This window comes from Coregonus lavaretus, assembly GCF_964263955.1.
Source record: "Coregonus lavaretus genome assembly, contig: HAP1_SCAFFOLD_1744, whole genome shotgun sequence".
Taxonomy (NCBI): domain Eukaryota; kingdom Metazoa; phylum Chordata; class Actinopteri; order Salmoniformes; family Salmonidae; genus Coregonus; species Coregonus lavaretus.
In genome coordinates this window covers 18,724-90,812 of record NW_028165208.1, presented here as the reverse complement: position 1 = coordinate 90,812, position 72,089 = coordinate 18,724, and the positions used below count along the sequence as shown (strand labels likewise).

The following is a 72,089-nucleotide window of genomic DNA, read 5'->3' as shown; positions in this document are numbered from 1 at the left end:
TAGCAGGACACCATCAGTAAGAATGGAAGGGATGGAGTCCATCTACACTACTAACTATAGCAGGACACCATCAGTAAGAATGGAAGGGATGGAGTCCATCTACACTACTAACTATAGCAGGACACCATCAGTAGGAATGGAAGGGATGGAGTCCATCTACACTACTAACTATAGCAGGACACCATCAGTAATAATGGAAGGGATGGAGTCCATCTACACTACTAACTATAGCAGGACACCATCAGTAAGAATGGAAGGGACGGAGTCCATCTACACTACTAACTATAGCAGGACACCATCAGTAAGAATGGAAGGGAAGGAGTCCATCTACACTACTAACTATAGCAGGACACCATCAGTAAGAATGGAAGGGATGGAGTCCATCTACACTATTAACTATAGCAGGACACCATCAGTAAGAATGGAAGGGATGGAGTCCATCTACACTACTAACTATAGCAGGACACCATCAGTAAGAATGGAAGGGATGGAGTCCATCTACACTACTAACTATAGCAGGACACCATCAGTAAGAATGGAAGGGATGGAGTCCATCTACACTACTAACTACAGCAGGATACCATCGGTAAGAATGGAAGGGATGGAGTCCATCTACACTACTAACTATAGCAGGACATCATCAGTAAGAATGGAAGGGATGGAGTCCATCTACACTATTAACTATAGCAGGACACCATCAGTAGGAATGGAAGGGATGGAGTCCATCTACACTACTAACTATAGCAGGACACCATCAGTAAGAATGGAAGGGATGGAGTCCATCTACACTACTAACTATAGCAGGACACCATCAGTAAGAATGGAAGGGATGGAGTCCATCTACACTACTAACTATAGCAGGACACCATCAGTAAGAATGGAAGGGATGGAGTCCATCTACACTATTAACTATAGCAGGACACCATCAGTAAGAATGGAAGGGATGGAGTCCATCTACACTACTAACTATAGCAGGACACCATCAGTAGGAATGGAAGGGACGGAGTCCATCTACACTACTAACTATAGCAGGACACCATCAGTAAGAATGGAAGGGATGGAGTCCATCTACACTACTAACTATAGCAGGACACCATCAGTAAGAATGGAAGGGATGGAGTCCATCTACACTACTAACTATAGCAGGACACCATCAGTAGGAATGGAAGGGATGGAGTCCATCTACACTACTAACTATAGCAGGACACCATCAGTAATAATGGAAGGGATGGAGTCCATCTACACTACTAACTATAGCAGGACACCATCAGTAAGAATGGAAGGGACGGAGTCCATCTACACTACTAACTATAGCAGGACACCATCAGTAGGAATGGAAGGGATGGAGTCCATCTACACTACTAACTATAGCAGGACACCATCAGTAAGAATGGAAGGGACGGAGTCCATCTACACTACTAACTATAGCAGGACACCATCAGTAAGAATGGAAGGGAAGGAGTCCATCTACACTACTAACTATAGCAGGACACCATCAGTAAGAATGGAAGGGATGGAGTCCATCTACACTATTAACTATAGCAGGACACCATCAGTAAGAATGGAAGGGATGGAGTCCATCTACACTACTAACTATAGCAGGACACCATCAGTAAGAATGGAAGGGATGGAGTCCATCTACACTACTAACTATAGCAGGACACCATCAGTAAGAATGGAAGGGATGGAGTCCATCTACACTACTAACTACAGCAGGATACCATCGGTAAGAATGGAAGGGATGGAGTCCATCTACACTACTAACTATAGCAGGACATCATCAGTAAGAATGGAAGGGATGGAGTCCATCTACACTATTAACTATAGCAGGACACCATCAGTAGGAATGGAAGGGATGGAGTCCATCTACACTACTAACTATAGCAGGACACCATCAGTAAGAATGGAAGGGATGGAGTCCATCTACACTACTAACTATAGCAGGACACCATCAGTAAGAATGGAAGGGATGGAGTCCATCTACACTACTAACTATAGCAGGACACCATCAGTAAGAATGGAAGGGATGGAGTCCATCTACACTACTAACTATAGCAGGACACCATCAGTAAGAATGGAAGGGATGGAGTCCATCTAAACTACTAACTATAGCAGGACACCATCAGTAAGAATGGAAGGGATGGAGTCCATCTACACTACTAACTATAGCAGGACACCATCAGTAAGAATGGAAGGGACGGAGTCCATCTACACTACTAACTATAGCAGGACACCATCAGTAAGAATGGAAGGGATGGAGTCCATCTACACTACTAACTATAGCAGGACACCATCAGTAAGAATGGAAGGGATGGAGTCCATCTACACTACTAACTATAGCAGGACACCATCAGTAAGAATGGAAGGGATGGAGTCTATCTACACTACTAACTATAGCAGGACACCATCAGTAAGAATGGAAGGGACGGAGTCCATCTACACTACTAACTATAGCAGGAAACCATCAGTAAGAATGGAAGGGACGGAGTCCATCTACACTACTAACTATAGCAGGACACCATCAGTAAGAATGGAAGGTCCTCATTTGGGTACTGGTCACATGAGCTAACTATAGCAGGACACCATCAGTAAGAATGGAAGGTCCTCATTTGGGTACCGGTCACATGAGCTAACTATAGCAGGACACCATCAGTAAGAATAGAAGGGATGGAGTCCATCTACACTACTAACTATAGCAGGACACCATCAGTAAGAATGGAAGGGATGGAGTCCATCTACACTACTAACTATAGCAGGACACCATCATTAAGAATGGAAGGGATGGAGTCCATCTACACTTCTAACTATAGCAGGACACCATCAGTAGGAATGGAAGGGCTGGAGTCCATCTACACTACTAACTATAGCAGGACACCATCAGTAAGAATGGAAGGGATGGAGTCCATCTACACTACTAACTATAGCAGGACACCATCAGTAAGAATGGAAGGGATGGAGTCCATCTACACTACTAACTATAGAAGGACACCATCAGTAAGAATGGAAGGGAGGGAGTCCATCTACACTACTAACTATAGCAGGACACCATCAGTATGAATGGAAGGGATGGAGTTCATCTACACTACTAACTATAGCAGGACACCATCAGTAAGAATGGAAGGGATGGAGTCCATCTACACTACTAACTATAGCAGGACACCATCAGTAAGAATGGAAGGGATGGAGTCCATCTACACTACTAACTATAGCAGGACACCATCAGTAAGAATGGAAGGGATGGAGTCCATCTACACTACTAACTATAGCAGGACACCATCAGTAAGAATGGAAGGGATGGAGTCCATCTACACTACTAACTATAGCAGGACACCATCAGTAAGAATGGAAGAGATGGAGTCCATCTACACTACTAACTATAGCAGGACACCATCAGTAAGAATGGAAGGGATGGAGTCCATCTACACTACTAACTATAGCAGGACACCATCAGTAAGAATGGAAGGGATGGAGTCCATCTACACTACTAACTATAGCAGGACACCATCAGTAAGAATGGAAGGGACGGAGTCCATCTACACTACTAACTATAGCAGGACACCATCAGTAAGAATGGTAGGGATGGAGTCCATCTACACTACTAACTATAGCAGGACACCATCAGTAGGAATGGAAGGGCTGGAGTCCATCTACACTACTAACTATAGCAGGACACCATCAGTAAGAATGGAAGGGATGGAGTCCATCTACACTACTAACTATAGCAGGACACCATCAGTAAGAATGGAAAGGATGGAGTCCATCTACACTACTAACTATAGCAGGACACCATCAGTAAGAATGGAAGGGCTGGAGTCTATCTACACTACTAACTATAGCAGGACACCATCAGTAAGAATGGAAGGGATGGAGTCCATCTACACTACTAACTATAGCAGGACACCATCAGTAAGAATGGAAAGGATGGAGTCCATCTACACTACTAACTATAGCAGGACACCATCAGTAAGAATGGAAGGGCTGGAGTCCATCTACACTACTAACTATAGCAGTACACCATCGGTAAGAATGGAAGGGATGGAGTCCATCTACACTACTAACTATAGCAGGACACCATCAGTAAGAATGGAAGGGATGGAGTCCATCTACACTACTAACTATAGCAGGACACCATCAGTAAGAATGGAAGGGATGGAGTCCATCTACACTACTAACTATAGCAGGACACCATCAGTAAGAATGGAAGGGACGGAGTCCATCTACACTACTAACTATAGCAGGACACCATCAGTAAGAATTGAAGGGATGGAGTCCATCTACACTACTAACTATAGCAGGACACCATCAGTAAGAATGGAAGGGATGGAGTCCATCTACACTATTAACTATAGCAGGACACCATCAGTAAGAATGGAAGGGATGGAGTCCATCTACACTACTAACTATAGCAGGACACCATCAGTAGGAATGGAAGGGACGGAGTCCATCTACACTACTAACTATAGCAGGACACCATCAGTAAGAATGGAAGGGATGGAGTCCATCTACACTACTAACTATAGCAGGACACCATCAGTAAGAATGGAAGGGATGGAGTCCATCTACACTACTAACTATAGCAGGACACCATCAGTAGGAATGGAAGGGATGGAGTCCATCTACACTACTAACTATAGCAGGACACCATCAGTAATAATGGAAGGGATGGAGTCCATCTACACTACTAACTATAGCAGGACACCATCAGTAAGAATGGAAGGGACGGAGTCCATCTACACTACTAACTATAGCAGGACACCATCAGTAGGAATGGAAGGGATGGAGTCCATCTACACTACTAACTATAGCAGGACACCATCAGTAAGAATGGAAGGGACGGAGTCCATCTACACTACTAACTATAGCAGGACACCATCAGTAAGAATGGAAGGGAAGGAGTCCATCTACACTACTAACTATAGCAGGACACCATCAGTAAGAATGGAAGGGATGGAGTCCATCTACACTATTAACTATAGCAGGACACCATCAGTAAGAATGGAAGGGATGGAGTCCATCTACACTACTAACTATAGCAGGACACCATCAGTAAGAATGGAAGGGATGGAGTCCATCTACACTACTAACTATAGCAGGACACCATCAGTAAGAATGGAAGGGATGGAGTCCATCTACACTACTAACTACAGCAGGATACCATTGGTAAGAATGGAAGGGATGGAGTCCATCTACACTACTAACTATAGCAGGACATCATCAGTAAGAATGGAAGGGATGGAGTCCATCTACACTATTAACTATAGCAGGACACCATCAGTAGGAATGGAAGGGATGGAGTCCATCTACACTACTAACTATAGCAGGACACCATCAGTAAGAATGGAAGGGATGGAGTCCATCTACACTACTAACTATAGCAGGACACCATCAGTAAGAATGGAAGGGATGGAGTCCATCTACACTACTAACTATAGCAGGACACCATCAGTAAGAATGGAAGGGATGGAGTCCATCTACACTACTAACTATAGCAGGACACCATCAGTAAGAATGGAAGGGATGGAGTCCATCTAAACTACTAACTATAGCAGGACACCATCAGTAAGAATGGAAGGGATGGAGTCCATCTACACTACTAACTATAGCAGGACACCATCAGTAAGAATGGAAGGGACGGAGTCCATCTACACTACTAACTATAGCAGGACACCATCAGTAAGAATGGAAGGGATGGAGTCCATCTACACTACTAACTATAGCAGGACACCATCAGTAAGAATGGAAGGGATGGAGTCCATCTACACTACTAACTATAGCAGGACACCATCAGTAAGAATGGAAGGGATGGAGTCTATCTACACTACTAACTATAGCAGGACACCATCAGTAAGAATGGAAGGGACGGAGTCCATCTACACTACTAACTATAGCAGGACACCATCAGTAAGAATGGAAGGTCCTCATTTGGGTACTGGTCACATGAGCTAACTATAGCAGGACACCATCAGTAAGAATGGAAGGTCCTCATTTGGGTACCGGTCACATGAGCTAACTATAGCAGGACACCATGAGTAAGAATAGAAGGGATGGAGTCCATCTACACTACTAACTATAGCAGGACACCATCAGTAAGAATGGAAGGGATGGAGTCCATCTACACTACTAACTATAGCAGGACACCATCATTAAGAATGGAAGGGATGGAGTCCATCTACACTTCTAACTATAGCAGGACACCATCAGTAGGAATGGAAGGGCTGGAGTCCATCTACACTACTAACTATAGCAGGACACCATCAGTAAGAATGGAAGGGATGGAGTCCATCTACACTACTAACTATAGCAGGATACCATCAGTAAGAATGGAAGGGATGGAGTCCATCTACACTACTAACTATAGCAGGACACCATCAGTAAGAATGGAAGGGAGGGAGTCCATCTACACTACTAACTATAGCAGGACACCATCAGTAAGAATGGAAGGGATGGAGTCCATCTACACTACTAACTATAGCAGGACACCATCAGTAAGAATGGAAGGGATGGAGTCCATCTACACTATTAACTATAGCAGGACACCATCAGTAAGAATGGAAGGGATGGAGTCCATCTACACTACTAACTATAGCAGGACACCATCAGTAAGAATGGAAGGGATGGAGTCCATCTACACTACTAACTATAGCAGGACACCATCAGTAAGAATGGAAGGGATGGAGTCCATCTAAACTACTAACTATAGCAGGACACCATCAGTAAGAATGGAAGGGATGGAGTCCATCTACACTACTAACTATAGCAGGACACCATCAGTAAGAATGGAAGGGACGGAGTCCATCTACACTACTAACTATAGCAGGACACCATCAGTAAGAATGGAAGGGATGGAGTCCATCTACACTACTAACTATAGCAGGACACCATCAGTAAGAATGGAAGGGATGGAGTCCATCTACACTACTAACTATAGCAGGACACCATCAGTAAGAATGGAAGGGATGGAGTCTATCTACACTACTAACTATAGCAGGACACCATCAGTAAGAATGGAAGGGACGGAGTCCATCTACACTACTAACTATAGCAGGACACCATCAGTAAGAATGGAAGGTCCTCATTTGGGTACTGGTCACATGAGCTAACTATAGCAGGACACCATCAGTAAGAATGGAAGGTCCTCATTTGGGTACCGGTCACATGAGCTAACTATAGCAGGACACCATCAGTAAGAATAGAAGGGATGGAGTCCATCTACACTACTAACTATAGCAGGACACCATCAGTAAGAATGGAAGGGATGGAGTCCATCTACACTACTAACTATAGCAGGACACCATCATTAAGAATGGAAGGGATGGAGTCCATCTACACTTCTAACTATAGCAGGACACCATCAGTAGGAATGGAAGGGCTGGAGTCCATCTACACTACTAACTATAGCAGGACACCATCAGTAAGAATGGAAGGGATGGAGTCCATCTACACTACTAACTATAGCAGGATACCATCAGTAAGAATGGAAGGGATGGAGTCCATCTACACTACTAACTATAGCAGGACACCATCAGTAAGAATGGAAGGGAGGGAGTCCATCTACACTACTAACTATAGCAGGACACCATCAGTAAGAATGGAAGGGATGGAGTCCATCTACACTACTAACTATAGCAGGACACCATCAGTAAGAATGGAAGGGATGGAGTCCATCTACACTATTAACTATAGCAGGACACCATCAGTAAGAATGGAAGGGATGGAGTCCATCTACACTACTAACTATAGCAGGACACCATCAGTAGGAATGGAAGGGACGGAGTCCATCTACACTACTAACTATAGCAGGACACCATCAGTAAGAATGGAAGGGATGGAGTCCATCTACACTACTAACTATAGCAGGACACCATCAGTAAGAATGGAAGGGATGGAGTCCATCTACACTACTAACTATAGCAGGACACCATCAGTAGGAATGGAAGGGATGGAGTCCATCTACACTCCTAACTATAGCAGGACACCATCAGTAATAATGGAAGGGATGGAGTCCATCTACACTACTAACTATAGCAGGACACCATCAGTAAGAATGGAAGGGACGGAGTCCATCTACACTACTAACTATAGCAGGACACCATCAGTAAGAATGGAAGGGATGGAGTCCATCTACAATACTAACTATAGCAGGACACCATCAGTAGGAATGGAAGGGATGGAGTCCATCTACACTACTAACTATAGCAGGACACCATCAGTAAGAATGGAAGGGACGGAGTCCATCTACACTACTAACTATAGCAGGACACCATCAGTAAGAATGGAAGGGAAGGAGTCCATCTACACTACTAACTATAGCAGGACACCATCAGTAAGAATGGAAGGGATGGAGTCCATCTACACTATTAACTATAGCAGGACACCATCAGTAAGAATGGAAGGGATGGAGTCCATCTACACTACTAACTATAGCAGGACACCATCAGTAAGAATGGAAGGGATGGAGTCCATCTACACTACTAACTATAGCAGGACACCATCAGTAAGAATGGAAGGGATGGAGTCCATCTACACTACTAACTACAGCAGGATACCATCGGTAAGAATGGAAGGGATGGAGTCCATCTACACTACTAACTATAGCAGGACATCATCAGTAAGAATGGAAGGGATGGAGTCCATCTACACTATTAACTATAGCAGGACACCATCAGTAGGAATGGAAGGGATGGAGTCCATCTACACTACTAACTATAGCAGGACACCATCAGTAAGAATGGAAGGGATGGAGTCCATCTAGACTACTAACTATAGCAGGACACCATCAGTAAGAATGGAAGGGATGGAGTCCATCTACACTACTAACTATAGCAGGACACCATCAGTAAGAATGGAAGGGATGGAGTCCATCTACACTACTAACTATAGCAGGACACCATCAGTAAGAATGGAAGGGATGGAGTCCATCTAAACTACTAACTATAGCAGGACACCATCAGTAAGAATGGAAGGGATGGAGTCCATCTACACTACTAACTATAGCAGGACACCATCAGTAAGAATGGAAGGGATGGAGTCCATCTACACTACTAACTATAGCAGGACACCATCAGTAGGAATGGAAGGGATGGAGTCCATCTACACTCCTAACTATAGCAGGACACCATCAGTAATAATGGAAGGGATGGAGTCCATCTACACTACTAACTATAGCAGGACACCATCAGTAAGAATGGAAGGGACGGAGTCCATCTACACTACTAACTATAGCAGGACACCATCAGTAAGAATGGAAGGGATGGAGTCCATCTACAATACTAACTATAGCAGGACACCATCAGTAGGAATGGAAGGGATGGAGTCCATCTACACTACTAACTATAGCAGGACACCATCAGTAAGAATGGAAGGGACGGAGTCCATCTACACTACTAACTATAGCAGGACACCATCAGTAAGAATGGAAGGGAAGGAGTCCATCTACACTACTAACTATAGCAGGACACCATCAGTAAGAATGGAAGGGATGGAGTCCATCTACACTATTAACTATAGCAGGACACCATCAGTAAGAATGGAAGGGATGGAGTCCATCTACACTACTAACTATAGCAGGACACCATCAGTAAGAATGGAAGGGATGGAGTCCATCTACACTACTAACTATAGCAGGACACCATCAGTAAGAATGGAAGGGATGGAGTCCATCTACACTACTAACTACAGCAGGATACCATCGGTAAGAATGGAAGGGATGGAGTCCATCTACACTACTAACTATAGCAGGACATCATCAGTAAGAATGGAAGGGATGGAGTCCATCTACACTATTAACTATAGCAGGACACCATCAGTAGGAATGGAAGGGATGGAGTCCATCTACACTACTAACTATAGCAGGACACCATCAGTAAGAATGGAAGGGATGGAGTCCATCTAGACTACTAACTATAGCAGGACACCATCAGTAAGAATGGAAGGGATGGAGTCCATCTACACTACTAACTATAGCAGGACACCATCAGTAAGAATGGAAGGGATGGAGTCCATCTACACTACTAACTATAGCAGGACACCATCAGTAAGAATGGAAGGGATGGAGTCCATCTAAACTACTAACTATAGCAGGACACCATCAGTAAGAATGGAAGGGATGGAGTCCATCTACACTACTAACTATAGCAGGACACCATCAGTAAGAATGGAAGGGACGGAGTCCATCTACACTACTAACTATAGCAGGACACCATCAGTAAGAATGGAAGGGATGGAGTCCATCTACACTACTAACTATAGCAGGACACCATCAGTAAGAATGGAAGGGATGGAGTCCATCTACACTACTAACTATAGCAGGACACCATCAGTAAGAATGGAAGGGATGGAGTCTATCTACACTACTAACTATAGCAGGACACCATCAGTAAGAATGGAAGGGACGGAGTCCATCTACACTACTAACTATAGCAGGACACCATCAGTAAGAATGGAAGGTCCTCATTTGGGTACTGGTCACATGAGCTAACTATAGCAGGACACCATCAGTAAGAATGGAAGGTCCTCATTTGGGTACCGGTCACATGAGCTAACTATAGCAGGACACCATCAGTAAGAATAGAAGGGATGGAGTCCATCTACACTACTAACTATAGCAGGACACCATCAGTAAGAATGGAAGGGATGGAGTCCATCTACACTACTAACTATAGCAGGACACCATCATTAAGAATGGAAGGGATGGAGTCCATCTACACTTCTAACTATAGCAGGACACCATCAGTAGGAATGGAAGGGCTGGAGTCCATCTACACTACTAACTATAGCAGGACACCATCAGTAAGAATGGAAGGGATGGAGTCCATCTACACTACTAACTATAGCAGGACACCATCAGTAAGAATGGAAGGGATGGAGTCCATCTACACTACTAACTATAGCAGGACACCATCAGTAAGAATGGAAGGGAGGGAGTCCATCTACACTACTAACTATAGCAGGACACCATCAGTATGAATGGAAGGGATGGAGTTCATCTACACTACTAACTATAGCAGGACACCATCAGTAAGAATGGAAGGGATGGAGTCCATCTACACTACTAACTATAGCAGGAAACCATCAGTAAGAATGGAAGGGATGGAGTCCATCTACACTACTAACTATAGCAGGACACCATCAGTAAGAATGGAAGGGATGGAGTCCATCTACACTACTAACTATAGCAGGACACCATCAGTAAGAATGGAAGGGATGGAGTCCATCTACACTACTAACTATAGCAGGACACCATCAGTAAGAATGGAAGAGATGGAGTCCATCTACACTACTAACTATAGCAGGACACCATCAGTAAGAATGGAAGGGATGGAGTCCATCTACACTACTAACTATAGCAGGACACCATCAGTAAGAATGGAAGGGATGGAGTCCATCTACACTACTAACTATAGCAGGACACCATCAGTAAGAATGGAAGGGACGGAGTCCATCTACACTACTAACTATAGCAGGACACCATCAGTAAGAATGGTAGGGATGGAGTCCATCTACACTACTAACTATAGCAGGACACCATCAGTAGGAATGGAAGGGCTGGAGTCCATCTACACTACTAACTATAGCAGGACACCATCAGTAAGAATGGAAGGGATGGAGTCCATCTACACTACTAACTATAGCAGGACACCATCAGTAAGAATGGAAAGGATGGAGTCCATCTACACTACTAACTATAGCAGGACACCATCAGTAAGAATGGAAGGGCTGGAGTCTATCTACACTACTAACTATAGCAGGACACCATCAGTAAGAATGGAAGGGATGGAGTACATCTACACTACTAACTATAGCAGGACACCATCAGTAAGAATGGAAAGGATGGAGTCCATCTACACTACTAACTATAGCAGGACACCATCAGTAAGAATGGAAGGGCTGGAGTCCATCTACACTACTAACTATAGCAGGACACCATCGGTAAGAATGGAAGGGATGGAGTCCATCTACACTACTAACTATAGCAGGACACCATCAGTAAGAATGGAAGGGATGGAGTCCATCTACACTACTAACTATAGCAGGACACCATCAGTAGGAATGGAAGGGATGGAGTCCATCTACACTACTAACTATAGCAGGACACCATCAGTAAGAATGGAAGGGACGGAGTCCATCTACACTACTAACTATAGCAGGACACCATCAGTAAGAATGGAAGGGATGGAGTCCATCTACACTACTAACTATAGCAGGACACCATCAGTAAGAATGGAAGGGATAGAGTCCATCTACACTATTAACTATAGCAGGACACCATCAGTAAGAATGGAAGGGATGGAGTCTATCTACACTACTAACTATAGCAGGACACCATCAGTAAGAATGGAAGGGACGGAGTCCATCTACACTACTAACTATAGCAGGACACCATCAGTAAGAATGGAAGGTCCTCATTTGGGTACTGGTCACATGAGCTAACTATAGCAGGACACCATCAGTAAGAATGGAAGGTCCTCATTTGGGTACCGGTCACATGAGCTAACTATAGCAGGACACCATCAGTAAGAATAGAAGGGATGGAGTCCATCTACACTACTAACTATAGCAGGACACCATCAGTAAGAATGGAAGGGATGGAGTCCATCTACACTACTAACTATAGCAGGACACCATCATTAAGAATGGAAGGGATGGAGTCCATCTACACTTCTAACTATAGCAGGACACCATCAGTAGGAATGGAAGGGCTGGAGTCCATCTACACTACTAACTATAGCAGGACACCATCAGTAAGAATGGAAGGGATGGAGTCCATCTACACTACTAACTATAGCAGGATACCATCAGTAAGAATGGAAGGGATGGAGTCCATCTACACTACTAACTATAGCAGGACACCATCAGTAAGAATGGAAGGGAGGGAGTCCATCTACACTACTAACTATAGCAGGACACCATCAGTAAGAATGGAAGGGATGGAGTCCATCTACACTACTAACTATAGCAGGACACCATCAGTAAGAATGGAAGGGATGGAGTCCATCTACACTATTAACTATAGCAGGACACCATCAGTAAGAATGGAAGGGATGGAGTCCATCTACACTACTAACTATAGCAGGACACCATCAGTAAGAATGGAAGGGATGGAGTCCATCTACACTACTAACTATAGCAGGACACCATCAGTAAGAATGGAAGGGATGGAGTCCATCTAAACTACTAACTATAGCAGGACACCATCAGTAAGAATGGAAGGGATGGAGTCCATCTACACTACTAACTATAGCAGGACACCATCAGTAAGAATGGAAGGGACGGAGTCCATCTACACTACTAACTATAGCAGGACACCATCAGTAAGAATGGAAGGGATGGAGTCCATCTACACTACTAACTATAGCAGGACACCATCAGTAAGAATGGAAGGGATGGAGTCCATCTACACTACTAACTATAGCAGGACACCATCAGTAAGAATGGAAGGGATGGAGTCTATCTACACTACTAACTATAGCAGGACACCATCAGTAAGAATGGAAGGGACGGAGTCCATCTACACTACTAACTATAGCAGGACACCATCAGTAAGAATGGAAGGTCCTCATTTGGGTACTGGTCACATGAGCTAACTATAGCAGGACACCATCAGTAAGAATGGAAGGTCCTCATTTGGGTACCGGTCACATGAGCTAACTATAGCAGGACACCATCAGTAAGAATAGAAGGGATGGAGTCCATCTACACTACTAACTATAGCAGGACACCATCAGTAAGAATGGAAGGGATGGAGTCCATCTACACTACTAACTATAGCAGGACACCATCATTAAGAATGGAAGGGATGGAGTCCATCTACACTTCTAACTATAGCAGGACACCATCAGTAGGAATGGAAGGGCTGGAGTCCATCTACACTACTAACTATAGCAGGACACCATCAGTAAGAATGGAAGGGATGGAGTCCATCTACACTACTAACTATAGCAGGATACCATCAGTAAGAATGGAAGGGATGGAGTCCATCTACACTACTAACTATAGCAGGACACCATCAGTAAGAATGGAAGGGAGGGAGTCCATCTACACTACTAACTATAGCAGGACACCATCAGTAAGAATGGAAGGGATGGAGTCCATCTACACTACTAACTATAGCAGGACACCATCAGTAAGAATGGAAGGGATGGAGTCCATCTACACTATTAACTATAGCAGGACACCATCAGTAAGAATGGAAGGGATGGAGTCCATCTACACTACTAACTATAGCAGGACACCATCAGTAGGAATGGAAGGGACGGAGTCCATCTACACTACTAACTATAGCAGGACACCATCAGTAAGAATGGAAGGGATGGAGTCCATCTACACTACTAACTATAGCAGGACACCATCAGTAAGAATATAAGGGATGGAGTCCATCTACACTACTAACTATAGCAGGACACCATCAGTAGGAATGGAAGGGATGGAGTCCATCTACACTCCTAACTATAGCAGGACACCATCAGTAATAATGGAAGGGATGGAGTCCATCTACACTACTAACTATAGCAGGACACCATCAGTAAGAATGGAAGGGACGGAGTCCATCTACACTACTAACTATAGCAGGACACCATCAGTAAGAATGGAAGGGATGGAGTCCATCTACAATACTAACTATAGCAGGACACCATCAGTAGGAATGGAAGGGATGGAGTCCATCTACACTACTAACTATAGCAGGACACCATCAGTAAGAATGGAAGGGACGGAGTCCATCTACACTACTAACTATAGCAGGACACCATCAGTAAGAATGGAAGGGAAGGAGTCCATCTACACTACTAACTATAGCAGGACACCATCAGTAAGAATGGAAGGGATGGAGTCCATCTACACTATTAACTATAGCAGGACACCATCAGTAAGAATGGAAGGGATGGAGTCCATCTACACTACTAACTATAGCAGGACACCATCAGTAAGAATGGAAGGGATGGAGTCCATCTACACTACTAACTATAGCAGGACACCATCAGTAAGAATGGAAGGGATGGAGTCCATCTACACTACTAACTACAGCAGGATACCATCGGTAAGAATGGAAGGGATGGAGTCCATCTACACTACTAACTATAGCAGGACACCATCAGTAAGAATGGAAGGGACGGAGTCCATCTACACTACTAACTATAGCAGGACACCATCAGTAAGAATGGAAGGGAAGGAGTCCATCTACACTACTAACTATAGCAGGACACCATCAGTAAGAATGGAAGGGATGGAGTCCATCTACACTATTAACTATAGCAGGACACCATCAGTAAGAATGGAAGGGATGGAGTCCATCTACACTACTAACTATAGCAGGACACCATCAGTAAGAATGGAAGGGATGGAGTCCATCTACACTACTAACTATAGCAGGACACCATCAGTAAGAATGGAAGGGATGGAGTCCATCTACACTACTAACTACAGCAGGATACCATCGGTAAGAATGGAAGGGATGGAGTCCATCTACACTACTAACTATAGCAGGACATCATCAGTAAGAATGGAAGGGATGGAGTCCATCTACACTATTAACTATAGCAGGACACCATCAGTAGGAATGGAAGGGATGGAGTCCATCTACACTACTAACTATAGCAGGACACCATCAGTAAGAATGGAAGGGATGGAGTCCATCTAGACTACTAACTATAGCAGGACACCATCAGTAAGAATGGAAGGGATGGAGTCCATCTACACTACTAACTATAGCAGGACACCATCAGTAAGAATGGAAGGGATGGAGTCCATCTACACTACTAACTATAGCAGGACACCATCAGTAAGAATGGAAGGGATGGAGTCCATCTAAACTACTAACTATAGCAGGACACCATCAGTAAGAATGGAAGGGATGGAGTCCATCTACACTACTAACTATAGCAGGACACCATCAGTAAGAATGGAAGGGACGGAGTCCATCTACACTACTAACTATAGCAGGACACCATCAGTAAGAATGGAAGGGATGGAGTCCATCTACACTACTAACTATAGCAGGACACCATCAGTAAGAATGGAAGGGATGGAGTCCATCTACACTACTAACTATAGCAGGACACCATCAGTAAGAATGGAAGGGATGGAGTCTATCTACACTACTAACTATAGCAGGACACCATCAGTAAGAATGGAAGGGACGGAGTCCATCTACACTACTAACTATAGCAGGACACCATCAGTAAGAATGGAAGGTCCTCATTTGGGTACTGGTCACATGAGCTAACTATAGCAGGACACCATCAGTAAGAATGGAAGGTCCTCATTTGGGTACCGGTCACATGAGCTAACTAAAGCAGGACACCATCAGTAAGAATAGAAGGGATGGAGTCCATCTACACTACTAACTATAGCAGGACACCATCAGTAAGAATGGAAGGGATGGAGTCCATCTACACTACTAACTATAGCAGGACACCATCATTAAGAATGGAAGGGATGGAGTCCATCTACACTTCTAACTATAGCAGGACACCATCAGTAGGAATGGAAGGGCTGGAGTCCATCTACACTACTAACTATAGCAGGACACCATCAGTAAGAATGGAAGGGATGGAGTCCATCTACACTACTAACTATAGCAGGACACCATCAGTAAGAATGGAAGGGATGGAGTCCATCTACACTACTAACTATAGCAGGACACCATCAGTAAGAATGGAAGGGAGGGAGTCCATCTACACTACTAACTATAGCAGGACACCATCAGTATGAATGGAAGGGATGGAGTTCATCTACACTACTAACTATAGCAGGACACCATCAGTAAGAATGGAAGGGATGGAGTCCATCTACACTACTAACTATAGCAGGACACCATCAGTAAGAATGGAAGGGATGGAGTCCATCTACACTACTAACTATAGCAGGACACCATCAGTAAGAATGGAAGGGATGGAGTCCATCTACACTACTAACTATAGCAGGACAACATCAGTAAGAATGGAAGGGATGGAGTCCATCTACACTACTAACTATAGCAGGACACCATCAGTAAGAATGGAAGAGATGGAGTCCATCTACACTACTAACTATAGCAGGACACCATCAGTAAGAATGGAAGGGATGGAGTCCATCTACACTACTAACTATAGCAGGACACCATCAGTAAGAATGGAAGGGATGGAGTCCATCTACACTACTAACTATAGCAGGACACCATCAGTAAGAATGGAAGGGACGGAGTCCATCTACACTACTAACTATAGCAGGACACCATCAGTAAGAATGGTAGGGATGGAGTCCATCTACACTACTAACTATAGCAGGACACCATCAGTAGGAATGGAAGGGCTGGAGTCCATCTACACTACTAACTATAGCAGGACACCATCAGTAAGAATGGAAGGGATGGAGTCCATCTACACTACTAACTATAGCAGGACACCATCAGTAAGAATGGAAAGGATGGAGTCCATCTACACTACTAACTATAGCAGGACACCATCAGTAAGAATGGAAGGGCTGGAGTCTATCTACACTACTAACTATAGCAGGACACCATCAGTAAGAATGGAAGGGATGGAGTACATCTACACTACTAACTATAGCAGGACACCATCAGTAAGAATGGAAAGGATGGAGTCCATCTACACTACTAACTATAGCAGGACACCATCAGTAAGAATGGAAGGGCTGGAGTCCATCTACACTACTAACTATAGCAGGACACCATCGGTAAGAATGGAAGGGATGGAGTCCATCTACACTACTAACTATAGCAGGACACCATCAGTAAGAATGGAAGGGATGGAGTCCATCTACACTACTAACTATAGCAGGACACCATCAGTAGGAATGGAAGGGATGGAGTCCATCTACACTACTAACTATAGCAGGACACCATCAGTAAGAATGGAAGGGACGGAGTCCATCTACACTACTAACTATAGCAGGACACCATCAGTAGGAATGGAAGGGATGGAGTCCATCTACACTACTAACTATAGCAGGACACCATCAGTAAGAATGGAAGGGACGGAGTCCATCTACACTACTAACTATAGCAGGACACCATCAGTAAGAATGGAAGGGAAGGAGTCCATCTACACTACTAACTATAGCAGGACACCATCAGTAAGAATGGAAGGGATGGAGTCCATCTACACTATTAACTATAGCAGGACACCATCAGTAAGAATGGAAGGGATGGAGTCCATCTACACTACTAACTATAGCAGGACACCATCAGTAAGAATGGAAGGGATGGAGTCCATCTACACTACTAACTATAGCAGGACACCATCAGTAAGAATGGAAGGGATGGAGTCCATCTACACTACTAACTACAGCAGGATACCATCGGTAAGAATGGAAGGGATGGAGTCCATCTACACTACTAACTATAGCAGGACATCATCAGTAAGAATGGAAGGGATGGAGTCCATCTACACTATTAACTATAGCAGGACACCATCAGTAGGAATGGAAGGGATGGAGTCCATCTACACTACTAACTATAGCAGGACACCATCAGTAAGAATGGAAGGGATGGAGACCATCTACACTACTAACTATAGCAGGACACTATCAGTAAGAATGGAAGGGATGGAGTCCATCTACACTACTAACTATAGCAGGACACCATCAGTAAGAATGGAAGGGATGGAGTCCATCTACACTACTAACTATAGCAGGACACCATCAGTAAGAATGGAAGGGATGGAGTCCATCTAAACTACTAACTATAGCAGGACACCATCAGTAAGAATGGAAGGGATGGAGTCCATCTACACTACTAACTATAGCAGGACACCATCAGTAAGAATGGAAGGGACGGAGTCCATCTACACTACTAACTATAGCAGGACACCATCAGTAAGAATGGAAGGGATGGAGTCCATCTACACTACTAACTATAGCAGGACACCATCAGTAAGAATGGAAGGGATGGAGTCCATCTACACTACTAACTATAGCAGGACACCATCAGTAGGAATGGAAGGGATGGAGTCCATCTACACTACTAACTATAGCAGGACACCATCAGTAAGAATGGAAGGGACGGAGTCCATCTACACTACTAACTATAGCAGGACACCATCAGTAAGAATGGAAGGGAAGGAGTCCATCTACACTACTAACTATAGCAGGACACCATCAGTAAGAATGGAAGGGATGGAGTCCATCTACACTATTAACTATAGCAGGACACCATCAATAAGAATGGAAGGGATGGAGTCCATCTACACTACTAACTATAGCAGGACACCATCAGTAAGAATGGAAGGGATGGAGTCCATCTACACTCCTAACTATAGCAGGACACCATCAGTAAGAATGGAAGGGATGGAGTCCATCTACACTACTAACTACAGCAGGATACCATCGGTAAGAATGGAAGGGATGGAGTCCATCTACACTACTAACTATAGCAGGACATCATCAGTAAGAATGGAAGGGATGGAGTCCATCTACACTATTAACTATAGCAGGACACCATCAGTAGGAATGGAAGGGATGGAGTCCATCTACACTACTAACTATAGCAGGACACCATCAGTAAGAATGGAAGGGATGGAGTCCATCTACACTACTAACTATAGCAGGACACCATCAGTAAGAATGGAAGGGATGGAGTCCATCTACACTACTAACTATAGCAGGACACCATCAGTAAGAATGGAAGGGATGGAGTCCATCTACACTACTAACTATAGCAGGACACCATCAGTAAGAATGGAAGGGATGGAGTCCATCTAAACTACTAACTATAGCAGGACACCATCAGTAAGAATGGAAGGGATGGAGTCCATCTACACTACTAACTATAGCAGGACACCATCAGTAAGAATGGAAGGGACGGAGTCCATCTACACTACTAACTATAGCAGGACACCATCAGTAAGAATGGAAGGGATGGAGTCCATCTACACTACTAACTATAGCAGGACACCATCAGTAAGAATGGAAGGGATGGAGTCCATCTACACTACTAACTATAGCAGGACATCATCAGTAAGAATGGAAGGGATGGAGTCTATCTACACTACTAACTATAGCAGGACACCATCAGTAAGAATGGAAGGGACGGAGTCCATCTACACTACTAACTATAGCAGGACACCATCAGTAAGAATGGAAGGTCCTCATTTGGGTACTGGTCACATGAGCTAACTATAGCAGGACACCATCAGTAAGAATGGAAGGTCCTCATTTGGGTACCGGTCACATGAGCTAACTATAGCAGGACACCATCAGTAAGAATAGAAGGGATGGAGTCCATCTACACTACTAACTATAGCAGGACACCATCAGTAAGAATGGAAGGGATGGAGTCCATCTACACTACTAACTATAGCAGGACACCATCATTAAGAATGGAAGGGATGGAGTCCATCTACACTTCTAACTATAGCAGGACACCATCAGTAGGAATGGAAGGGCTGGAGTCCATCTACACTACTAACTATAGCAGGACACCATCAGTAAGAATGGAAGGGATGGAGTCCATCTACACTACTAACTATAGCAGGATACCATCAGTAAGAATGGAAGGGATGGAGTCCATCTACACTACTAACTATAGCAGGACACCATCAGTAAGAATGGAAGGGAGGGAGTCCATCTACACTACTAACTATAGCAGGACACCATCAGTATGAATGGAAGGGATGGAGTTCATCTACACTACTAACTATAGCAGGACACCATCAGTAAGAATAGAAGGGATGGAGTCCATCTACACTACTAACTATAGCAGGACACCATCAGTAAGAATGGAAGGGATGGAGTCCATCTACACTACTAACTATAGCAGGACACCATCAGTAAGAATGGAAGGGATGGAGTCCATCTACACTACTAACTATAGCAGGACACCATCAGTAAGAATGGAAGGGCTGGAGTCTATCTACACTACTAACTATAGCAGGACACCATCAGTAAGAATGGAAGGGATGGAGTACATCTACACTACTAACTATAGCAGGACACCATCAGTAAGAATGGAAAGGATGGAGTCCATCTACACTACTAACTATAGCAGGACACCATCAGTAAGAATGGAAGGGCTGGAGTCCATCTACACTACTAACTATAGCAGGACACCATCGGTAAGAATGGAAGGGATGGAGTCCATCTACACTACTAACTATAGCAGGACACCATCAGTAAGAATGGAAGGGATGGAGTCCATCTACACTACTAACTATAGCAGGACACCATCAGTAGGAATGGAAGGGATGGAGTCCATCTACACTACTAACTATAGCAGGACACCATCAGTAAGAATGGAAGGGACGGAGTCCATCTACACTACTAACTATAGCAGGACACCATCAGTAAGAATGGAAGGGATGGAGTCCATCTACACTACTAACTATAGCAGGACACCATCAGTAAGAATGGAAGGGATGGAGTCCATCTACACTATTAACTATAGCAGGACACCATCAGTAAGAATGGAAGGGATGGAGTCCATCTACACTACTAACTATAGCAGGACACCATCAGTAGGAATGGAAGGGACGGAGTCCATCTACACTACTAACTATAGCAGGACACCATCAGTAAGAATGGAAGGGATGGAGTCCATCTACACTACTAACTATAGCAGGACACCATCAGTAAGAATGGAAGGGATGGAGTCCATCTACACTACTAACTATAGCAGGACACCATCAGTAGGAATGGAAGGGATGGAGTCCATCTACACTACTAACTATAGCAGGACACCATCAGTAAGAATGGAAGGGACGGAGTCCATCTACACTACTAACTATAGCAGGACACCATCAGTAGGAATGGAAGGGATGGAGTCCATCTACACTACTAACTATAGCAGGACACCATCAGTAAGAATGGAAGGGACGGAGTCCATCTACACTACTAACTATAGCAGGACACCATCAGTAAGAATGGAAAGGATGGAGTCCATCTACACTACTAACTATAGCAGGACACCATCAGTAAGAATGGAAGGGCTGGAGTCCATCTACACTACTAACTATAGCAGGACACCATCGGTAAGAATGGAAGGGATGGAGTCCATCTACACTACTAACTATAGCAGGACACCATCAGTAAGAATGGAAGGGATGGAGTCCATCTACACTACTAACTATAGCAGGACACCATCAGTAGGAATGGAAGGGATGGAGTCCATCTACACTACTAACTATAGCAGGACACCATCAGTAAGAATGGAAGGGACGGAGTCCATCTACACTACTAACTATAGCAGGACACCATCAGTAAGAATGGAAGGGATGGAGTCCATCTACACTACTAACTATAGCAGGACACCATCAGTAAGAATGGAAGGGATGGAGTCCATCTACACTATTAACTATAGCAGGACACCATCAGTAAGAATGGAAGGGATGGAGTCCATCTACACTACTAACTATAGCAGGACACCATCAGTAGGAATGGAAGGGACGGAGTCCATCTACACTACTAACTATAGCAGGACACCATCAGTAAGAATGGAAGGGATGGAGTCCATCTACACTACTAACTATAGCAGGACACCATCAGTAAGAATGGAAGGGATGGAGTCCATCTACACTACTAACTATAGCAGGACACCATCAGTAGGAATGGAAGGGATGGAGTCCATCTACACTACTAACTATAGCAGGACACCATCAGTAAGAATGGAAGGGACGGAGTCCATCTACACTACTAACTATAGCAGGACACCATCAGTAGGAATGGAAGGGATGGAGTCCATCTACACTACTAACTATAGCAGGACACCATCAGTAAGAATGGAAGGGACGGAGTCCATCTACACTACTAACTATAGCAGGACACCATCAGTAAGAATGGAAGGGAAGGAGTCCATCTACACTACTAACTATAGCAGGACACCATCAGTAAGAATGGAAGGGATGGAGTCCATCTACACTATTAACTATAGCAGGACACCATCAGTAAGAATGGAAGGGATGGAGTCCATCTACACTACTAACTATAGCAGGACACCATCAGTAAGAATGGAAGGGATGGAGTCCATCTACACTACTAACTATAGCAGGACACCATCAGTAAGAATGGAAGGGATGGAGTCCATCTACACTACTAACTACAGCAGGATACCATCGGTAAGAATGGAAGGGATGGAGTCCATCTACACTACTAACTATAGCAGGACATCATCAGTAAGAATGGAAGGGATGGAGTCCATCTACACTATTAACTATAGCAGGACACCATCAGTAGGAATGGAAGGGATGGAGTCCATCTACACTACTAACTATAGCAGGACACCATCAGTAAGAATGGAAGGGATGGAGACCATCTACACTACTAACTATAGCAGGACACCATCAGTAAGAATGGAAGGGATGGAGTCCATCTACACTACTAACTATAGCAGGACACCATCAGTAAGAATGGAAGGGATGGAGTCCATCTACACTACTAACTATAGCAGGACACCATCAGTAAGAATGGAAGGGATGGAGTCCATCTAAACTACTAACTATAGCAGGACACCATCAGTAAGAATGGAAGGGACGGAGTCCATCTACACTACTAACTATAGCAGGACACCATCAGTAAGAATGGAAGGGATGGAGTCCATCTACACTACTAACTATAGCAGGACACCATCAGTAAGAATGGAAGGGATGGAGTCCATCTACACTACTAACTATAGCAGGACACCATCAGTAGGAATGGAAGGGATGGAGTCCATCTACACTACTAACTATAGCAGGACACCATCAGTAAGAATGGAAGGGACGGAGTCCATCTACACTACTAACTATAGCAGGACACCATCAGTAAGAATGGAAGGGAAGGAGTCCATCTACACTACTAACTATAGCAGGACACCATCAGTAAGAATGGAAGGGATGGAGTCCATCTACACTATTAACTATAGCAGGACACCATCAGTAAGAATGGAAGGGATGGAGTCCATCTACACTACTAACTATAGCAGGACACCATCAGTAAGAATGGAAGGGATGGAGTCCATCTACACTCCTAACTATAGCAGGACACCATCAGTAAGAATGGAAGGGATGGAGTCCATCTACACTACTAACTACAGCAGGATACCATCGGTAAGAATGGAAGGGATGGAGTCCATCTACACTACTAACTATAGCAGGACATCATCAGTAAGAATGGAAGGGATGGAGTCCATCTACACTATTAACTATAGCAGGACACCATCAGTAGGAATGGAAGGGATGGAGTCCATCTACACTACTAACTATAGCAGGACACCATCAGTAAGAATGGAAGGGATGGAGTCCATCTACACTACTAACTATAGCAGGACACCATCAGTAAGAATGGAAGGGATGGAGTCCATCTACACTACTAACTATAGCAGGACACCATCAGTAAGAATGGAAGGGATGGAGTCCATCTACACTACTAACTATAGCAGGACACCATCAGTAAGAATGGAAGGGATGGAGTCCATCTAAACTACTAACTATAGCAGGACACCATCAGTAAGAATGGAAGGGATGGAGTCCATCTACACTACTAACTATAGCAGGACACCATCAGTAAGAATGGAAGGGACGGAGTCCATCTACACTACTAACTATAGCAGGACACCATCAGTAAGAATGGAAGGGATGGAGTCCATCTACACTACTAACTATAGCAGGACACCATCAGTAAGAATGGAAGGGATGGAGTCCATCTACACTACTAACTATAGCAGGACACCATCAGTAAGAATGGAAGGGATGGAGTCTATCTACACTACTAACTATAGCAGGACACCATCAGTAAGAATGGAAGGGACGGAGTCCATCTACACTACTAACTATAGCAGGACACCATCAGTAAGAATGGAAGGTCCTCATTTGGGTACTGGTCACATGAGCTAACTATAGCAGGACACCATCAGTAAGAATGGAAGGTCCTCATTTGGGTACCGGTCACATGAGCTAACTATAGCAGGACACCATCAGTAAGAATAGAAGGGATGGAGTCCATCTACACTACTAACTATAGCAGGACACCATCAGTAAGAATGGAAGGGATGGAGTCCATCTACACTACTAACTATAGCAGGACACCATCATTAAGAATGGAAGGGATGGAGTCCATCTACACTTCTAACTATAGCAGGACACCATCAGTAGGAATGGAAGGGCTGGAGTCCATCTACACTACTAACTATAGCAGGACACCATCAGTAAGAATGGAAGGGATGGAGTCCATCTACACTACTAACTATAGCAGGATACCATCAGTAAGAATGGAAGGGATGGAGTCCATCTACACTACTAACTATAGCAGGACACCATCAGTAAGAATGGAAGGGAGGGAGTCCATCTACACTACTAACTATAGCAGGACACCATCAGTATGAATGGAAGGGATGGAGTTCATCTACACTACTAACTATAGCAGGACACCATCAGTAAGAATAGAAGGGATGGAGTCCATCTACACTACTAACTATAGCAGGACACCATCAGTAAGAATGGAAGGGATGGAGTCCATCTACACTACTAACTATAGCAGGACACCATCAGTAAGAATGGAAGGGATGGAGTCCATCTACACTACTAACTATAGCAGGACACCATCAGTAAGAATGGAAGGGATGGAGTCCATCTACACTACTAACTATAGCAGGACACCATCAGTAAGAATGGAAGGGATGGAGTCCATCTACACTACTAACTATAGCAGGACACCATCAGTAGGAATGGAAGGGATGGAGTCCATCTACACTACTAACTATAGCAGGACACCATCAGTAAGAATGGAAGGGATGGAGTCCATCTACACTACTAACTATAGCAGGACACCATCAGTAAGAATGGAAGGGATGGAGTCCATCTACACTACTAACTATAGCAGGACACCATCAGTAAGAATGGAAGGGATGGAGTCCATCTACACTATTAACTATAGCAGGACACCATCAGTAAGAATGGAAGGGATGGAGTCCATCTACACTACTAACTATAGCAGGACACCATCAGTAGGAATGGAAGGGACGGAGTCCATCTACACTACTAACTATAGCAGGACACCATCAGTAAGTATGGAAGGGATGGAGTCCATCTACACTACTAACTATAGCAGGACACCATCAGTAAGAATGGAAGGGATGGAGTCCATCTACACTACTAACTATAGCAGGACACCATCAGTAGGAATGGAAGGGATGGAGTCCATCTACACTACTAACTATAGCAGGACACCATCAGTAATAATGGAAGGGATGGAGTCCATCTACACTACTAACTATAGCAGGACACCATCAGTAAGAATGGAAGGGACGGAGTCCATCTACACTACTAACTATAGCAGGACACCATCAGTAGGAATGGAAGGGATGGAGTCCATCTACACTACTAACTATAGCAGGACACCATCAGTAAGAATGGAAGGGACGGAGTCCATCTACACTACAAACTATAGCAGGACACCATCAGTAAGAATGGAAGGGAAGGAGTCCATCTACACTACTAACTATAGCAGGACACCATCAGTAAGAATGGAAGGGATGGAGTCCATCTACACTATTAACTATAGCAGGACACCATCAGTAAGAATGGAAGGGATGGAGTCCATCTACACTACTAACTATAGCAGGACACCATCAGTAAGAATGGAAGGGATGGAGTCCATCTACACTACTAACTATAGCAGGACACCATCAGTAAGAATGGAAGGGATGGAGTCCATCTACACTACTAACTACAGCAGGATACCATCGGTAAGAATGGAAGGGATGGAGTCCATCTACACTACTAACTATAGCAGGACATCATCAGTAAGAATGGAAGGGATGGAGTCCATCTACACTATTAACTATAGCAGGACACCATCAGTAGGAATGGAAGGGATGGAGTCCATCTACACTACTAACTATAGCAGGACACCATCAGTAAGAATGGAAGGGATGGAGTCCATCTACACTACTAACTATAGCAGGACACCATCAGTAAGAATGGAAGGGATGGAGTCCATCTACACTACTAACTATAGCAGGACACCATCAGTAAGAATGGAAGGGATGGAGTCCATCTAAACTACTAACTATAGCAGGACACCATCAGTAAGAATGGAAGGGATGGAGTCCATCTACACTACTAACTATAGCAGGACACCATCAGTAAGAATGGAAGGGACGGAGTCCATCTACACTACTAACTATAGCAGGACACCATCAGTAAGAATGGAAGGGATGGAGTCCATCTACACTACTAACTATAGCAGGACACCATCAGTAAGAATGGAAGGGATGGAGTCCATCTACACTACTAACTATAGCAGGACACCATCAGTAAGAATGGAAGGGATGGAGTCTATCTACACTACTAACTATAGCAGGACACCATCAGTAAGAATGGAAGGGACGGAGTCCATCTACACTACTAACTATAGCAGGACACCATCAGTAAGAATGGAAGGTCCTCATTTGGGTACTGGTCACATGAGCTAACTATAGCAGGACACCATCAGTAAGAATGGAAGGTCCTCATTTGGGTACCGGTCACATGAGCTAACTATAGCAGGACACCATCAGTAAGAATAGAAGGGATGGAGTCCATCTACACTACTAACTATAGCAGGACACCATCAGTAAGAATGGAAGGGATGGAGTCCATCTACACTACTAACTATAGCAGGACACCATCATTAAGAATGGAAGGGATGGAGTCCATCTACACTTCTAACTATAGCAGGACACCATCAGTAGGAATGGAAGGGCTGGAGTCCATCTACACTACTAACTATAGCAGGACACCATCAGTAAGAATGGAAGGGATGGAGTCCATCTACACTACTAACTATAGCAGGACACCATCAGTAAGAATGGAAGGGATGGAGTCCATCTAAACTACTAACTATAGCAGGACACCATCAGTAAGAATGGAAGGGATGGAGTCCATCTACACTACTAACTATAGCAGGACACCATCAGTAAGAATGGAAGGGACGGAGTCCATCTACACTACTAACTATAGCAGGACACCATCAGTAAGAATGGAAGGGATGGAGTCCATCTACACTACTAACTATAGCAGGACACCATCAGTAAGAATGGAAGGGATGGAGTCCATCTACACTACTAACTATAGCAGGACACCATCAGTAAGAATGGAAGGGATGGAGTCTATCTACACTACTAACTATAGCAGGACACCATCAGTAAGAATGGAAGGGACGGAGTCCATCTACACTACTAACTATAGCAGGACACCATCAGTAAGAATGGAAGGTCCTCATTTGGGTACTGGTCACATGAGCTAACTATAGCAGGACACCATCAGTAAGAATGGAAGGTCCTCATTTGGGTACCGGTCACATGAGCTAACTATAGCAGGACACCATCAGTAAGAATAGAAGGGATGGAGTCCATCTACACTACTAACTATAGCAGGACACCATCAGTAAGAATGGAAGGGATGGAGTCCATCTACACTACTAACTATAGCAGGACACCATCATTAAGAATGGAAGGGATGGAGTCCATCTACACTTCTAACTATAGCAGGACACCATCAGTAGGAATGGAAGGGCTGGAGTCCATCTACACTACTAACTATAGCAGGACACCATCAGTAAGAATGGAAGGGATGGAGTCCATCTACACTACTAACTATAGCAGGACACCATCAGTAAGAATGGAAGGGATGGAGTCCATCTACACTACTAACTATAGCAGGACACCATCAGTAAGAATGGAAGGGAGGGAGTCCATCTACACTACTAACTATAGCAGGACACCATCAGTATGAATGGAAGGGATGGAGTTCATCTACACTACTAACTATAGCAGGACACCATCAGTAAGAATGGAAGGGATGGAGTCCATCTACACTACTAACTATAGCAGGACACCATCAGTAAGAATGGAAGGGATGGAGTCAATCTACACTACTAACTATAGCAGGACACCATCAGTACATTTACATTTACATTTTAGTCATTTAGCAGACGCTCTTATCCAGAGCGACTTACAGTTAGTGAATACATATTTTTTTATACTGGCCCCCCGTGGGAATCGAACCCACAACCCTGGCGTTGCAAACGCCATGCTCTATCAACATCCCTGCCGGCCATTCCCTCCCCTACCCTGGACGACGCTGGGCCAATTGTGCGCCGCCCATGAGTCTCCCGGTCGCGGCCGGCTGCGACAGAGCCTGGATTCGAACCAGGATCTCTAGTGACACAGTTAACACTGCGATGCAGTGTCTTAGACCACTGCGCCACTCAGGAGACATGGGTAAGAATGGAAGGGATGGAGTCCATCTACACTACTAACTATAGCAGGACACCATCAGTAAGAATGGAAGGGATGGAGTCCATCTACACTACTAACTATAGCAGGACACCATCAGTAAGAATGGAAGGGATGGAGTCCATCTACACTACTAACTATAGCAGGACACCATCAGTAAGAATGGAAGGGATGGAGTCCATCTACACTACTAACTATAGCAGGACACCATCAGTAAGAATGGAAGGGATGGAGTCCATCTACACTACTAACTATAGCAGGACACCATCAGTAAGAATGGAAGGGACGGAGTCCATCTACACTACTAACTATAGCAGGACACCATCAGTAAGAATGGAAGGGATGGAGTCCATCTACACTACTAACTATAGCAGGACACCATCAGTAGGAATGGAAGGGCTGGAGTCCATCTACACTACTAACTATAGCAGGACACCATCAGTAAGAATGGAAGGGATGGAGTCCATCTACACTACTAACTATAGCAGGACACCATCAGTAAGAATGGAAAGGATGGAGTCCATCTACACTACTAACTATAGCAGGACACCATCAGTAAGAATGGAAGGGCTGGAGTCTATCTACACTACTAACTATAGCAGGACACCATCAGTAAGAATGGAAGGGATGGAGTCCATCTACACTACTAACTATAGCAGGACACCATCAGTAAGAATGGAAAGGATGGAGTCCATCTACACTACTAACTATAGCAGGACACCATCAGTAAGAATGGAAGGGCTGGAGTCTATCTACACTACTAACTATAGCAGGACACCATCAGTAAGAATGGAAGGGATGGAGTCCATCTACACTACTAACTATAGCAGGACACCATCAGTAAGAATGGAAGGTCCTCATTTGGGTACCGGTCACATGAGCTAACTATAGCAGGACACCATCAGTAAGAATAGAAGGGATGGAGTCCATCTACACTACTAACTATAGCAGGACACCATCAGTAAGAATGGAAGGGATGGAGTCCATCTACACTACTAACTATAGCAGGACACAATCATTAAGAATGGAAGGGATGGAGTCCATCTACACTACTAACTATAGCAGGACACCATCAGTAGGAATGGAAGGGCTGGAGTCCATCTACACTACTAACTATAGCAGGACACCATCAGTAAGAATGGAAGGGATGGAGTCCATCTACACTACTAACTATATCAGGACACCATCAGTAAGAATGGAAGGGATGGAGTCCATCTACACTACTAACTATAGCAGGACACCATCAGTAAGAATGGAAGGGAGGGAGTCCATCTACACTACTAACTATAGCAGGACACCATCAGTATGAATGGAAGGGATGGAGTCCATCTACACTACTAACTATAGCAGGACACCATCAGTAAGAATGGAAGGGATGGAGTCCATCTACACTACTAACTATAGCAGGACACCATCAGTAAGAATGGAAGGGATGGAGTCCATCTACACTACTAACTATAGCAGGACACCATCAGTAAGAATGGAAGGGATGGAGTCCATCTACACTACTAACTATAGCAGGACACCATCAGTAAGAATGGAAGGGCTGGAGTCCATCTACACTACTAACTATAGCAGGACACCATCAGTAAGAATGGAAGGGATGGAGTCCATCTACACTACTAACTATAGCAGGACACCATCAGTAAGAATGGAAGGGATGGAGTCCATCTACACTACTAACTACAGCAGGACACCATCAGTAAGAATGGAAGGGATGGAGTCCATCTACACTACTAACTATAGCAGGACACCATCAGTAGGAATGGAAGGGATGGAGTCCATCTACACTACTAACTATAGCAGGACACCATCAGTAAGAATGGAAGGGATGGAGTCCATCTACACTACTAACTATAGCAGGACACCATCAGTAAGAATGGAAGGGATGGAGTCCATCTACACTACTAACTATAGCAGGACACCATCGGTAAGAATGGAAGGGATGGAGTCCATCTACACTACTAACTATAGCAGGACACCATCAGTAAGAATGGAAGGGATGGAGTCCATATTCACTACTAACTATAGCAGGACACCATCAGTAAGAATGGAAGGGATGGAGTCCATCTACACTACTAACTATAGCAGGACACCATCAGTAAGAATGGAAGGGATGGAGTCCATCTACACTACTAACTATAGCAGGACACCATCAGTAAGAATGGAAGGGATGGAGTCCATCTACACTACTAACTATAGCAGGACACCATCAGTAAGAATGGAAGGGATGGAGTCCATCTAAACTACTAACTATAGCAGGACACCATCAGTAAGAATGGAAGGGATGGAGTCCATCTACACTACTAACTATAGCAGGACACCATCAGTAAGAATGGAAGGGACGGAGTCCATCTACACTACTAACTATAGCAGGACACCATCAGTAAGAATGGAAGGGATGGAGTCCATCTACACTACTAACTATAGCAGGACACCATCAGTAAGAATGGAAGGGATGGAGTCCATCTACACTACTAACTATAGCAGGACACCATCAGTAAGAATGGAAGGGATGGAGTCTATCTACACTACTAACTATAGCAGGACACCATCAGTAAGAATGGAAGGGACGGAGTCCATCTACACTACTAACTATAGCAGGACACCATCAGTAAGAATGGAAGGTCCTCATTTGGGTACTGGTCACATGAGCTAACTATAGCAGGACACCATCAGTAAGAATGGAAGGTCCTCATTTGGGTACCGGTCACATGAGCTAACTATAGCAGGACACCATCAGTAAGAATAGAAGGGATGGAGTCCATCTACACTACTAACTATAGCAGGACACCATCAGTAAGAATGGAAGGGATGGAGTCCATCTACACTACTAACTATAGCAGGACACCATCATTAAGAATGGAAGGGATGGAGTCCATCTACACTTCTAACTATAGCAGGACACCATCAGTAGGAATGGAAGGGCTGGAGTCCATCTACACTACTAACTATAGCAGGACACCATCAGTAAGAATGGAAGGGATGGAGTCCATCTACACTACTAACTATAGCAGGACACCATCAGTAAGAATGGAAGGGATGGAGTCCATCTACACTACTAACTATAGCAGGACACCATCAGTAAGAATGGAAGGGAGGGAGTCCATCTACACTACTAACTATAGCAGGACACCATCAGTATGAATGGAAGGGATGGAGTTCATCTACACTACTAACTATAGCAGGACACCATCAGTAAGAATGGAAGGGATGGAGTCCATCTACACTACTAACTATAGCAGGACACCATCAGTACATTTACATTTACATTTTAGTCATTTAGCAGACGCTCTTATCCAGAGCGACTTACAGTTAGTGAATACATATTTTTTTATACTGGCCCCCCGTGGGAATCGAACCCACAACCCTGGCGTTGCAAACGCCATGCTCTATCAACATCCCTGCCGGCCATTCCCTCCCCTACCCTGGACGACGCTGGGCCAATTGTGCGCCGCCCATGAGTCTCCCGGTCGCGGCCGGCTGCGACAGAGCCTGGATTCGAACCAGGATCTCTAGTGACACAGTTAACACTGCGATGCAGTGTCTTAGACCACTGCGCCACTCAGGAGACATGGGTAAGAATGGAAGGGATGGAGTCCATCTACACTACTAACTATAGCAGGACACCATCAGTAAGAATGGAAGGGATGGAGTCCATCTACACTACTAACTATAGCAGGACACCATCAGTAAGAATGGAAGGGATGGAGTCCATCTACACTACTAACTATAGCAGGACACCATCAGTAAGAATGGAAGGGATGGAGTCCATCTACACTACTAACTATAGCAGGACACCATCAGTAAGAATGGAAGGGATGGAGTCCATCTACACTACTAACTATAGCAGGACACCATCAGTAAGAATGGAAGGGACGGAGTCCATCTACACTACTAACTATAGCAGGACACCATCAGTAAGAATGGAAGGGATGGAGTCCATCTACACTACTAACTATAGCAGGACACCATCAGTAGGAATGGAAGGGCTGGAGTCCATCTACACTACTAACTATAGCAGGACACCATCAGTAAGAATGGAAGGGATGGAGTCCATCTACACTACTAACTATAGCAGGACACCATCAGTAAGAATGGAAAGGATGGAGTCCATCTACACTACTAACTATAGCAGGACACCATCAGTAAGAATGGAAGGGCTGGAGTCTATCTACACTACTAACTATAGCAGGACACCATCAGTAAGAATGGAAGGGATGGAGTCCATCTACACTACTAACTATAGCAGGACACCATCAGTAAGAATGGAAAGGATGGAGTCCATCTACACTACTAACTATAGCAGGACACCATCAGTAAGAATGGAAGGGCTGGAGTCTATCTACACTACTAACTATAGCAGGACACCATCAGTAAGAATGGAAGGGATGGAGTCCATCTACACTACTAACTATAGCAGGACACCATCAGTAAGAATGGAAGGTCCTCATTTGGGTACCGGTCACATGAGCTAACTATAGCAGGACACCATCAGTAAGAATAGAAGGGATGGAGTCCATCTACACTACTAACTATAGCAGGACACCATCAGTAAGAATGGAAGGGATGGAGTCCATCTACACTACTAACTATAGCAGGACACAATCATTAAGAATGGAAGGGATGGAGTCCATCTACACTACTAACTATAGCAGGACACCATCAGTAGGAATGGAAGGGCTGGAGTCCATCTACACTACTAACTATAGCAGGACACCATCAGTAAGAATGGAAGGGATGGAGTCCATCTACACTACTAACTATATCAGGACACCATCAGTAAGAATGGAAGGGATGGAGTCCATCTACACTACTAACTATAGCAGGACACCATCAGTAAGAATGGAAGGGAGGGAGTCCATCTACACTACTAACTATAGCAGGACACCATCAGTATGAATGGAAGGGATGGAGTCCATCTACACTACTAACTATAGCAGGACACCATCAGTAAGAATGGAAGGGATGGAGTCCATCTACACTACTAACTATAGCAGGACACCATCAGTAAGAATGGAAGGGATGGAGTCCATCTACACTACTAACTATAGCAGGACACCATCAGTAAGAATGGAAGGGATGGAGTCCATCTACACTACTAACTATAGCAGGACACCATCAGTAAGAATGGAAGGGCTGGAGTCCATCTACACTACTAACTATAGCAGGACACCATCAGTAAGAATGGAAGGGATGGAGTCCATCTACACTACTAACTATAGCAGGACACCATCAGTAAGAATGGAAGGGATGGAGTCCATCTACACTACTAACTACAGCAGGACACCATCAGTAAGAATGGAAGGGATGGAGTCCATCTACACTACTAACTATAGCAGGACACCATCAGTAGGAATGGAAGGGATGGAGTCCATCTACACTACTAACTATAGCAGGACACCATCAGTAAGAATGGAAGGGATGGAGTCCATCTACACTACTAACTATAGCAGGACACCATCAGTAAGAATGGAAGGGATGGAGTCCATCTACACTACTAACTATAGCAGGACACCATCAGTAAGAATGGAAGGGATGGAGTCCATCTACACTACTAACTATAGCAGGACACCATCAGTAAGAATGGAAGGGATGGAGTCCATCTACACTACTAACTATAGCAGGACACCATCAGTAAGAATGGAAGGGATGGAGTCCATCTACACTACTAACTATAACAGGACACCATCAGTAAGAATGGAAGGGATGGAGTCCATTTACACTACTAACTATAGCAGGACACCATCAGTAGGAATGGAAGGGATGGAGTCCATCTACACTACTAACTATAGCAGGACACCATCAGTAAGAATGGAAGGGATGGAGTCCATCTACACTACTAACTACAGCAGGATACCATCGGTAAGAATGGAAGGGATGGAGTCCATCTACACTACTAACTATAGCAGGACACCATCAGTAAGAATGGAAGGGATGGAGTCCATATTCACTACTAACTATAGCAGGACACCATCAGTAAGAATGGAAGGGATGGAGTCCATCTACACTACTAACTATAGCAGGACACCATCAGTAAGAATGGAAGGGATGGAGTCCATCTACACTACTAACTATAGCAGGACACCATCAGTAAGAATGGAAGGGATGGAGTCCATCTACACTACTAACTATAGCAGGACACCATCAGTAAGAATGGAAGGGATGGAGTCCATCTACACTACTAACTATAGCAGGACACCATCAGTAAGAATGGAAGGGATGGAGTCCATCTACACTACTAACTATAGCAGGACACCATCAGTAAGAATGGAAGGGATGGAGTCCATCTACACTACTAACTATAGCAGGACACCATCAGTAAGAATGGAAGGGATGGAGTCCATCTACACTACTAACTATAACAGGACACCATCAGTAAGAATGGAAGGGATGGAGTCCATTTACACTACTAACTATAGCAGGACACCATCAGTAGGAATGGAAGGGATGGAGTCCATCTACACTACTAACTATAGCAGGACACCATCAGTAAGAATGGAAGGGATGGAGTCCATCTACACTACTAACTATAGCAGGACACCATCAGTAAGAATGGAAGGGATGGAGTCCATCTACACTACTAACTATAGCAGGACACCATCGGTAAGAATGGAAGGGATGGAGTCCATCTACACTACTAACTATAGCAGGACACCATCAGTAAGAATGGAAGGGCTGGAGTCTATCTACACTACTAACTATAGCAGGACACCATCAGTAAGAATGGAAGGGATGGAGTCCATCTACACTACTAACTATAGCAGGACACCATCAGTAAGAATGGAAAGGATGGAGTCCATCTACACTACTAACTATAGCAGGACACCATCAGTAAGAATGGAAGGGCTGGAGTCTATCTACACTACTAACTATAGCAGGACACCATCAGTAAGAATGGAAGGGATGGAGTCCATCTACACTACTAACTATAGCAGGACACCATCAGTAAGAATGGAAGGTCCTCATTTGGGTACCGGTCACATGAGCTAACTATAGCAGGACACCATCAGTAAGAATAGAAGGGATGGAGTCCATCTACACTACTAACTATAGCAGGACACCATCAGTAAGAATGGAAGGGATGGAGTCCATCTACACTACTAACTATAGCAGGACACAATCATTAAGAATGGAAGGGACGGAGTCCATCTACACTACTAACTATAGCAGGACACCATCAGTAGGAATGGAAGGGCTGGAGTCCATCTACACTACTAACTATAGCAGGACACCATCAGTAAGAATGGAAGGGATGGAGTCCATCTACACTACTAACTATATCAGGACACCATCAGTAAGAATGGAAGGGATGGAGTCCATCTACACTACTAACTATAGCAGGACACCATCAGTAAGAATGGAAGGGAGGGAGTCCATCTACACTACTAACTATAGCAGGACACCATCAGTATGAATGGAAGGGATGGAGTCCATCTACACTACTAACTATAGCAGGACACCATCAGTAAGAATGGAAGGGATGGAGTCCATCTACACTACTAACTATAGCAGGACACCATCAGTAAGAATGGAAGGGATGGAGTCCATCTACACTACTAACTATAGCAGGACACCATCAGTAAGAATGGAAGGGATGGAGTCCATCTACACTACTAACTATAGCAGGACACCATCAGTAAGAATGGAAGGGCTGGAGTCCATCTACACTACTAACTATAGCAGGACACCATCAGTAAGAATGGAAGGGATGGAGTCCATCTACACTACTAACTATAGCAGGACACCATCAGTAAGAATGGAAGGGATGGAGTCCATCTACACTACTAACTACAGCAGGACACCATCAGTAAGATTGGAAGGGATGGAGTCCATCTACACTACTAACTATAGCAGGACACCATCAGTAGGAATGGAAGGGATGGAGTCCATCTACACTACTAACTATAGCAGGACACCATCAGTAAGAATGGAAGGGATGGAGTCCATCTACACTACTAACTATAGCAGGACACCATCAGTAAGAATGGAAGGGATGGAGTCCATCTACACTACTAACTATAGCAGGACACCATCGGTAAGAATGGAAGGGATGGAGTCCATCTACACTACTAACTATAGCAGGACACCATCAGTAAGAATGGAAGGGATGGAGTCCATATTCACTACTAACTATAGCAGGACACCATCAGTAAGAATGGAAGGGATGGAGTCCATCTACACTACTAACTATAGCAGGACACCATCAGTAAGAATGGAAGGGATGGAGTCCATCTACACTACTAACTATAGCAGGACACCATCAGTAAGAATGGAAGGGATGGAGTCCATCTACACTACTAACTATAGCAGGACACCATCAGTAAGAATGGAAGGGATGGAGTCCATCTACACTACTAACTATAGCAGGACACCATCAGTAAGAATGGAAGGGATGGAGTCCATCTACACTACTAACTATAGCAGGACACCATCAGTAAGAATGGAAGGGATGGAGTCCATCTACACTACTAACTATAGCAGGACACCATCAGTAAGAATGGAAGGGATGGAGTCCATCTACACTACTAACTATAACAGGACACCATCAGTAAGAATGGAAGGGATGGAGTCCATTTACACTACTAACTATAGCAGGACACCATCAGTAGGAATGGAAGGGATGGAGTCCATCTACACTACTAACTATAGCAGGACACCATCAGTAAGAATGGAAGGGATGGAGTCCATCTACACTACTAACTACAGCAGGATACCATCGGTAAGAATGGAAGGGATGGAGTCCATCTACACTACTAACTATAGCAGGACACCATCAGTAAGAATGGAAGGGATGGAGTCCATATTCACTACTAACTATAGCAGGACACCATCAGTAAGAATGGAAGGGATGGAGTCCATCTACACTACTAACTATAGCAGGACACCATCAGTAAGAATGGAAGGGATGGAGTCCATCTACACTACTAACTATAGCAGGACACCATCAGTAAGAATGGAAGGGATGGAGTCCATCTACACTACTAACTATAGCAGGACACCATCAGTAAGAATGGAAGGGATGGAGTCCATCTACACTACTAACTATAGCAGGACACCATCAGTAAGAATGGAAGGGATGGAGTCCATCTACACTACTAACTATAGCAGGACACCATCAGTAAGAATGGAAGGGATGGAGTCCATCTACACTACTAACTATAGCAGGACACCATCAGTAAGAATGGAAGGGATGGAGTCCATCTACACTACTAACTATAACAGGACACCATCAGTAAGAATGGAAGGGATGGAGTCCATTTACACTACTAACTATAGCAGGACACCATCAGTAGGAATGGAAGGGATGGAGTCCATCTACACTACTAACTATAGCAGGACACCATCAGTAAGAATGGAAGGGATGGAGTCCATCTACACTACTAACTATAGCAGGACACCATCAGTAAGAATGGAAGGGATGGAGTCCATCTACACTACTAACTATAGCAGGACACCATCGGTAAGAATGGAAGGGATGGAGTCCATCTACACTACTAACTATAGCAGGACACCATCAGTAAGAATGGAAGGGATGGAGTCCATCTACACTACTAACTATAGCAGGACACCATCGGTAAGAATGGAAGTGATGGAGTCCATCTACACTACTAACTACAGCAGGATACCATCGGTAAGAATGGAAGGGATGGAGTCCATCTACACTACTAACTATAGCAGGACACCATCAGTAAGAATGGAAGGGATGGAGTCCATATTCACTACTAACTATAGCAGGACACCATCAGTAAGAATGGAAAGGATGGAGTCCATCTACACTACTAACTATAGCAGGACACCATCAGTAAGAATGGAAGGGATGGAGTCCATCTACACTACTAACTATAGCAGGACACCATCAGTAAGAATGGAAGGGATGGAGTCCATCTACACTACTAACTATAGCAGGACACCATCAGTAAGAATGGAAGGGATGGAGTCCATCTACACTACTAACTATAGCAGGACACCATCAGTAAGAATGGAAGGGATGGAGTCCATCTACACTACTAACTATAGCAGGACACCATCAGTAAGAATGGAAGGGATGGAGTCCATCTACACTACCAACTATAGCAGGACACCATCAGTAAGAATGGAAGGTCCTTATTTGGGTACCGGTCACAGGAGCTAACAATAGCAGGACACCATCAGTAAGAATGGAAGGGATGGAGTCCATCTACACTACTAACTATAGCAGGACACCATCAGTAAGAATGGAAGGGATGGAGTCCATCTACACTACTAACTATAGCAGGACACCATCAGTAAGAATGGAAGGGATGGAGTCCATCTACACTACTAACTATAGCAGGACACCATCAGTAGGAATGGAAGGGATGGAGTCCATCTACACTACTAACTATAGCAGGACACCATTAGTAAGAATGGAAGGGATGGAGTCCATCTACACTACTAACTATAGCAGGACACCATCAGTAAGAATGGAAGGGATGGAGTCCATCTACACTACTAACTATAGCAGGACACCATCAGTAAGAATGGAAGGGAAGGAGTCCATCTACACTACTAACTATAGCAGGACACCATCAGTAAGAATGGAAGGGATGGAGTCCATCTACACTACTAACTATAGCAGGACACCATCAGTAAGAATGGAAGGGATGGAGTCCATCTACACTACTAACTATAGCAGGACACCATCAGTAAGAATGGAAGGGATGGAGTCAATCTACACTACTAACTATAGCAGGACACCATCAGTAAGAATGGAAGGGATGGAGTCCATCTACACTACTAACTATAGCAGGACACCATCAGTAAGAATGGAAGGGATGGAGTCCATCTACACTACTAACTATAGCAGGACACCATCAGTAAGAATGGAAGGGATGGAGTCCATCTACACTACTAACTATAGCAGGACACCATCAGTAAGAATGGAAGGGATGGAGTCCATCTACACTACTAACTATAGCAGGACACCATCAGTAAGAATGGAAGGGATGGAGTCCATCTACACTACTAACTATAGCAGGACACCATCAGTAAGAATGGAAGGGATGGAGTCCATCTACACTACTAACTATAGCAGGACACCATCAGTAAGAATGGAAGGGATGGAGTCCATCTACACTACTAACTATAGCAGGACACCATCAGTAAGAATGGAAGGGATGGAGTCCATCTACACTACTAACTATAGCAGGACACCATCAGTAAGAATGGAAGGGATGGAGTCCATCTACACTACTAACTATAGCAGGACACCATCAGTAAGAATGGAAGGGATGGAGTCCATCTACACTACTAACTATAGCAGGACACCATCAGTAAGAATGGAAGGGACGGAGTCCATCTACACTACTAACTATAGCAGGACACCATCAGTAAGAATGGAAGGGATGGAGTCCATCTACACTACTAACTATAGCAGGACACCATCAGTAAGAATGGAAGGGATGGAGTCCATCTACACTACTAACTATAGCAGGACACCATCAGTAAGAATGGAAGGTCCTTATTTGGGTACCGGTCACAGGAGCTAACAATAGCAGGACACCATCAGTAAGAATGGAAGGGATGGAGTCCATCTACACTACTAACTATAGCAGGACACCATCAGTAAGAATGGAAGGGATGGAGTCCATCTACACTACTAACTATAGCAGGACACCATCAGTAGGAATGGAAGGGATGGAGTCCATCTACACTACTAACTATAGCAGGACACCATCAGTAAGAATGGAAGGGATGGAGTCCATCTACACTACTAACTATAGCAGGACACCATCAGTAAGAATGGAAGGGATGGAGTCCATCTACACTACTAACTATAGCAGGACACCATCAGTAAGAATGGAATGGAAGGAGTCCATCTACACTACTAACTATAGCAGGACACCATCAGTAAGAATGGAAGGGATGGAGTCCATCTACACTACTAACTATAGCAGGACACCATCAGTAAGAATGGAAGGGATGGAGTCCATCTACACTACTAACTATAGCAGGACACCATCAGTAAGAATGGAAGGGATGGAGTCCATCTACACTACTAACTATAGCAGGACACCATCAGTAAGAATGGAAGGGATGGAGTCCATCTACACTACTAACTATAGCAGGACACCATCAGTAAGAATGGAAGGGATGGAGTCCATCTACACTACTAACTATAGCAGGACACCATCAGTAAGAATGGAAGGGATGGAGTCCATCTACACTACTAACTATAGCAGGACACCATCAGTAAGAATGGAAGGGATGGAGTCCATCTACACTACTAACTATAGCAGGACACCATCAGTAAGAATGGAAGGGATGGAGTCCATCTACACTACTAACTATAGCAGGACACCATCAGTAAGAATGGAAGGGATGGAGTCCATCTACACTACTAACTATAGCAGGACACCATCAGTAAGAATGGAAGGGATGGAGTCCATCTACACTACTAACTATAGCAGGACACCATCAGTAAGAATGGAAGGGATGGAGTCCATCTACACTACTAACTATAGCAGGACACCATCAGTAAGAATGGAAGGGATGGAGTCCATCTACACTACTAACTATAGCAGGACACCATCAGTAAGAATGGAAGGGATGGAGTCCATCTACACTACTAACTATAGCAGGACACCATCAGTAGGAATGGAAGGGATGGAGTCCATCTACACTACTAACTATAACAGGACACCATCAGTAAGAATGGAAGGGATGGAGTCCATCTACACTACTAACTATAGCAGGACACCATCAGTAGGAATGGAAGGGATGGAGTCCATCTACACTACTAACTATAACAGGACACCATCAGTAAGAATGGAAGGGATGGAGTCCATCTACACTACTAACTATAACAGGACACCATCAGTAAGAATGGAAGGGATGGAGTCCATCTACACTACTAACTATAGCAGGACACCATCAGTAAGAATGGAAGGGATGGAGTCCATCTACACTACTAACTATAGCAGGACACCATCAGTAAGAATGGAAGGTCCTCATTTGGGTGCTGGTCACAGGAGGAGCAAGAAAGGCTGCCTTTCTAATGACTTCTGGAGTCCCACTCCTCTTACACATGCAGAGAGAAAAAACAACATGGCTGCTGTTTAGATGAACTGTAGAGTACTATTAAAAACAATCAGGGTGAATACCAAGGATAGTGGACATAACCAGAAACTATTATCTACAAACTACAATATACTACCACTGATGTTATAACAACCAGTACACTACTAAATGAAGTATAAAACAGGAGACCGTGAGCATAGACCCAACTCCAGCAGATGATGCCAAATGTAGTTCAGGTGGTCTGCAGGAGGTTCAGGTGACAGGAGGTGTCCTCAGACTCACAAGCATCTAAAGGATGATTTAACACTTCAGTGTAGCGTGTAGAGGTACAAGAGAACAAGGATTGAGAACACAACCATAAACTTTAAACTAAACACTGGCCTATATACACACACACAATGGCTGGGAGTCCCAGAGAAGAGGTTAGAAAACAACTGATGTTGTAGATTCTCAGAAACTGCTGAGGCCTCTTCTGATCCTGGAAAGGGTAGAATCTGCTCTTGCAGGCCTCGAGAGAAGAGTCAGTCATATTTCCATAAAATGGAAAACAAAGCCTGTAATTACAAAAATAAAATCAATAAAATGTGAGATTAAACCTTACACACTTCTGCAATTACTCAGGAGGAAGATATGGCTGAGAAACATCAGGCGTAGGGACATCAGTCTGCACAAGTCCTTCGAGGACCTTAAGAAAGTGGGTTATGCTGTGTGCGAGGATCACATTGAAGAGTGTTTTATTCTGATTAAGGTCCAGCTACTATCTTTGTCAATAGAAATACATGTAAGTCACATGATACTTTTCTGGTAAGAATGTCTCTTTCAACAGTGTTCACGGAAGACCCTGTCCTCCGAGGCAGCACCTACCAGAATAAATAGCAGGAATCCACCCCCTCAATCTGCAACAGATGCACGGCGTTGTAGAAAAAGCAGTAAGCCAACTACAAAGTTTGTAGCAATTAAAGATGCACCGTTGTTGTTTTATATCAATACAACATGTTTAAAGTCTTGAATTGTCTATTTTTGAAGGAGAGGACAGGGAAGCAGATGGAGGAGTTTTAGGTGAGAAAGACAGAGAGAACAAGAGAGTGAAGGAGAGCGTAGAACCAGCTCCAGCAGAGGAAGCAGCAGATGCTGAATTTAGTTCAACGGTCTGCAGGAAGGGGTCTGTCAGGTGACAGAGGTGGCAGGAGGCATCCTCACAAGCATACAGGAGGAGGCTCAGATGACAGAAGGAGGCATCCTCACAAGCATACAGGAGGAGGCTCAGATGACAGAAGGAGGCATCCTCACAAGCATACAGGAGGAGGCTCAGATGACAGAAGGAGGCATCCTCACAAGCATACAGGAGGAGGCTCAGATGACAGAAGGAGGCATCCTCACAAGCATACAGGAAGCTCAGGTGTCAAAGTCAAATCTCATACAGATGTTTGGTTTTCTAAGTGAATACAGCTCCTGGAAAAGAAGCTGTCAAAATCACAAAACAACTACAGGCAAATACAAACCAGAAATGCCGCAAAACTAAAAGCAATCAAAACCAAGTACGTCGTCATCTTAGAGATTGGAATAACACATTTGTTGACTTCTAATAGAAGGAGGCCATGGAGTCATTACCACATCTAAAGGACTTCTTCAAACTACAGTGTTGGAGGCCATGGAGTCACTACCTCCACATCTAAAGGACTTCTTCAAACTACAGTGTTGGAGGCCATGGAGTCACTACCTCCACATCTAAAGGACTTCTTCAAACTACAGTGTTGGAGGCCATAGAGTCACTACCTCCACATATAAAGGACTTCTTCAAACTACAGTGTTGGAGGCCATGGAGTCATTACCTCCACATCTAAAGGACTTCTTCAAACTACAGTGTTGGAGGCCATGGAGTCACTACCTCCACATCTAAAGGACTTCTTCAAACTACAGTGTTGGAGGCCATAGAGTCACTACCTCCACATCTAAAGGACTTATTTAAACTACAGTGTTGGAGGCCATGGAGTCACTACCTCCACATCTAAAGGACTTCTTCAAACTACAGTGTTGGAGGCCATGGAGTCACTACCTCCACATCTAAAGGACTTCTTCAAACTACAGTGTTGGAGGCCATGGAGTCACTACCTCCACATCTAAAGGACTTCTTCAAACTACAGTGTTGGAGGCCATGGAGTCACTACCTCCACATCTAAAGGACTTCTTCAAACTACAGTGTTGGAGGCCATAGAGTCACTACCTCCACATCTAAAGGACTTATTCAAACTACAGTGTTGGAGGACATAGAGTCACTACCTCCACATCTAAAGGACTTCTTCAAACTACAGTGTTGGAGGCCATAGAGTCACTACCTCCACATCTAAAGGACTTCTTTAAACTACAGTGTTGGAGGTCATGGAGTCACTACCTCCACATCTAAAGGACTTCTTCAAACTACAGTGTTGGAGGCCATAGAGTCACTACCTCCACATCTAAAGGACTTCTTCAAACTACAGTGTTGGAGGCCATAGAGTCACTACCTCCACATCTAAAGGACTTATTCAAACTACAGTGTTGGAGGCCATGGAGTCACTACCTCCACATCTAAAGGACTTCTTCAAACTACAGTGTTGGAGGCCATAGAGTCACTACCTCCACATATAAAGGACTTCTTCAAACTACAGTGTTGGAGGCCATGGAGTCATTACCTCCACATCTAAAGGACTTCTTCAAACTACAGTGTTGGAGGCCATGGAGTCACTACCTCCACATCTAAAGGACTTCTTCAAACTACAGTGTTGGAGGCCATAGAGTCACTACCTCCACATCTAAAGGACTTATTTAAACTACAGTGTTGGAGGCCATGGAGTCACTACCTCCACATCTAAAGGACTTCTTCAAACTACAGTGTTGGAGGCCATGGAGTCACTACCTCCACATCTAAAGGACTTCTTCAAACTACAGTGTTGGAGGCCATGGAGTCACTACCTCCACATCTAAAGGACTTCTTCAAACTACAGTGTTGGAGGCCATGGAGTCACTACCTCCACATCTAAAGGACTTCTTCAAACTACAGTGTTGGAGGCCATAGAGTCACTACCTCCACATCTAAAGGACTTATTCAAACTACAGTGTTGGAGGACATAGAGTCACTACCTCCACATCTAAAGGACTTCTTCAAACTACAGTGTTGGAGGCCATAGAGTCACTACCTCCACATCTAAAGGACTTCTTTAAACTACAGTGTTGGAGGTCATGGAGTCACTACCTCCACATCTAAAGGACTTCTTCAAACTACAGTGTTGGAGGCCATAGAGTCACTACCTCCACATCTAAAGGACTTCTTCAAACTACAGTGTTGGAGGCCATAGAGTCACTACCTCCACATCTAAAGGACTTCTTCAAACTACAGTGTTGGAGGCCATAGAGTCACTACCTCCACATCTAAAGGACTTCTTCAAACTACAGTGTTGGAGGCCATGGAGTCACTACCTCCACATCTAAAGGACTTCTTCAAACTACAGTGCAGTGTGTAGAGAAATAAGAGAGGGCGGAGGTTCTCTGTGGAGATTAAACATCTTGGAATAAAGCTGTACCAACACAGTCCTTCCACTTACAGATTTCTGTGTAAAAATATTCTCCTGCCATCCCTGAGTACCCCCCATCGCTACCTTCCCCGCACCATCGGTTTCTTTTCTGTAGGAATAAATACTGCATTTTGCTCTTACAAGAGGATTCATTTGTTGGACTGCACGTTTTCATAAATTATGTAAAAGATGGCGTTAATTATTATTTTATTTTGAAGCCCGGATTCCTCCACTGTGTCATGGAGAAGATGGAACTCCTGGTCTGACATATGAGCACAACAGAAAGAAATGGGTCTCTAATGTTTGATGAAATGGCAATAAAAAACATCTAGATTACAATCACCAAAGGGCTTAACTATCAAGGGAGATATCTGTTGCCAATCAGGCAATGGTTGTTATGGTTAGGAGTGTCACATCGAAATGGAAACTATCAGACAATACATGACTACTGTTCAACTTTTCTAAAATTCCACTCCCTAATAAGACACTTAATTTACTTACTTCTGCCTTGTTTACGTCTCCCACACAGGGATTTGACTATTTCCTGGCTAAATAGGACTCACTGTAAGTAACAATTTCTATATACAATAGTCCAGTTTGATCATAGGACTGACTAAGTAACAATGTCTATATACAATAGTCCAGTTTGATCATAGGACTGACTAAGTAACAATGTCTATATACAATAGTCCAGTTTGATCATAGGACTGACTAAGTAACAATGTCTATATACAATAGTCCAGTTTGATCATAGGACTGACTAAGTAACAATGTCTATATACAATAGTCCAGTTTGATCATAGGACTGACTAAGTAACAATGTCTATATACAATAGTCCAATCTCATCACTCTGTAGCTCAATTAGTAGAGCATGGCGCTTGTAACGCCAGGGTAGTGGGTTCGATCCCCGGGACCACCCATACGTAAAAATGTATGCACACATGACTGTAAGTCGCTTTGGATAAAAGTGTCTGCTAAATGGCATATTATTATTATATTATTACTACAATATATTTGGAATTTACAGTAATTACTTTAAATGCGACAGGTCATCAATGTTGTGTGTGACCAGTCACCCTGTAATATGAAGTCCATGAAACTCCTTGGAGCCAGTCTAAATGCTGGGGACCACACTGACGGGGCACACTGAAACTCCTTGGAGCCAGTCTAAATGCTGAGGACCACACTGACGGGGCACACTGAAACTCCTTGGAGCCAGTCTAAATGCTGAGGACCACACTGACGGGGCACACTGAAACTCCTTGGAGCCAGTCTAAATGCTGAGGACCACACTGACGGGGCACACTGAAACTCCTTGGAGCCAGTCTAAATGCTGAGGACCACACTGACGGGGCACACTGCATCACAGTTGAAGACCACAAAATCCCCATCATCTTTGATGTTCCACATTTGGTAAAATCAGTACGGAACAACTTCAAGCATCATGGGATGAAGGTAGATTCAAAGATGTTATAATTACAATTAAATGGAAAATATATATTTTTTTTACAATAAAAACGAACTAATGTCATTCCTTTAAACCCACCAGATCAGAGATGATGAAATCCTTTGGGACCATCTGGTCTTGTTTTTCAAGATGGACAGAAGGCTCCCAATCAGGATGGCACCAAAGCTGATGGACAAACTCATTCATCTGACACCCTTCACAAACATGCGAGTGAAGCTGGCAACACAGGTGTTTAGCCACACTGTCTCCACAGGTAAAGAAGCATATCAGCATAAATATTGACAATAATTTACAAATTCATAAACTTTATACATTCAAGACACTACAATAACCGGTTATTGCTTGAATAAACTGTACTACCACATAACTGTACAGATATTAATAAATGTTGGCATGAAAAGATGGAAGATCATAAAACATGATGTAGTAGTACTAACGAATGCTTTACTTCCTCAAGGAGGACGAACTACGATGCAGCTAGACTAACTGCCTAAGGAGGTGGAATGAACAGCCCACTTCCTGGAAAAAATGAACAAGTTTGTTTGACGTTCTGAACTCAAGGTATGTTTAATCAAATGTAAATGCAATCAGTACAGGGTGTATTACACAGTTGAAAACCTGGCACATAGAAATCATTATCAAAACCAACACTGGTGTTTTCCTTCTGGATCTTGCTGGGATAGAAATCCATGGAGGAGGGCTCTCAGACAAGAGAACAGCTTCAAGATGGATTTCCTTCAGGAAGCAATACGATGGATTGACACATGGAAATGTAAGTAAGTTGATTTTAAACGAATACATTAAATATGCCATGCTTCTTCCACCTCAAACTAGACTAGGACCCACTCACTGACACGCTTTGCAGAAACCAAGATTATATTATTCCTGTAATGCAGGACTATCTGGACCCATTCTGACCTCCAGGTCGCAGTTGTAAATGAGAACTTGTTCTCAACTGGCTTACCTGGTTAAATAAAGGTGAAATAAAATAAAAATAAAAATAAATAAACTAGACACTATCTGGACTCCCGTTCTGACCACTAGACACTATCTGGACAATCATTCTGACCACTAGACACTATCTGACCAGTGGAGGCTGTATCCTGGAAGGCCATGTCCAGCATGCCTACTCCCTGGAAGGCCATGTCCAGCATGCCTACTCCCTGGAAGGCCATGTCCAGCATGCCTACTCCCTGGAAGGCCATGTCCAGCATGCCTACTCCCTGGAAGGCCATGTCCAGCATGCCTACTCCCTGGAAGGCCATGTCCAGCATGCCTACTCCCTGGAAGGCCATGTCCAGCATGCCTACTCCCTGGAAGGCCATGTCCAGAATGCCTACTCCCTGGAAGGCCATGTCCAGCATGCCTACTCCCTCATAGAAAGAATGATAAATAAATACACCATGTGTAGAATGAGACCACAGCTTAGAACAATACATGGTGAAGTTAATGAACCAGAAACCACAGCCCAGTAAACTGGATTGTTTCACCGGATAATCATTATTTGGGTGCCTGGAATCCCCCCCCCCTTTATCCCAGGGACCATCAACTAGATTCAGCCCTTTATCCCAGGGATCATCCACTAGATTCAGCCCTTTATCCCAGGGATCATCAACTAGATTCAGCCCTTTATCCCAGGGATTATCCACTAGATTCAGCCCTTTATCCCAGGGATCATCCACTAGATTCAGCCCTTTATCCCAGGGATCATCCACTAGATTCAGCCCTTTATCCCAGGGATCATCCACTAGATTCAGCCCTTTATCCCAGGGATCATCCACTAGATTCAGCCCTTTATCCCAGGGATCATCCACTAGATTCAGCCCTTTATCCCAGGGATCATCAACTAGATTCAGCCCTTTATCCCAGGGATCATCCACTAGATTCAGCCCTTTATCCCAGGGATCATCCACTAGATTCAGCCGCGTGAAGATTTTCTCTTGAGCGGATAGTTGGGGGGCCGGAATATAACTGCAAATTGACTGCAAGAAGCCCAAACAGATATAATGTTTGACTAAAATATAATCACTCAAACCTTGATTATGATCAGGTACCTCTATTATGCATGGGGATACTTGAACTGATTTCTTAAATAAAATTCATTGAATTAAATAAATAAAAATGGGGTGGGGGGGGGGGGGGGAATAGAACCACCCATGGGCCAAATACGCCCCGCGAGTTGGGAGAACCCTGCTTTGTCCTCACTGTCACTCAGAAACTAATTCCAATGTTGCCTGGTAATGGTTCTCCTCAGTGTCACTCAGAAATTAATTCCAATGTTGCCTGGTAATGGTTCTCCTCACTGTCACTCAGAAACTAATTCCAATGTTGCCTGGTAATGGTTCTCCTCCCTGTCACTCAGAAACTAATTCCAATGTTGCCTGGTAATGGTTCTCCTCCCTGTCACTCAGAAACTAATTCCAATGTTGCCTGGTAATGGTTCTCCTCCCTGTCACTCAGAAACTAATCCCAATGTTGCCTGGTAATGGTTCTCCTCCCTGTCACTCAGAAACTAATCCCAATGTTGCCTGGTAATGGTTCTCCTCACTGTCACTCAGAAACTAATCCCAATGTTGCCTGGTAATGGTTCTCCTCACTGTCACTCAGAAACTAATTCCAATGTTGCCTGGTAATTCCTGAGGTTTTCCTCATATGAAAGTGAAAGTAAGTTTGTAGCCTACGCAGTTACAATATGGCTGTTGAAACTGTGGCGCACATTTCTCGGCAACATTAGACGTTGGATAAATGTGTTGATTTGAAGGAAAGACGGGCAGACTCTGGTAAGTCTAGGCTACACAGAACTATTATAAAGTTAAGTCGTCGTCAGACATTCAATAGACAGAGCAGGCTTGAGATATGATTCTTTATCATGCTGACCAACCTGGGCCTGGTTTCCGCGATGGGATTTAGGCTTAATGCTGGGTACGCATAAAAAGTGGGAAACGAGACTGAACAAAATACAAAGTTGAGTAAACGCTATTTTGCAAAGAAAAAGGTGTGTGAGAGAGTTTACCCTCCACTACAACCCTGTTGATGTGGTGAGCAGCATAGAGTGTATAGTCCTTTAGTCTCTATGGGCCAGATGGTAGTGTACAGTTCAGAGATGGCTTGATGTGGTGTGCAGCATAGAGTGTATAGTCCTTTAGTCTCTATGGACCAGATGGTAGTGTACAGTTCAGAGATGGCTTGATGTGGTGAGCAGCATAGAGTGTATAGTCCTTTAGTCTCTATGGACCAGATGGTAGTGTACAGTTCAGAGATGGCTTGATGTGGTGAGCAGCATAGAGTGTATAGTCCTTTAGTCTCTATGGACCAGATGGTAGTGTACAGTTCAGAGATGGCTTGATGTGGTGTGCAGCATAGAGTGTATAGTCCTTTAGTCTCTATGGACCAGATGGTAGTGTACAGTTCAGAGATGGCTTGATGTGGTGAGCAGCATAGAGTGTATAGTCCTTTAGTCTCTATGGACCAGATGGTAGTGTACAGTTCAGAGATGGCTTGATGTGGTGTGCAGCATAGAGTGTATAGTCCTTTAGTCTCTATGGACCAGATGGTAGTGTACAGTTCAGAGATGGCTTGATGTGGTGCAAATCAATTTATAACATTTTTGACATGCGTTTTTCTGGATTATTTTGTTGTTATTCTGTCTCTCACTGTTCAAATAAACCTACTATTAAAATTATAGACTGATCATGTCTTTGTCAGTGGGCAAATGTACAAAATCAGCAGGGGATCAAATACTTTTTCCCCTCACTGTATGTATATGTAGGCTACTGTAGCCTGCCATTTTATACTATACATATGTTGAAATGACTGGAGTCGTTGCAAACCATTTTGTGCCACTTGTGTAGCCAACCTGGAGCTGGCAAACAGATGTAATAAATAGCCTTTAACTTCAGTTTATTGTTGTTGTAGCCTTGTGTTATTATGTAATTAATAATGGCCGTGTTTAGTTAATTCAATTGGAAGTTAAAGTGTCACCATGGTCACAGTTCTATCTCAATTGCTGATCAGATGTTAGAATGCATTAGATTGAAGGTAACAGTCAGCCAGATTAGGCTACAGGTAAAGAAATAACCTGGCTGTTGTTGACAAGCATGGGCCTATTCAGTTCATATCCATATTATTAATATTTCATTCATTGATTGAAATTACGACCCCATCCTCAGTAGCCTATTCCAGCAGGCTACTGGGCAACAGAAGCACTTCCTACCTCAACATCGTCTTGCTATTCATGTTAAATAAATTAGTCTGTCAATTTGAACTAAGCAAGCTGCTAAATCATTCAGCTTACATCTTGCCTACATCTTGCCCAGGCTACTGGAGGCTGTCTGAAATAACATGTAGGCCTATCAGGGTCTATGTTTTGGCCTAGTTGTCAGGCCTTGTGGGTGGGTTTTGAGTAGTCATTGGGCTAGAAAAAGTAATTGCATTAAATCACCTGACTGTTTGGACGTGTCTGTTAGTTAATGTTTTATTTCTAAGAGATCATGAATAAAAGAGAACAATGGACATTCTATAATTAGTTGTCACTGTGTTCACCACAACCAACATGCTGCATCTCTGTTTAGGGGTCAGTGGTCTAAAATGAGTCTCTCTGGGGAGAGAGAGGAGGGGGGCCCTGCCTCTAAAAGGAGCCTCTCTGGGGGACATGACACCAAAGCTAAGAGGTGAGATGACAATTTTGTTTAAGAATTCTTAAGTTTATTTCCAAAACGCTATATCCACAATTTTTTTCAGCAGCAATGATTGCCTTGGGTACCTTCAATATTACTGGGTACCTAAAATATTACTGTTCTCAGATTTTGTATTAATGGATTTGAGATGTGTATAAAAATACATGTTTTTTTGGCTAAATGCTATATATCCATTGTTTAGCTGGAATGGAATGTTCGTATCCTGTATATTTGACTGTGATATGTGGTTGTCTCACCTAGCTACCTTAAGATGAATGCACTTACAGATGCCATATCTTAATTTGACCCAGTTTCTCACAGCAGGAAAATAATCCTGCAGCAATAGGAAATGTAAATTATTATGTGCATTATAATTCATGAAATGTTTTTGTAGTGGTCGGTACATTTTTCATTAGGGCAAATCAAGTTTGACATTTTTAAAGTGGAAATTACAAACTCTAGAATACTTTTTAAAGCTTGAATACACTACAATATGGCAACTGTATTGTAAGTCACTCTGGGCCCGGTTTCCCGATAGCGATGGAATTTAGGCTTACCAGTGTTTTAAGATGCATCTTTCCTACAACGGCTGAAGATGTAACATGTATTTCCCACGCACCACGCAGAGAGAACGGTCGCCAAGTGCGTTGTTGGAGCATGTCGTTATTTAGAGGATCGAAAGAAAGGGAGCGGTGCTCTCGGATCAGTTTTCTCACTTCAAATCTTTCCTTAACATTATAATTAGTTCCCAATACTGATGACAGATCAGCTCCTAGAGAGATATTACCACCTACGGCTGCAAATATTGAGACGGCTTATTCAAAATCACAGATTTGGCACATCATTGGACACATGTTAGGCTACACATCATGAAATATATTGAGACAAATTACAGACCGTAGTCTACAAGTAGCAAAATAGAACTCAATTGATTGAACATGAAACGTATTTCAATATGATTGAAATAGGCCTATAGCCTACTGTTTATATTGTAATGCAGTCATCTCGGTTTTCATTTGAAGCATCATTTTATACGTCGCTTGTTTGCATCAATTGCAAAGACATTTGCAACTTTGTATTTGTAGTCAACTTTGTTCTGAATTTATCGGCGGTCACAGAGAGACGGATTAACCATGTGATTCTATGTTTAGCGGAGATCTTCTGTGTATAAAGTGACGCGGGAGGGCAAAAAAGCATCTAACGACGCACTCAGCTGTTCTACAAGTGGTCTGAGGCAGGTGTTAGATTATGAGCGTTTTCAAGTGCAACGTTAATAACGATGGTTTTGGGAAACACCTCAGAGATTTAACAATGCTCCTACGAAGGTTCTAACGATTAACTTAGCCTTAAGATGCTTTTGGGATACCAGGCCCTGGACAAAAACATCTGCTAAAGTCAAAGGTAAATGTTTTACATACAGATCTCATATTACTGGATTTTTTTTTATTTCAATTTTTTAATATTGATGTTACAAATGTATCATGTGTACAGTTCTTTATAAAAAAGTTAGTTATTTGTTATATTTGACTGTGTAAAACCTAGCAGTACTACTTATTTATCTGAGAGTGAGGCAGATGTACATTCAATAATTAGTTGTCACTGTGTTAACCACAACCAACATGCTGTATATCTGTTTTTATTTTAAAAAAAATTATTTCACCTTTATTTAACCAGGTAAGCCAGTTGAGAACAAGTTCTCATTTACAACTGCGACCTGGCCAAGATAAAGTTTAGGGGTCAGTGGTCTAAAATGAGTCTGTCTGGGGAGAGAGAGGACCAATTTTCTACACTGAGACGCTTTGTGGATCTCAAAATATTGTTTTAAAAAACAACGAATTTTTGTTTTACATAATAATAAAAAAAGAATATTACTAATGTAAGCCACTGTAAATACCTGGTTTAGTTTATTGTGTTGCTCTGCTCATGTCCGCGTTCTGGAACTGTCCTCGTTCCCGTACAGAACTGTCCGCGTCCACGTACGGTTTGGCGCCAAGCATATTGTCCAGTTACGCGCAGAGTGGTCTGAGGTGATCTTGGGGAACAACGACGGAGTTCGTTACAGTGTTGAGACACCAAAGTTTATTGTTCAATTTGCTTTTTTGCGTAATGGTCAGTGACAGTATGAGTGTAGCCAGATCCTTTTCACTCGCTATCCTTGTTTCATCTTGTGGTTCACCGGATTTGTCATCATCCTCGAGGGACAGACGAACGACCTGCTAGCTAGCCAAGCTAGTCTGTACAGCTAGCTAAGCTAGCTACTCTACCAGCAGCATCCTAGTTATCCTGGCTACCACTACATCATCACCGGCTGCCTGCATTTCTTGTGGACCGATGGAGCTCCCTGGTTGTTTCTTCCACCTGTTAAATACCGTGGAGGGCTTCTCCCTCTCTCGTTGACGGATGCTGGCTTCCTACCCTCCCTCTGTCCGGTTCTCCTCTCTTCACTAGATGGATGGTAACTTTAGTGTTTAACCCCGCTGTGTCCAAGGACTGAACTTTTGAATATTATTTTCGGGGCGCCTCAAGTGACATTTTTTACAACGTTTATTTCTGATAAAATTAGTTCATTGCATCCGCCATGGAGCCCATGTTTCATAATATTACCTTCTGTCCCTGGTTATGAAGTAATTGCGAAAAAACAGGCCTTATGTTTGGGCATTTTTCACCCTACCAGCTCCTATTAGTTCTATTGAGCTCCGTGGCACCGACTCGCCTTCAGAACGTTCTATTCCCAGCCCATTGTTCTGCGTCACAATGCCAGCTTCACTATTGTTATCAATGAGACCTGCCTGCGTTAACCCTGTAGGTTTACCTCAGGTAACTTATTATTAACAAGGTTACAGCTACTTTGTGAGCGTTAACCCTGTAGGTTTACCTTAGGTAACTTATTATTAACAAGGTTACGGCTACTTGGTGAGGTTACGGCTACTTGGTGAGCGTTAACCCTGTAGGTTAACCATTTTCTAGATCCAAACTGCTACAGACCTATATCCATCCTGCCCTGCCTTTCGAAAGTATTTGAAAGCCAAGTTAACAAACAGATCACCGACCATTTCGAATACCACCGTACCTTCTCTGCTATGCAATCCGGTTTCCGAGCTGGTCATGGGTGCACTTCAGCCACGCTCAAGGTCCTAAACGATATTATAACCGCGATTGATAATAGACAGTACTGTGCAGCCGTCTTCATCGACCTGGTCAAGGCTTTCGACTCTGTCAACCACCGCATTCTTATTGGCAGACTAAATAGCCTTGGTTTCTCAAATGACTGCCTCGCCTGGTTCACCAACTACTTCTCAGATAGAGTTCAGTGTGTCAAATCGGAGGGCCTGTTGTCTGGACCTATGGCAGTCTCTATGGGGGTGCCACAGGGTTCAATTCTTGGGCCTACACTTTTCTCCGTGTATATCAATGATGTCGTTCTTGCTGCTGGTGACTCTCAGATCCACCTCTACGCAGACGATACCATTTTGTATACATCTGGCCCTTCATTGGACACTGTGTTAACAAACCTCCAAATGAGCTTCAATGCCATACAACACTCCTTCAGTAGCCTCCAACTGCTCTTAATCACTAGTAAAACTAAATGCATGATTTTCAATCGAACGCTGCTGGCACCCGCCCACCCGACTAGAATCACCACTCTCGACGGGTCTGACCTAGAGTATGTGGACAACTACAAATACCTAGGTGTCTGGTTAGACTGTAAACTCTCCTTCCAGACTCACATAAAGAATCTCCAATCCAAAGTTAAATCTAGAATCGGCTTCCTATTTCGCAACAAAGCCTCCTTCACTCATGCTGCCAAACATGCCCTCGTAAAACTGACTATCCTACCGATCCTTGACTTCGGCGATGTCATTTACAAAATAGCCTCCAACACTCTACTCAGCAAATTGGATGTAGTCTATCACAGTGCATCCGTTTTGTCTCCAAAGCCCCATACACTACCCACCACTGTGACCTGTACGCTCTTGTTGGCTGGTCCTCACTACATGTTCGTCGTCAAACCCACTGGCTCCAGGCCATCTATAAATCACTGCTAGGCAAATCCCCGCCTTATCTTAGCTCATTGGTCACCATAGCAGCACCCACCCGTAGTCTGCGCTCCAGCAGGTATATCTCACTGGTCATTCCCAAAGCCAACACCTCCTTTGGCCGCCATTCCTTCCAGTTCTCTGCTGCCAATGACTGGAACGAATTGCAAAAATCTCTGAAGCTGGAGACTCTTATCTCCCTCACTAACTTTAAGCATCAGTTGTCAGAGCACCTTACCGATCACTGCACCTGTACACGGCCCATCTGAAATTAGCCCACCCAACTACCTCATCCCTATATTGTTATTTATTTTGCTATTTTGCACCCCAGTATCTCTATTTGCACATAATCTCTTGCACATCTAGCATTCCAGTGTTAATACTATTGTAATTATTTTGCACTATAGCCTATTTATTGCCTTACCTCCATAACTTGCTACATTTGCACACACTGTATATATATTTTCTGTTGTATTTTTGACTTTATGTTTTTTTTACCCCATATGTAACTCTGTGTTGTTGTTTTTATCCGACTGCTTTGCTTTATCTTGGCCAGGTCGCAGTTGTAAATGAGAACTTGTCCTCAACTGGCTTACCTGGTTAAATAAAGGTGAAATAAAATAAATAAATAAAAGGTTTACCTCAGGTAACTGATTATTAACAAGGTTACAGCTACTTGGTGAGCACGCACACTGTTCACCTGAATACATATTGTGGTCACCAATAGTGAGGTGAGACACAGTTTAAGAGGCGATGGCTGGTGGATAGCCATCAAACATTAAACATTTTCTGGTCATGGTTAACCATATTTGTTTTAAGAAAAAAGTGTACAATCTAAACAAAACGCATGTCCCTGTCCTCTTTTTCAAGATGTGGGCGATTTAAACAGCCAGAAGACATTTTTAAATTAAGAAATAACCTTTTCTTTGAGGACTTGTTATTTCTAAATGGCTGCTGGGTAATTTGATATGCATCGAAATCTTCGTTCGTAGGCATCAAATTGAGCGAATGATGCTCAGGTTCACTGAGTTGCAAACCAAATGGGTATAATGGGGTGATTGTTGTCTAATCAGGTGGTCTAGCTAATGGATTTGTAGATCTGACGCAGTTGATACCTCAGATTATGAGACAAGCAAGTGTCATGAATTAGTTATGTAGTACCCACATACGACCACAAGGAGGAGCAAGAGTGCCATAAACCCATACTGTTTTTTGCCATATAAACCCTAAACCTAACAATCAATCAAATGTATTTATAAAGCCCTTTTTACACCAGCAGATGTCACAAAGTGCTATACAGAAACTCTTTCCCCCTACTTATAACCTATTTTAGCCGTAATCCTAACCCCTAATTCTAGGGTAGGGTAGCCTAGAACATTTTAGAAACTATTTTAGTAATAATATTATCTTAGTAAATACAATTATAGTATTAAATAGCGTTTTGATTATTTTGTTGTTATTTTATTGTATGTATAATTGCAAGACAGAACACTTGATAAATAAGACACATTTGTTTTATTTTTAAATGTGGTTTGAATTGGTTGACCTAGTAACCTCTGTGTGAAAGTCCAGCAATTGGCTTGGGGCAGGTTTGAGACTGATCTAATACACTTTATTTCTCAGCTGCCTCACCAATGTCTGTACGTGAATTAATAACTTTTAATTGCTAAATATTTCCAATAGATGGCAGCATAAGACCACGAAGCATCAGTTATAGGCTACAAGCAGCAATATGATTGACATAAAATAGCATGCAACCAAATACTATATGTCCCATGATTTTCTAAAATGGTCACTCATTACTTTAGTTAGCTATATATCTCGTATTAGGCCTGTGATGCTTTTGGAAGAGCAATTAAATAGTGACTATAGCAGGTGTTGAACCCCTGGTAAATAATCACTAGTCAGATGCTCCAACCTCAACCCTAGTATACATGCATTTTTAAATATCTAATATTGCGATTAAACATTTTTACATTTTAGTCTACACTCTTATCCAGAGCAATTTACAGTAAGTGAGTGCATACATCAATTTTTTATTTTTGTTCATACTAGCCCCCCGTGGGAAACGAACCCACAACCCTGGCGTTGCAAACGCCATGCTCTATCAACTGAGCTACATCCCTGCCGGCCATTCCCTCCCCTACCCTGGACGACGCTGGGCCAATTGTGCGCCGCCCCATGGGTCTCCCGGTCGCGGCCGGCTACGACAGAGCCTGGATTTGAACCAGGATCTCTAGTGGCACAGCTAGCACTGTGATGCAGTGCCTTAGACCACTGCGCCACTCAGGAGTACAACCTCGGAATAGATAAGACAAGAGTGCGTCTTCCAGCCCGCCAATAAATTACATCTTGCAACCCTTGCGGTTTGCAAATGTACCTCAACATGCCCCTCGCTTGTGCTAGAAGGCAGAGTGCTCGCTGCTGGTTGATGAATCTGACAATGAATGTACTAGGAAAATACGTTTTTCTCAACCAGAGGTGACTAAATTAATGTTCAGGCTTATTGATAATCGTTATAGTAATGAAGTATAATTTCAAAACATGAGCATAAAAACAGCTAATAATAAACATGAATCATCATTATATTATTTCACTGTAATGTGTTAAATGCTTTTTCAGTCGTTCCTCTTGCGTTAGCAGTGTGGAAAGGGACAGTAAAAAGCGTGTGCAGGAGTTTTCCTGTGAGGGGGAGTGGTGGTGTATCCAGAGAAAAAACTAAACAAACCTTCTGAAATGTCATTAATGGTCTTATGCTGCCATCTATTGGAATTATTTAGCAACTGCACTAGTACTGAATAAAGTATATCCTTACTAAAGTAGTAATTACTCAGAATTTCAAAATAGGACATTTTCTAGTTCATTTACCACTTACAACCATAACATAACAATTTATAGCATAACAAACAATGAAACTGACATAAACCAAAAACACCATACATTTAGTTAACTATATATATATTATTTATTTCGATGGGTGACATTATCTGCCAAAGTAATACCACTGTAGATAAAGAAGAGCTCTCCAGTAGGTGTACCAAAACATTCAAAGGCCAATTTCTCAAAATTGAGGTTACAAGTTTAACATCTTTCAAAGCAGAATTACTTTCCCATTGTTCCTCAACTGTAGTGTATGATATACCTTTTTCTAGCTGAGTCTCTACTGTTATCCAATGTAAAAAACACAATTTAAAATTTTGCTACATAAGATCGAATCGAGCCGGTCGGTCACATTTGACTGTATAAAACCTAGCAGTACTACTTATTTCTCTGAGAGTGAGGCAGATATATATTATTACTGTGTAAAACCTAGCAGTACTACTTATTTCTCTGAGAGTGAGACAGATATATATATATTATTACTGTGTCAAACCTAGCAGTACTACTTATTTCTCTGAGAGTGAGGCAGATATATATTATTACTGTGTAAAACCTAGCAGTACTACTTATTTCTCTGAGAGTGAGGCAGATATATTATTACTGTGTAAAACCTAGCAGTACTACTTATTTCTCTAAGAGTGAGGCAGATATATTATTACTGTGTAAAACCTAGCAGTACTACTTATTTCTCTGAGAGTGAGGCAGATATATAGCATTTTTACAAAAAAATAACATTATTTGTCTCTGAAATGAAATCATCAAGTGATGGATTTTAAACAAATACATGTATGTCATTGAACAACCCCATGCCATGATTAGATAGTGAAAAACCACACCAATCTCTTTCATAATGTCTTTAAACAATAAAAGCTAATTTACCAACATTTCTGAAAATGGCGTTTTAGAATGAAACTCTTCTTATGTTTCCTGTTTCTCCATCTGAGCTCAGAGTAGATGAGAGACGTAATGTTTGTCTCTGTTGTGTTGAAGCCCAATCAAGCAGGAGAGACCAGCCTCCCCTGTACCCAGCTGTGTGTCCATGAAGAATGACTGGTCTATGCGTCAACCTATATCCTTTAGAGAGGGAGCCTTTCCTACTGAACAAAGGTAAGAAGAACTCATGGGTCATGGTCAGTGAGTTAAACAACACTGTCTCTAGTCATTTCTCCTCTCCCATTTTACCATTTATTTTTGTTGTTTTTATAATCCATAGGCTAATCCTTTTTTCCATTTTCATAGTCCTGAAACAATATTAAACAAACACAACATTCCCTGTGTGTGTGTGTGTGTGTGTGTGTGTGTGTGTGTGTGTGTGTGTGTGTGTGTGTGTGTGCACTCCCTGGATGAGGAGATGTAATCTCTATCCTGATTGCCTAGTCACTTTTACCCTTACCGACATGTACATATTACCTCAACTACCTGGTACCCCTGCACATTGACTCAGTACTGGTACTCCTTGTATATAGTCTAGTTATTACCTCAACTACCTGTTACCCCTGCACATTGACTCAGTACTGTTACTCCTTATAGCCTCATTATTGTTATATCATTATGTTACTATTTCCTTTTTTTATTTAGCTAATTTTTCTTACTTTTTAACTGCATTGTTGGGAAAGGGCTCGTTAGTAAGCATTTCACGGTAAAGTGTACAGCTGTTGTATTCAGTGCATGTGAGAAATACAATTTGATTTGAAGGTCATTGGCTCTAACGGTCGTCTCGTGCCGAACAGCGCATGTTCGGATGTTGAAGCACTGTGGCTAGGAAAAACTCCCTAGAAAAGCAGGAACCTAGGAAGAAATCTAGAAAGGAACCAGGCTCTGAGGGGTGGCCAGTACCCTTCTGGCTCTGCCGGTTGGAGATTATAACAGTACATGGCCATTAAGGCCAGATCATTCTTCAAGATGTTCAAATGTTCATAGATGACCAACAGGGTCAAATAATAATCACAGTGGTTATAGAGGTTGCAACAGTTCAGCATCTCAGGAGTAAATGTCAGTTGCCTTTTCATAATCGATCATTCAGAGGTTGAGACAGCAGATGAGTGTGTGTGTATGTGTGTGTGTGTGTGTGTGTGTGTGGAGAGAGAGAGAGAGAGAGAGAGAGAGAGAGAGAGAGAGAGAGAGAGAGAGAGAGAGAGCTACAGGTAAAAAAATAAACATAACCTGGCTGTTGTTGACAAGCATAGGCCTATTCAGTTCATATCCATATTATTAATAATAGATTCATTGATTGAAATTATGACCCCATTCTCAGTAGCCTGTTCCAGCAGGTTACTTGGTAACAGAAGCACTTCCTACCTCAAAATTGTCTTGCTATTCATGTTAAATAAATTAATCTGTCAATTTGAACTAAGCAAGCTGCTAAATCATTCAGCTTACATCTTGCCTAAATCTTGCCCAGGCTACTGGAGGCTATCTGAAATAAGATGTAGGCCTATCAGGGGCTATGTTTTGGCCTAGTTGTCAGGCCTTGTGGGTGGGTTTTGAGTAGTCATTGGGCTAGAAAAAGTAATTGCATTAAATCACCTGACTGTTTGGACGTGTCTGTTAGTTAATGTTTTATTTCTAAGAGATCATGAATAAAAGAGAACAATGGACATTCTAGAATTAGTTGTCACTGTGTTCACCACAACCAACATGCTGGATCTCTGTTTAGGGGTCAGTGGTCTAAAATGAGTCTCTCTGGGAAGAGAGAGGAGGGGGTCCCTGCCTCTAAAAGGAGTCTCTCTGAGGGACATGACACCAAAGCTAAGAGGTGAGATGACAATTTTGTTTAAGAATTCTTAAGTTTATTTCCAAAACACTATATCCACAATTTTTTTCAGCAGAATTCATCTTACATACATTTACGTCATTTAGCAGACGCTCTTATCCAGAGTGACTTACAAGAGCAATTAGGGTTAAGTGCCTTGCTCAAGGGCACATCGACAGATTTTTCACCTAGTTTGCTCGGGGATTAGAACCAGGGACCTTTCGGTTACTGGCAAAACACAATTTTGTTGAAGAATTCTTACATTTATTTCCAAAACGCTATATCCACAAATTTTTTCAGCAGAAATGATTGCCTTGGGTACCTTCAATATTACTGGGTACCTTCAATATTACTGTTCTCAGATTTTTTATTAATGGATTTGAGATGTGTATAAAAATAAATGTTTTTTTGGCTAAATGCTATATATCCATTGTTTAGCTGGAATGGAATGTTCGTATCCTGTATATTTGACTGTGATATGTGGTTGTCTCACCTAGATATCTTAAGATGAATGCACTTACATATGCCATATCTTAATTTGACCCAGTTTCTCACAGCAGGAAAAGAATCCTGCAGCAATAGGAAATGTAAATTATTATGTGCATTATAATTCATGGAATTTTTTTGTAGTGGTCGGTACATTTTTCATTAGGGCAAATTAAGTTTGACATTTTTAAAGTGGAAATTACAAACTCTAGAAGCCTTTTTAAAGCTTGAATACACTACAATATGGCAACTGTATTGTAAGTCACTCTGGGCCCGGTTTCCCGATAGCGATGGAATTTAGGCTTACCAGTGTTTTAAGATGCATCTTTCCTACAACGGCTGAAGATGTAACATGTATTTCCCACGCACCACGCAGAGAGAACGGTCGCCAAGTGCGTTGTTGGAGCATGTCGTTATTTAGAGGATCGAAAGAAAGGGAGCGCTGCTCTTGGATCAGTTTTCTCACTTCAAATCTTTCCTTAACATTATAATTAGTTCACAATACTGATGACAGATCAGCTCCTAGAGAGATATTACCACCTACGGCTGCAAATATTGAGGCGGATTATTCTAAATCACAGATTTGGCACATCATTGGACACATGTTAGGCTACACATCATGAAATATATTGAGACAAATTACAGACCGTAGTCTACAAGTAGCAAAAAACTCAATATATTGAACATGAAATGTATTTCAATTTGATTGAAATAGGACTATAGCCTACTGTTTATATTTTAATGCAGTCATCTCGATTTTCATTTGAAACAAATTTGTATAAGTCCCTTGTTTGAATCAATTGCAAAGACATTTGCAACTTTGTATTTGTACTCAACTTTGTTCTGAATTTATCGGCGGTCACAAAGAGACGGATAAACCATGTGATTCTATGTTTACTGGAGATCTTCTGTGTATAAAGTCAGAGAGAGAGAGAGAGCGAGAGAGAGAGAGAGAGAGAGAGAGAGAGAGAGAGAGAGAGAGAGAGAGAGAGAGAGAGAGAGAGAGAGAGAGAGAGAGAGAGAGAGAGAGAGAGAGAGAGAGAGAGAGAGAGAGAGAGAGCTACAGGTAAAAAAATAAAAATAACCTGGCTGTTGTTGACAAGCATAGGCCTATTCAGTTCATATCCATATTATTAATATTTGATTCATTGATTGAAATTATGACCCCATTCTCAGTAGCCTATTCCAGCAGGCTACTGGGTAACAGAAGCACTTCCTACCTCAAAATCGTCTTGCTATTGTCGTATCGGGTGAATGGTGGCCATTATTGCTGTCAACAAAGAGTCCGTTCAAGCTGCACCGTGTTAGAGGCTTTTATTAAAATCACGAGGTTACAGCCTAAATTACAGACCCGCGGTGTCCGGAGAACGGCGTCCTAGATTGTCATGGCCGTTCTGCCCTTTCTGTAGTCTAGCCCCTATTTATAAACAATGCAAAAAGATGCTCCCTCTTCTGGCCAATCACCAGTCTCCCCTGTCTACAACACACTTCCTGTCTGTTGTATGTGACGTTACACTAAAACATTCCCTTTTGATACTAACATAAACAACATTCTCTCTGATTCCACTTAAAACATTAACAACGTCATAATCTCAATACACTACATATTCCCCCCTTCGAGACAAATTAAAAGTCTCGACAACAAACAGAATAGGATTATGACTAGTAACAATTTATCTTATTGAGTATCTTTAACATTAAACCAAAAACATTCTCCTCTAGAGTGTAACTACCTTTCTATGAAATATGAATAACTGTTTATGAAGTATGAATACATTACTATGAAATATGAACAAATCTTTATGGAGTGTAAGAGCGAAAAACTGTCCGGCAACCTTCCATCCATCAATCAAGACAGTAAAATTCTCTCACGGTCCCTCTGCCCCAGGCAACCACCTTCGGTACTCCAGATAACCTCATAAACCATTCAAAAACATTTGAAACTATGATGCAATTAAATACACATGTAAGCCCCTGCAAACAAAAGCCTATCCAATAAATATCCATTGTAAGGCTGGTCAACCCATTGGACCTTACAGTGAACCTCTCCCTGCCTAGCCTCTCTCTGTCCCTAAGCATTCACGAAATAAACAAAAACATCTAAGTTCCCCACATGTATCCAATAACATCAAACATCATTCTACAAATATACCTAAGAATATGACACAAATTATGTATTACACATGTCTATATTTCATTGCAGACACTGGAATGTAGTCCACTACACTTCATCTCCCCGTAGTCTCCTCTTCCAATGGATTTGTTGATGATGGAATCGGCCACACCCTCCTTGTTTCATCTCCTCCAGTCATTGTCGTTTCATATTGTCCCTTCATATTGTCCTTGTTTGAGTATTTCAATCTCCATATGTTCCCCAAATGCTTCTGAAAGAAAAGAAAAATACCAAACAGTATCTTTTGCAAAACAACCCTTTCAAATTAAACATCAATATCCACTAAGAATATAAAAATGATATATAAATGATGTATGAATCACATAAACCCATTCCCCCCTTGATTCATAAATCATACTACAAATCACACTAATATTGGAAAAAAAAATAAAAAATGAAAAATGATCAAAACATCAAAAATGATATTTATCCATTCAGTTCCACTTGTCCATCTTTATCCAGATCCGGAACAGTCAACACCGGCATCTGAGTGTTGTCTCCAGGCATCACTCTCCAACCTATCTCAATATCATAGCTTTCTCAAAGGTCAGTAACATATTAGAAACATCACACAGTGTTATCAAAGCTGCCATTAAAATGTAACCCATCACTGCCCCTACTGGCCTACCTGATTTTGCAACCAAGTCTTCTCAGATCTCCCAAACGCATCCCTTATATTCTGCAATGCATATATAACACTCGTTATAATATCTGAACTATCTGGACTCAAAGTATCTACTAATATTATCAATATGATCTTCCCAAATGTTACACCATACCATGGAAAAAGTCCCCCCTTCTCCCTTAGATTTATCCTTTAATAATAGGCTTGAAGACTATGACATGTAGCCATGTCTCTTTTCATCCAATTTCAAATATAGCTTCAGATTTCTGTGTCCGGTGCTACCCCTCTTATAATGGTAGAAACCTCATATGGAAGCTTCAACGTTGACATGTAACAACATCCTGTCTATCCATAAGGTAAAAATATATATGCTTTATCACCACAAACCCTCCAAATATCTCTAAAATTCCCCATAGTCACATTGTCAGGCAAAAGCTAATCTTTTAACCATCAAAGTCCTGTTGTTCCTACTACCTGGACCATGAAAAAAGTTACATTATATTTGTCCTCTCTAACCTTATGTTCGTGCTTATCCAAAGTCATCATATAATCAACACAATCTGATATTCCCATAAACATACCCCTTACCTCATATGTTTTATTAGAACAAACAACTTTTAGCCCTCAATGGTTACACCTCAAATGCTTCAGTTACGCTGTTACCTGATTTTTCTTTACCATCCAACAAATTCACACAAGTTAATTCCCTTAACCCAATAACACCTAAACCTAGGCTTAAACAAATGTTTTGACAATGACATTATTTGATCTGTTACTGATTGTTGCTGATACCACAGTCATGACAAAGCATAAGATTGACACACACACACTTGATAGAGGTCGAGCGACCGTCTCTAACATGTTTGGTGCTGGAATTCTCACCAGACATGGACCCTCAAGATTCCTCACTGATCTTACAGAATGAGTTAACCGCTGGAAGCAAAGATTCCTACCTGGCCATCTATCTCTAATTTTCACAACAGAAGAATCAAACCACTCCCTTTAGTTTCTCTCTCCCCTAACGAGCGGTACTGATCAGATACCTCTCCTTGTCTGTCATTAAAATCAAAGACCTCATCCTGTCCTCCATGATAGTATCCTTCACTATTTCAGATTAATCTATATTGTCTCTATTCTTCCTGAACTCCCTCAATGACTGTGGAGGCCACAACAGACCCCAACTCTTCCATTATAAGCGTCACTTTATGAATTACATAGCCTTTTAACCAATAATTCTTAACCGGAACAATTTCTAATGCTTGCACTAGATAAGTACACATATATTCTCCCTGACCTTTCTCTGTAACATTACGCAACATAAGTGAACAGTCACTCATAACCCTTAAAAACCTTTTCCACTGATTTATTCACAAAATCCCTTTACCACCAAATTTTTAGAATACGTGATTGGGAAAGTCCCCACCTGTTTCTGACTTCTTTTACACACAGACTTGGCAAAACGACTAAACACCTTTTAGCCTAGCCTGAAATCTTTTGGTGTAAGAATGTAACCCTTCTGGGTTAACAGTCACCCCTTTTAACTTTATTTTTCAGACAGATTGTCTAATAGGCAGTCTAATATATTATCATCCTTCATATGATATTATCTTTTTAAGCCAATATGATTCCCAAAAACCTACTTTTTAAAATCTTCTACCAGACAGCCGTTTAGTGTACATCCTATTGTACAGTTCAATTTAAACAATGCATCTCTTCCCAACACTGCAATAACAGTATATGCTCTAATATTAGTACCTTAAGAGTAATTAACTGTTTTACTACCTCAAATCCCTATCCTAATTAGTTATCAATTAGTGAGATGTTTAACCTCTTTAGGCTGAACACAGATAAGTTTTTCCACTATTCACTATCACTTCTCATAGTCCTCTGGTTTTACTTCAATTGTTAGATATTTTCTCTTCTTCTCTAATCAATGCTCTCAGCTGACACCCCCCTTCCGGATCTTCTAGGCACTAACAGGTGATCTTCACTTGGTCCTTTATCTTCCTCTGTTGTTTTCTCCTGGCGCATTTCCATCACAGGTAAAGTGACCAACCTGTCCATAATTATAACAGTCTTCTGAAAGTTGCTGGAAGTGTAGCTGAAATCTTCCTCCTCCTTCTAAGCCTTCTCGTCCTCTTCCTCTTCAATTCTGTGTCTGTCCAGAAACTGGCTGTGGATATGAAACATCTGGTACCCCCCTTGGCTGGTACAATTGTATTTGATATTGTTCAGTTGAAGCTGTAACAGTGATTGTTGATTTGGTTCACTCTGATTCTTCATAACCAAAGCTTCTCTTCTCCTTCTTCTCCAGTTGTAAATTGTATTGGATTGAGTTTTCAGAGAGTTTCTTGGTCCTGTTCCTTCTCGCCGTTGACATATCAGTATTCTTCAACAGCTTATATTCTAAGTTCTGTCCTCGAAATATCATCTTCCATCATCTTCTTACTAGTGGCCTTTTCTTGACCTCAATCTTCTCTTCCAGACATCTCATTTTCTTCCTTCTGGAGTTTTGATTCATCTTCATCGTCGTTTCTGCTTGCCCTCTATCTATTATTCGTCTTCATCTCTGATGCAACAATCACCCCCCTGGATGATCACCGGAAGCTGAGGATAAACATCCCTAAGCTGTACTTCCCTTAGCCTTATCTCTATAGCTTTGGTTATCTTATCGCTGGAATATTTTATCAGTTTTTGTTTGAGAATGAAGGGCAACTTTTGTTTCATTTGCCGGATAACCTAGCAATACTCTAGTTAACGGATTACCATTTTGTATTATATCAACCGGTGTACTGACTTTTATAGCCTTGATGTCGTTTTTCCCCATTGTAACTACTCTTTTATATTCCTTTATCGTGAATTATTTTATTTTAGACTGTATAGCCTATGGCTTCCCCCCTCTAATTATTAATATAAACCTAACAACTCCAATTTTTTTTTTTTTTTTTTAATAAATCAATAATAATTAAAACCAATTTTTATTCCTATATCCTATGTCACCAATTTATCAATTAGTGTTGGCTATCTTACCACAACCCATCAAATGCAAGTAAATGTAAGTTAGTCAACTTCAAAGCAATCCCAAAAACAAAGCCTGTAACCCCTTGCTCTATAACCCCTAATTATCTTAAATTTACAGAATAATGTCAGTCCTTGATTCCCAACACAACTCCAATCAAACCCCAGTGATGCACAGAGCCTCCAAAATGCAATTTTTAATGAATCAGTTTGCCAAGCCTATGTGAAATTGTCATACCATCACATATTTTGTGAACTAGCCTGATATCTGATCCGATCCTCTGCCGCGTCACGTGATGTCACGTCAGCACTTCCTGTATCTCCTCTCTCTCTCGTCTCGTTCCATGTTCCTCTCATATAAAAAAAAACATAGAAACAGACAAGATTTCAGCAGTTAATGCAATCACTGAGTTATTTCAACCATATTCAATATTCGTTCGTTCTACATTATTCACTCTAAGACTAAACTCAGAACTAAATAGATCGCTCAAAAACATTTTTATTTTATTTTAATCCGTCATTTAATTTAATTCATTATACTCCATCAACATATCTCTCTCATTTATCAATTCAATAGGTCACAAAACAAGTTTCATCTTTAACCAAGCGCCGATGTAACAACTAGAAGATTCGTGTTAAAATTTCTCCTCTGTCTGTCTATTTCTGTCTCCCCCTTGCAGGGTAACCCCAGATGGGACCTATGACCTTTACCCACAATGCAGTTTTGTAGTCTTAGCACATAACCTCATGTCGTAGTTTTAGCCCCGTAAAATCATGCACATGCGCACATCCATTCAAAAACACTTTTTCACCGTGGAAATGAGATTCTCTACTCCCTCCCCAAACAGACAGAATAACAGTCCAGCTGTACCTCCCGTTTCCCCCTCATAGTCAAACAACATTTAACAGCGCTCACAAAACATATAACCTGACTTACACACACAGAGACAAGTTTAAGAGACTTTAATCCATCGCAATGGGGTCTCTAAGGATATCCGTTAGCATGTAGCACGCAACACAATTAGCATTAGCATTATCATTAGCCTTAGCCGCTATGTACCACGTGGCCTGACACACAATCAAGCATTTAGAGTTAGCCTTAGCCTTTAGCTAACTGCGACCTACCACACAAATACATATCCTGCACTGCCCTATTTATTTTTAAACATATTTATCCTACCGTTTTTCTACCGTGACTTAATGACCATTACACCGAGAAATCAAACCCAATCAAACCCCCCGTCGGACGAGAGTCGAGTCATAATCACAATCAGATAAAATCCCATCAAACCGAGTTCTTCCTTTAAAAAACCCACCGTCTTGCACATTCTATCGTGTAAGAGGATTTGCCGGCCCATCATTTTCTAAATGGCCCCCCCGGGGTCTTAAGCGGTACAGTGCCCTATTGATGCGCATATCTGCCTTAATTGTACACCTTCAATACTTAATTCCTACCGTTTTATGCTCTAAATTTCCAATTACCTGCCGTTACCAATGGAATATATTTTAGACAGCCTCCTAGTCGACAGCAACAACGCCACCCGAGGCAAGGTCGTAATGGTACATCTCTCCAGTACACAAGTCGTATCCAATCTAACAAGCTCCAAAGCGGTAAGGAAAACTTACCCTTATCTGGCCATGCTTCAAAGCGAGTTAGCTTGGCGGCTACGAAACAAAGGAGATTTGCAGACCAGCCCCACGTTGGGCGCCATTTGTCGTATCGGGTGAATGGTGGCCATTATTGCTGTCAACAAAGAGTCCGTTCAAGCTGCACCGTGTTAGAGGCTTTTATTAAAATCACGAGGTTACAGCCTAAATTACAGACCCGCGGTGTCCGGAGAACGGCGTCCTAGATTGTCATGGCAGTTCTGCCCTTTCTGTAGTCTAGCCCCTATTTATAAACAATGCAAAAAGATGCTCCCTCTTCTGGCCAATCACCAGTCTCCCCTGTCTACAACACACTTCCTGTCTGTTGTATGTGACGTTACACTAAAACATTCCCTTTTGATACTAACATAAACAACATTCTCTCTGATTCCACTTAAAACATTAACAACGTCATAATCTCAATACACTACACTATTCATGTTAAATAAATTAATCTGTCAATTTGAACTAAGCAAGCTGCTAAATCATTCAGCTTACATCTTGCCTAAATCTTGCCCAGGCTACTGGAGGCTGTCTGAAATAAGATGTAGGCCTATCAGGGGCTATGTTTTGGCCTAGTTGTCAGGCCTTGTGGGTGGGTTTTGAGTAGTCATTGGGCTAGAAAAAGTAATTGCATTAAATCACCTGACTGTTTGGACGTGTCTGTTAGTTAATGTTTTATTTCTAAGAGATCATGAATAAAAGAGAACAATGGACATTCTAAAATTAGTTGTCACTGTGTTCACCACAACCAACATGCTGGATCTCTGTTTAGGGGTCAGTGGTCTAAAATGAGTCTCTCTGGGAAGAGAGAGGAGGGGGTCCCTGCCTCTAAAAGGAGTCTCTCTGAGGGACATGACACCAAAGCTAAGAGGTGAGATGACAATTTTGTTTAAGAATTCTTAAGTTTATTTCCAAAACGCTATATCCACAATTTTTTTCAGCAGAATTCATCTTACATACATTTACGTCATTTAGCAGACACTCTTATCCAGAGTGACTTACAAGATTAATTAGGGTTAAGTGCCTTGCTCAAGGGCACATCGACAGATTTTTCACCTAGTTTGCTCGGGGATTAGAACCAGGGACCTTTCGGTTACTGGCAAAACACAATTTTGTTTAAGAATTCTTACATTTATTTCCAAAACGCTATATCCACAAATTTTTGCAGCAGAAATGATTGCCTTGGGTACCTTCAATATTACTGGGTACCTTCAATAACACTGTTCTCAGATTTTTTATTAATGGATTTGAGATGTGTATAAAAATAAATGTTTTTTTGGCTAAATGCTATATATCCATTGTTTAGCTGGAATGGAATGTTCGTATCCTCTATATTTGACTGTGATATGTGGTTGTCTCACCTAGATATCTTAAGATGAATGCACTTACATATGCCATATCTTAATTTGACCCAGTTTCTCACAGCAGGAAAAGAAAACAGCAGCAATAGGAAATGTAAATTATTATGTGCATTATAATTCATGAAAATGTTTTGTAGTGGTCGGTACATTTTTCATTAGGGCAAATTAAGTTTGACATTTTTAAAGTGGAAATTACAAACTCTAGAAGCCTTTTTAAAGCTTGAATACACTACAATATGGCAACTGTATTGTAAGTCACTCTGGGCCCGGTTTCCCGATAGCGATGGAATTTAGGCTTACCAGTGTTTTAAGATGCATCTTTCCTACAACGGCTGAAGATGTAACATGTATTTCCCACGCACCAAGCAGAGAGAACGGTCGCCAAGTGCGTTGTTGGAGCATGTCGTTATTTAGAGGATCGAAAGAAAGGGAGCGCTGCTTTTGGATCAGTTTTCTCACTTCAAATCTTTCCTTAACATTATAATTAGTTCACAATACTGATGACAGATCAGCTCCTAGAGAGATATTACCACCTACGGCTGCAAATATTGAGGCGGATTATTCTAAATCACAGATTTGGCACATCATTGGACACATGTTAGGCTACACATCATGAAATATATTGAGACAAATTACAGACCGTAGTCTACAAGTAGCAAAAAACTCAATATATTGAACATGAAATGTATTTCAATTTGATTGAAATAGGACTATAGCCTACTGTTTATATTTTAATGCAGTCATCTCGATTTTCATTTGAAACAAATTTGTATAAGTCCCTTGTTTGAATCAATTGCAAAGACATTTGCAACTTTGTATTTGTACTCAACTTTGTTCTGAATTTATCGGCGGTCACAAAGAGACGGATAAACCATGTGATTCTATGTTTACTGGAGATCTTCTGTGTATAAAGTCAGAGAGAGAGAGCGAGAGAGCGAGAGAGAGAGAGAGAGAGAGAGAGAGAGAGAGAGAGAGAGAGAGAGAGAGAGAGAGAGAGAGAGAGAGAGAGAGAGAGAGAGAGAGAGAGAGAGAGAGAGAGAGAGAGAGAGAGAGAGAGAGAGAGAGAGAGAGAGAGAGAGAGAGAGAGAGAGAGCTACAGGTAAAAAAAATAAAAAATAACCTGGCTGTTGTTGACAAGCATAGGCCTATTCAGTTCATATCCATATTATTAATATTTGATTCATTGATTGA

At 42.5% G+C, this 72,089-nt stretch overlaps 1 long non-coding RNA gene across 1 annotated transcript; it reads left to right on the top strand.

Moving 5' to 3' along the window:
- The first annotated feature begins 51,817 nt into the window (after positions 1-51,817).
- Positions 51,818-61,580, top strand: LOC311116146. The gene is made up of 3 exons (XR_014611369.1): positions 51,818-51,910; positions 59,824-59,940; positions 61,490-61,580. It is a non-coding gene; the product is annotated as an uncharacterized lncRNA (long non-coding RNA).
- Positions 61,581-72,089: the final 10,509 nt, after the last annotated feature.